Source organism: Ptychodera flava, chromosome 2 (assembly GCF_041260155.1).
Source record: "Ptychodera flava strain L36383 chromosome 2, AS_Pfla_20210202, whole genome shotgun sequence".
Taxonomy (NCBI): Eukaryota; Metazoa; Hemichordata; class Enteropneusta; family Ptychoderidae; genus Ptychodera; species Ptychodera flava.
In genome coordinates this window covers 35527466-35599554 of record NC_091929.1, presented here as the reverse complement: position 1 = coordinate 35599554, position 72089 = coordinate 35527466, and the positions used below count along the sequence as shown (strand labels likewise).

The following is a 72089-nucleotide window of genomic DNA, read 5'->3' as shown; positions in this document are numbered from 1 at the left end:
CGTCTGCAAGTCGTTTGCCAAATGGACCCCGTGTTCATTTGTGGTTGCCTCGTGGTTATGCGCCGTTTCTAATTTCGTTCGACTTCTCTGACCGCACGTCGTCAAAATTATTCCTAGTAACAGCGAGCAATCCGGAATGGCAATGCCATGCTCAGTATGCGACGAGAAACATTAACTGGACTGTGGAATGTCTGTTTGTACGGAAGCCGCATACCTGAAAATGAAACAATAGAATGGTTTGCGGACGTCTCCGTCTGTGTGTCTATCTCAGTTATGTCTCTACTGGCAAGATGAATATTTCTTTATGCTCCTGTCTCTCTGTACCATTCCTCCCCCGTATCGTCTTCTTGCTGTCATCATGCTCTCTCTCTCTCTCTCTCTCTCTCTCTCTCTCTCTCTCTCTCTCTCTCTCTCTCTCTCTCTCTCTCTCTCTCTCTCTCTCTCTCTCTCTCTCTCTCTCTCTCCTCTGTTACACTCTGTCTACCACTCTTTGCCTCTCCGTCTGTATCTCTCAAGTCTCTGGTCTCATTCATCCTTTCTCTGTGTCGTCTTGCTTTCTTTGTGTCTCTTCCCCGAACTCCCTCTTATTTCACTCTCCCCTCCCCACCCCATAATACTAGTATGGTGCCTTCGCTGTGCACTGAGTGATGAACGCAGACTGATTGTTCCGCTCTTAATCTGTCCATGAAATCGTCCCAAGGCTGTGAGCTAATAAGTGTTGCAGACACAACATTATGAACGAGATAAAACGTGGTGACCTGATATCATAAGTGACACTTTAACAAAGTTCTCGTCCCTTCGGCAGAGCCTTTAAGTTTCGTGCTCGTTTACACAGCAAACAACGTCTTGTTTAAATTTGTAGCCGCAGTTTGAAAGTACGTGTATACAATTCTCAAACACAAAGGCTTGGCGTAGATTAGGCGTATATCATAGTATATCAATAACGTGGTATTTGACAACACAACACAACGCTTCATCATTTACATGTACATGGTGTGTAACCTGGACTCTTCTCGCATGTACAGTCCTTCTGTTTGCATGGAATAGGCATGTGATAGGCTGAGCGTTACCTACCGATTGGCATCCAATTATGTGCGACATGGTGGCAAGTGGTCATCGGACTGTTATGTCACTCATAATTACAGAAATATGACCGTTATTTCAGTTAAGTGGGCATATTTCCTGTTATCGCTTTTTTGTGCCCACAGTTCAAGTTTAAATTCAATCTTCATCCATCACGGATAATGTATCATTGCCGTTATTGTCGTTTTGCAATTACCTTTCCAAACCACTACTATCACCACCACCAGCGTCTTCGTAATCATCATCGTCAACACCACCACCACCATCATCATCATCATCGTCATTATCATTATCATCATTATCATCATCTTCATCATTATCATCATCATCATAATGGCCGTTGTCGCGGATATCATCATCATCATCATCATCATCATCATCATCATCATCATCACCATATCATTATCATCATCATCTTCGTTGTCGTCATGACTATCATAATCACCATCACAGTCGTTGTCGCCATGACCACCACCACCACCAACACCACCATCACCACCACCACCACCATCACCTCACCATCATCATCATCATCATCATCATTGTTGTCGTCGCCGTCGCCCAGATACATGGTTCGATTATCAAGTCCTCATCACCTTCCAAATGTATAAGATTTTTAGCATCGTCTTCACTCACATCTAACATTCCATACCGTTAAGTTCACATGACACTGGTATCAGGACATTAACCAATCAATGCACGTCTCTAGAACATACTGAACACGTTTCGGAAAGCACTTATAATAGGAGAGAGAGACGGCGTCATCGTCACGGTCTAGCAGAGAGAGATATTAATACATTTGCAGTGTGAGAACAGTGTCTACTGACTCAGCTTGCTCATTAAACATGCATCATCGACTCTCCTAGTTGTTAAGTTGAGGGAAATTAAAGCGGACGTGGTGTGTACTTTGTATGAGGCGAACTAACTGTGTGTGTTTACATGTTCCACTGTGAGTCATATATGAATGAACACCGCTAAGGGATCGTCGATAAAAATCGACTTCCGATGATAATCCAAACAACGTTGTCGAAATAATCGTTAATTAGGGTTCTAGCCGTAACGGTATGCTCATTACAGACCCTCATTAAATGCGTCTCGACTTCCAATTCCTTTTAAGGATTCGTTGCCACTCACTGAATAAAGGATAAATTATTTGTATATGTACACACTGAGTGAAAGCCAAGATAAAAAGATGCTAGGGGTTGTCGCAATGATTTCATTTTGAGGTCCTTTTGGTTAAAAATATTACCATAGATGCAGGGCGAAAACGCTGTGTACAATATAGAATACTTGTTGCTAAGTCTGTATCATTAGTTACCGCCAACTCTAACTAGTCAGATTTGACATGCCATGACGTTTTCTTCGCGAAAGAACGATCTGCGCGTTAAGGTAGAATGCGCCTCGGGGACAGATATTCAGACTCTCAAATTTTTACAATTTTTTCTGATCTACCAATTGTACGGGCTCATCAAAAAGCTCTTAGAATAAAAAAGATTTTTACCATCCTGGGTTTTTTTTTTTGTTTTTTGTTTTTTTTTTAAAATTGAATATGTTATTTTTCCCTGTAGAGTGAACACTGAAATGGAGGCCATTTTGATTTGTAAATATCGGTAAATTTTGTATAATTTGTTTCTCTAGTACTTTGCATGGGACCCCTGATTATAATTCTGGATTTGGTAAAAGAATAGTTGAAAGTTTCATCGAGGAAAGTTTAAGCGACAGTTTAAGTCTTCCACTTTCGAGGTGCGTACTGCCTTGAGAGACAAGAAAACGAACGCTCGCGATTAATTGACAGCTATTTCATTTTCGCGCGTTAACCTATAATGTGAAAATTCCAGTTGTCTGGAAGTTGTAGATTTTAATAATTAGACAGTTTTCCAAATCGACTTATATATTCGCAATACTGCAACTTTTTCTTTCCAACGTGAAATGGAATTGACGTCCTCCGGTTGTATACTGTAAAGGTTGACTTCAAACGGACCGTTTTCTTTGCTGTCCAGGGCTGTCGATTGCCACATTTGGGGATGATTGCTTCGCGATGCAGAGTGATAGAAATCTACACATATACCGTTACTTTGTTTCCAATTGTATAGTATAGCGTCTTTTGTATTTGGATGAAAATCGTAACTACAATTCTAGCTGTGCCATAAACAATATAAACATACTGGTACAATATTATCAATCTCATGCAATTATCCAAAAATAGTTCCAATCGTTGTTATCGGAAACATAACAATAATAATCATGTTTCCGAGAATAAATCACCCAACACCAAATCAGCGACATTCACTTTGTAAGCTTGTGATCTCGTCGGAGGATATGTAGCGGGAAATGGCAGGAATTCTAAAGATTTATCGATGCTAGCTGCGATATACTTCTATTTAACAACGTGAGGATTGCGTATGAATGGAAGCCTGGTGTAGGTTGTGTCGACCTGACATGCCCCAGGCAGGCGTTGACTGGAATTCCTGTCACGTATAGCCAGTAATAATCTGACAAGGGGAGTGTAGTTTATCAAATTAGTGTCACTGTAAGTCGCCGGGTTTATTGATTACCTCAATCTTGCTAACTGAGATTTCGATATGGCGGAAACGATCACACAGAGCTGCAGAAAGCTTATTCGTGTCAGGAGGTAAAATGTCGATTTTTTTGGAAACAAGAAAAAGAGAAAGAAAACAAGGGCAGTGGTTCTCAATTACTGGGAATTTTGATGTTCTGTCTGGAAATTGGTACCAAGATTTCCGTTTGGATTTCGAAAGGATATAATGCAAGGCACAGTGGGTAATTGGCGTCAGACGACTGAGAAACCCCAACGGCTTCAGAAATTTTAGTGTATATGATATGTAAGGAGTGTGAGACGTTGGTGGCGCCCTGTAGTTTATCATATTCCTTTTCACAATACTATAGCCACATTTGGTCTGCTTGTAATTCGAACGTAAACATGGTTGTGCTCTTTTGTTTTCTGTCGATAACAAAAATAACGTTTCTCTCTAATTCACTTTTTTGCAGCTATCACCGTCAGGTACCTCACCAGGAGATTTATTGGAGAATATGAAAAATCATCAGGTAAATTGATTGTAATAATTGTCTTCTTAGAAATAACACCAGCTCATGTAGGCCTATGTTGGGTTTCGCTCATTTAGTTTTTGATGCGCCATCACAGTCAAAATCCGATTATTAGAAGAAAAGAAAAATATATTGCAGCACGTGTACACCGACCAATAAGTCAAGTAAATACGTCGTTGGAACGTTATTTTACATTGTTTTTCAATTTAATCAAACTGTAACTTTAAATGACTCAGCAAAAAGTAAATGAGCGAAACCCAAAATACACGAGCGGGTATTAAAATTGAATCCATTGAAGTACCTCAGTTGGTCACCATAAATACTTTACAAGCACATAATAAATGTGCGCCAACCAAGACCATAACTTAGAATCAACTGTCCCAATTTGTGAGTTGAAGGACATAGAGAGATGATAAAGAAACATACATACATACATACATACATACATACATACATACATACATACATACATACATACATACATACATACATACATACATACATACATACATACATACATACATACATACATACATACGTACATACGTACATACGTACGTACGTACATACATACATACATACATACAAACACAGAGTTAGAAACAGACAGCTCGTACATGTATTGAATATATTTGAGTAGCAATGCGCGTCAGTGTGTTACAACTGTATATCGCACACATGCCTTGTTTTCATGTAACATTGTATTCATGAAAACCTATTTATCCTGTTTACAGGAAATAATTTATCATTAGGGAAGTGTTAACATTTCATAATTAACGAAACTTCTAACTTATATTTTTAGCTTCTAGCTTCTTATTTTTCATATATTTTAATCACTTTCCAGAATGTGAAACTTAACAGAATGTGATTTATATTTTTCTTCTGGTCTGCTGTTTGAACTAATTTATACCATTTTTTCGTTTATTAAGACTACAAATATCGTCATATGGTAACCATCGGAGAAGATATTACACACATTGAAATTTTGGACAGCAAAAGTGAGGTAAGTTGGTCGGTAGAGGGCGCTCGTAAAGAGCGATGAAAAATACCACTCTGACGACTCTGGAGTAAATATTGTTGCCCCAAGCCATGCTGATTATAGAACTGTAGACTCAACGTTTGTACCTGCGTTTTCTTTTTGATGTAGTAAATTTGAAAATGACTTAGATATTTGAAAAGGGTGATGAAACTGCCATCCATGACTTGATTTGAGAATGCAATGAGACATGGCAGCGAACAATTCTTTTTACGAGCGATTTTCAGTGGGCGGGCGGGCAAGTGTTTTTCTTCGTATAAGCGGGCGAGGAGACGGTGGCAGGGCAATATTTCTTGACCAGCTGGCTGAGTAATTTTATTCCGTTGCTCAGTGCCAACTAGGGACGACCCAGAAGTAGTGTATGGAGCAAGGTGCAAGCGTTTTCGGGATAAAAAGGTGACGGGATGGGCCGGGGCACAAAATGGAACGGAGAGAAGGCAGGGTGGGGGTATTTGTAATGGGGAGAGGGATGAATTCGTTGTTTTCCTTGATGGGGAGACGGAAATTTTTAAGTGAAAGCGACTAGCGAGTGGCCAGGAACTATCACTGGTCACTTAATTTTTTCAAATTTGTTCAATACTTTGTAGTATTATATTTAAGTGTTAAAACATCTTACATTGTCTCCGAAGTCGACTCCAGGCTGACCCTGACTACAAAGCTTTCACGAACTCGATGAAACGTGTTGGCACTATATGATGGAAACTTTGGCCTATCTTAAGGTGAAAGACTTCAACGTGTGCTCAAACTTTCCTCAAGAATATTTCAAGCATAATCCTCTTTCAAAATCAAGAGTAAAAATCGGGGTCGCCCTACAACTTTGAAACTAGAGAAACAAATTGCCCAACATTTTCCGATATTTGAAATTCAAAATGGCCGCCATACCTGTGTTAACTCTATGGGGAAAATAAATTTCGGATTTTCGAAAAAAGCTAGGACTGTGAAAGTTTTTCTTTCTCCAAGAGCTTTAAAATGAGCCCCAAAAAGTGGAAGATCAGAAAAAAAATTGTATAAACTTGAGTGTCCGATTATCCGTCTCCGAGGTGCGTTCTACCTTTTTTAGTTAATTGATAATCCCACTGAATTAGGACCCTGCGTTTAGACTGCGTCATCTTTCAAATAGTTTTGACGGACAGATTGTAACATAGAATTTTTCAAAGGCACGGGCAGGAGTCTGAGAGAAGTATTGCGCAGGGATCCATTCATTTCACCCTGATTTGGTCTGCACAAGGCCACGTGATGGTGTCTTTACCGTTTGTTTGTTTAGCTTTATTTGTGTTATCCGATGGCTCAGGGGATAACAACCTTCGCTTGCAATTTTATTTGAACAGCAGTATTAGAAAACAGATTTCAATAAAGTTAGAGACAGGGTCACCTCTTTTCAACACGGGGACTTTGAAATATGGGAGATGTATTCCATTGAGAGCTGCGATTTAATATCGTAAGTCTGACCGCATGCGTTAATACAGCATGTGGGAAAACAGATTATGACTTCTACCGAGTAAACATACAATGAAAGCCACAGGCGGCCAACGAAGTTGTAAGGCTACGCGCAAAAATCTTGTCGACGAGTGATTTCTTGTTAGGCGAGAAGACAATTATTCTGTCGTTCGAGAAGGGCGGGAAGCAATATTTTGTAATCGGCCAACTAAACTTTGTTATTACACTCGGGCGCAACTCTGAAAGAAAACCGCAGGGTTTGGCAATGGCGAGGGCGAAATCATGTGACGGGTAAGGGCAATTAGGAACGTTTGTGATTGGAAGAGAGCTGGCCCAGTAGAAAGTTTCCTGGTAGGGAGTGGGGAAAGGGGAAAACGTTGAGCGGGAGAATACAACCTCTAATCGCGGCAACAGCTTTCATTTCCCCTCCACATCATGATTTTGCGAGACAATTTTGAGACATAAGTCTGCATAGCCGAACTGTTTCCGATGTTGAAACGCAGATCTTTCAAGCTTTTGACAGAATTAACCGCGAATATCATATTATTTCGTAATGTACAGAAGTGTACGTGCTGTCGGGAACACGTCGTTTTCAAATATCGGTTTAACAAACACAATTTATACGTCCTCAACATACGACTATCGACTACCATCATAAAAATGACTATCGTGTAAATGGAACAGTGATTTGTAGTGATACGATGAGAACCAACTGGAATGAAAACATTGAAATAGGAGCATCATTATTACGCCGATGGGAAATATGAATTATCTCGCACGTCATGTTGTTGATACTTTGTGCAAAGAGACTATGAAAATAACAGCCCACCATTGAATTATAAAATCGCTACTTTTGAAATTTTATATTCTCTTCTTGTGATGAATGGAGCGCTCCGTGCCGTGCACGCAACGAACGTTACATTGGGCGATGGAGTTGAAGGACGGTCTTTGCACCGCGGATACGAACTATGAGATAGGAGAAATTGTTGGTTTCGGAATGAAAGGCATCTTTTCAAAATGCTGAAAATGGAAAAAAAATCTGCTTTTCGCTTGAAACCAATCAATATGGCGGGTGCCTTGCTCTATTTATTCCGGAAAAAATATCACAAAGAAACGTATTATTTTTGGCAGAATGCCATCTCGGGACAAAAACTATTGGAATCTGAGGTGTTTTACAACGCCTTTCTAGTTTACAACTAATGGAAGCAATCTTTGCACCTTTTGGAAGTAAGTAAAGTTTTCACCGCCTGTTTTGTGAAAATTGAGAAAAGGGATGGCGGCCATTTTGAATTTCAAATATCGATAATTATTAGGTAGTTAGGTTCTCTGTTAGTAATCATAATAATTGCACGGTGATCCCTGATTATTATTTTTGATTTGAAAGTTTCCTTTACTGAAGTTTTATTGAAAGGTAATCTTTCAATTTCGGGGCGCGTACTATCTTAAGGTAGTATGCGCCTCGAAAGTGAAAGACTTAAATTTTTGCTCAAACTTTCCTTAAGGAATCTTTCACCCATTGTCTTTCAAAATCAAGAATAAAAATCGGGGGTCACCGTGCACATTTTGGTACCGGAGAAACAAATAACCAAAGATTTACCGATATTTAAAATTCAAAATGGCCGCCATGCCTGTGTTAACTCTATGGAGAAAAAATAAAAATTTCGAATTTCGAAAAACTAAGCATGTGAAAAGTTTTCTTACCCCAAGAGCTTTAAAATGAACCCCCACAAGTGGTAGATCAGAAAAGAATTGTAAAAATTTTGAGAGTCCGAATATCTGTCCCCGAGGCACGTTCTACCTAGGGGAAAATGTCGGTCGAAGATGTGTTCCTTGGTTTGAATTCTCCAACTGTCGCGTCACGGTTGCTTTCGTTTGTTTGTTTTTTTTCAATACTATACTCTGTCAGAGAAAATGGCGACTAAAATGCATGAGTGTCACCATGGAACATAGAGACCTCTCCATTCCACCGCGCGCGAGAAAATCCCTTTACACTAAATGCCCTGCGAAGAGATAATGTACTTAATTTTTAAAGCTTTTCAATAGCCCGTAAAAATCTATCGGCAGTTTTCCCTATGCGAGAGATTTAATTTCAGGTAGAATGCGCCTCGAGCACAAAATATTCGGATTCTCAACTTTTAACAATACTTCAGTAATCTACCACTTGTTGGTGCTAAATTTTAAACTCTGGGAGTAACCGAAATGTTCACCGTTTTTTAAAATCGATAATGCAACTTAACACAAAGACGGCGACCATTTTGACATGCAAATGTCGGTAAATACAAGGCAATTGTTCATCCGGTGACAAAAGTTTTATTCGTGATTTTTGAAAAGGCATATGCATGGAGGAAAGTCTGGGCAAAATGTTAAGTAGTTCAATTATGAGTCACATACTACAATGCAGCTCTGAGAGCGCGAACAGAAAGAGTAGAACGAAAACTGTTGTTCTTATCGCATCCAAAACCCCTGGGTATTTAGAAGATTGATCTTGATGCTGTGATGAGATCTCGCTTTCGAAAACTCTGACGCGAGAAAACTTTCGGTTTATGTTGAGCTGACCAAGGCCTGCTGAATGTGTTTTGCAGCATATTCTCGCTGCCTGTTTTAACAACGTTGTTTGTTCCTTGGGCAGTGGTATGGCTGTATTCCCTGGTGACGTAAATGGTTTTGGAAAAGCTAAACCAACGTGTGTCGCGAAAACAAATATGTTTACAACTCTCAAAATTCAACGCACAAATAATTGGCACCGGAGAGTGTAGTCGTGGCCCAGACTCCGTGTCACAGACGAACAGACGTTTGGTTTTGTTAGCGTACTGTGGGCGTATATCCTCGAATGAGGCGCCCCCAGTACACACTACAAATTAGCTAGTGCTTTATTGTGACAACCAGCAAAACAACTTGCGAATCCTGAGGGAAAACACATGTAGCTCTGACGGCATTTTTTTCCAAATATTGTTCAGAACAACATTTAGTTAACCTGTTCATTCCTATTTTAGTAGAAGTGTAGGCGGCTTGTTTTGACCAGTCGTATCAGGAGCCGATGTGAATCAACATTTTGAATACAACAACTCCTGATAAATATACACGTGCTTGTCAACAAGGACAGCGTGTACCGTGGCCTCTATTCTTAGGAACACTTGCCATTTTATCACATTTTACGAAAACATAATCTGACACTGAACAAGTTTCTTTTAAACCTGAGAAAGGCTACGACTATCACAGAGACACCGTCATTCATATTGACAGTTGCTAATTAACACTCCTTAAAACTGGTTTACTTGCAATACATGTTTATTTTATGATCACGTTTAAAATGCTGATGTATATAGCTTCATCAGAAACAAATCATTCATTGTTACTTGATACTAGCGATTATACACTCAGCAAACTAATATTTTCCCCCTCGAAATTGGAAGACGAAAAATTATTTTTGTACGCAGCTAAGAGATAAGGTAAACAAAGGACATTGACCTTTTTTGTTCATGGCGAACCGAGAAAATGGTCTCTGAAATGCGAATGTGACAAAGAAAAAGTTCGCTTCTCATCGCGCGCCTCGGGCGATACACCTTTTTGTTAATTCGACATCAAAAAATAAAAGACAATATTCCACACTCAGCAGAAAATGTAACATTATTATTTTTGACAAGCTGTCGTTGTCGCCATGCTACATTTCAAAATTACCGCTGCGCTTGAACATTTCTGATTTGTCGTTTGCGTATTGGCAGTTGGAATTTTTGAGCTCACAAGCGGAAAGGAAAGGGAAAGCTGCATCGATGCGTCAGTTTCAGAAAGGACCAGGAATGAAAACCAAACTTCTTCGTTTCTACACCTTTCAACTGAGTTTTAACAAGCGATACACATTTGCATGCAGGCAAAATTTCTTTTTCTCACTCGTCTAACAAGCACATGCATATGATAACATTTCAACTTTTGCTCGTTACGTCATCAGAAATCGTTGAGTAATGACGTCATCAAATGGGCTGATGGGATATGCCTGGTGTACTCTGTCACTGACCCCTACAGCTACTGGACAATACAGTCGTGGAAGGAGAGAATTGAAGATTGCAAAAAACATTCCTTGAGTGAATTTATAGTCCTAGCAAATAAACGAGATCTATCACACAGCAGAAAGGTCAGCAGAGAAGAAGGTATGTTTGATTGTTTGTTGTTTGTTTTCCAAGTTCATCAATCCACCCCTCCACTGACTGACAGAGGCACTGAAAGTGAAATCCCACTCAGGCTTTTGTTTCTTTTACTTTGACTAGCGCCACCAGTTGTTGTTACAGTCTTTATGCTCAACATTTAGAGAAATACTTAATCGGCGACTTCCCGTTTCTTACAAGCTTGTCAAGGAAAATTCCATGTAGCGTTTTAGCCGAGATACAACTACAAAATAGCCAAATTATGTAATTGGTTTAGCCTTGTGGCCCATCGGCCGTTTTGTAACATGGTGTACCGCAGTAAGCAATGTCTAGCATTTCTTAGATTTGGAGACGATGACCTCATCCATTTACATACGTGTAAAGCGTTGTCTGTATGATCTCTCGTTGCAATCGAATATTTCGCTGCAGAAAGTAGCTTGGGTACCCAATATGGAGCAAACATTTTGTCGTGATTTGTAGGTTCTACCGTTGCTGTGCACACGCAAACATAATGCAAACAAAGCATGCACATATACACAAACCTATAATGGAGAGAGAGAGAGAGAGAGAGAGAGAGAGAGAGAGAGAGAGAGCGATGCCTACATTATGAGTAAGTGCTACATCTGTACACTGCAACAACCGTTGAATCGGTCTTTATTTATTACCTGGCAGCTTTATATTTTAAATTGTAAGGCCAAGTGTACAAGGGATTAATTGAACACGCTTTAAGTTGTTAACGTATGTAATTTTACGCATATTAGTTTTTCAAGTGTAAAATGGGTCAAAAACTCAGACACTAGAATTCACGTTGCATGTTTAACAAACTTGTGTGAGTAGCGTGTGTACATTTGTCCATTACTCCCTTATATCTGTGACAAATGGGTACCCTCTTGTCTTTCAGGTGAAAACTTGGCCAAACAGCTTGGATGTTTCTACTTCGAGGTTTCCGCGGCCGAGGACTATGACGTCATTCGCAACGCTTTCTATGAACTCTATCAGGAGATTAAAGTGCGGCGGAAATCTTCACGATCGTCCCTGCTGGACAGAATGTTCTCAAATATACACATTAAATGATCAGAAAGGGCAGTTTTTTCTGACTTATCTTACATTTTGCAATTATTGGACAGACGCCCAGAGCTGTTACCATTCTCGCGAGCCAGAGAATGATTTCCTCTCGGCGGACCTACGCCAAAAGCTGTTGCCGTAAAAGGGGCGTTGGTTTACGACGATGAGCTATTACTGTCGGTCCAACGGACTCCCATGTACATAGAATTAATTGATTGTAATTTAAGGAGAGTTTAGTTTATACCTATGTAATTATCATACAGAGTGATCGATTTCCCACCTCATTATAAATGTGTTAATGGATAAAAACCTAATTTCTGTAGGTTTCAATTTGTATATATGTCGGTCAATTGTTCAGATGCTGCAATTTATCGTAGTGTAGCAATTAATAGCATCGAGGCTGCATCTTTGCAGATTGAAGGCGATGTTCACTGACGCCAGCCCTCTGCTTCATCAGTTGCACTAAAAACGACAAACTTTGAGAAAGTTTACAAGCGAACCGGGGGAGGTGGCGGGGGGGGGAGATACTGCAGTCAAAGAAACGTTCACTGGTTGACATGGCAACTGGTGATCAATTCTTCAATTTATTAATCATTAGGGAGGACGCCACCAACGCATCGCTACCTAGGGACAGGTGTCCCTGGCAACCGCAGTCGACTACAACTCATTACTTGCACCCGCATTATTACCTGCGATGTGCAATTATTTCAGGCCGTGCTTACACAACATGGCATCAAAAACATCAACCAAACTTATCAAAGACACAACCAACGGTGTCCTGTCCAACTGATCCATCGCACAATGTGTTAAGCAAGGAAGTTTCGACATTCAGCGGATCCAGTACACGATTAAGCACAGTATTATGCTTATAGGCTTTGAAGGTTAAATTTACCTGATAACATACCAAAATGGGCTGTTCTTTTCCGTACATCTTCATTATTGTTTCCGATGTTAATGTAACTATTTTCTCTCATCATTAAATGATACGGTAAGGCATCTTGATCTTTGATATTTTGCTTCGGTTACTTGTCTATAATAACCATTTTACGGTAGTCTTGATAAAATATGAAGACCTGAGTAAGTGAGAGATAGGGGAGAGGGGAGAGAGGAGAGACAGGCAGTCGAAGAGACAGAGACAGAAAGGGGCAGAGGGGGGAAAAAGTGTGACAATCATAGGCACATTCAACCTCAGTAACCGAGGGAGTGGAACACTGAAACGGTGACTGTGAACAAATAAACGAAACTGATAAAAGACTGGCCCAGGAAGCATCGACCGTAAGTTTGGCGTAGCGTCCATGTGTACAAGCTCGTAATGTAGAAAGATTTAGAAACAACACAGCACAGGGCATTTGCTGTTTTTCTGATGTATAGAATGATTATACAATTGGTTTTGTGTTCGCTCTAGCTCCATTAAAAGATTCCCGCAACTTTACAGTTAAGATATTCCATTTTCATTTTTTACGAGGAGAGTTAGTTCATAAGGTAATTACGAAGTTCTACTAACGTATACTTGTACAAAAAGCTTTGTGATCCTGAGTTGTATAGTATTAAGTCGGACCGGAAATGGAATTGGCCTTCAAAACTCAATTATATATATATATATATATATATATATATATATATATATATATATATATATAATATATATATATATATATATATATATATATATCCACATGACCAATTTCATATCACGAACACAAATCAAACAATGAGAAAAATAGGTTTTTATTATTAACTGTAGTTTGAGGTAAAGGCAGACGACTTTCATAAGAGAAGACACAAAGGGCGTATTTCTGCGATTCTTGGATCAAAGTTTATGAAGATAAATGGGAAATGGTGTGAAGCCGTAAAAAATAATCCAGCACTCTTCAATTTTGACTCTCTGTCGGCCCTTTACGAGGTCTGAGATATCCAGTTGTCGTGAGAATACGGCTCCATTATTTACTGCCTCAATATTTCTCAGTCGCAGCGCTATACCGTCAGGAACTTTTTATCTTGCCTTCACGTGTTGGCAAGTTTTTCAATCGTGACAGGCTGGAATTGATTGTATACGATCCTCATAAATGTATCAGCAACGACACCTCATTAAATACATAATTTACTTGCAGTCGCGAATGCTTAAATTACTTCTGTCAGGGTTTTGATTGCACAACCTCATCATAGACTCCTTTTTGTTCACTTAAAATCCTTCCGCAATATATCTTTAAGGTTGAGCGCGCCTCGGGAATAGATATTCGGACTCTCAAGTTTCCACAATTCTTTTCTGATGAAAAACTTGTGGGGACTCATTTTAAAGCTCCTGAAGAACGAAAAAGTTTTACCGTCTTGGTTTTTCGAGAATCGAAAATTTTATCCCCTCTCTAGAGATAAAACAGGGATGGCAGCCATTTTGAATTTCAGATATCCCAAAATGCTGGGTAATTTGTTTCGAAAATTTGCACGGTGACCCCTGATTAATATTGTTGATTTGGTGATAGAATAATTAAAAGTTACATTTCGGAAATTTTAGCAAAAGTTTAAAGGGACAAAGTCGGCCATTTTTCATGAATTTTGTTTGATGCGAGATACTACTTATATTGTTTGACATGTTGAAAGATACTGAATTAATGGGTGACCATGCATAGATTCGACCCCGATTTTAGACACGATCAATGAAACCATCGCGAAAATGAATAAATGATCATGACCACTAATTCACTTTCGCGACAATTACGTTTATAGTGTCTAAAACCAGGGTCGAATATATGCATGGTCACCCATTCATTCAGTATCTTTCGACATGTCAAACAATATAAGTAGTATCTTGTATCAAACAAAATTCATGAAAAATGGCCGACTTTGCCTCTTTAAGTCTTTCACTTTCGAGGCGCGTATACTGCCTTTTTCATGGCTTTCACTTTATCCAGCATAACTTTTACGGATATTCGTGATTTTTTAGATGATGACAAAGCTGCTGAAATCAAAATTACAACATCTGAGACGTATGAAATTATTTACATTTTTCTCCATGACACAAAATGATATGTTCTTATTCCTCCCCAGCCTGTTTTATAAAAGTATATACTCACTGTTAATCCAAAATATGCCAAATCTACAAAATATTTGTTGATAAATTTATTATAGTTCGAACTGAGTTGATCAAACATACAGACTGTTTTAATTTTTTGTCTTAATGATTTCGGAATTGGAACAAGAATTGGTATTTTACAGAATAAAATTACTGGACCGTCAGAAATTACAACCAACGAAGATTTAAAAACCATATAAGTTTCTTCTTTGGTCGATTTATCTCTCATAGCTTCTGCATCCGATCTTTGCATTACCCTTTCTCATAATGACCATACGTCTAATTAGATGAACATCTATTCAAAATCGGATATGAATGTTTGAATAGATATATGCTTTCCTCATAAAGTATCTCAGTTGAACTTGTGACTTTTAGGTAGAACGCGCCTCGGGGACAGATATTTGGACTCTCAAACTTTCACAATTCTTTTCTGATCTACCACTTGTGGGGGTTCATTTTAAAGCTCTTGTTGTAAGAAAACTTCTCACTGTCTTAGTTTTTCTAAATTCGAAAATTTTATTTTTCTCCATAGAGTTAACACAGGGATGGCGGCCATTTTGAATTTAAAATACCGGTAAATCTTGGGTAATTTGTTTCTCTAGTACCAAAATTTGCTCGGTGACCCCCGATATTTATTCTTGATTTTGAAAAAGAATGATTGAAAGATTACTTAATAAGGAAAGTTTGAGCAAAAGTTTAAGTCTTTCACTTTCGAGGTGCATACTACCTTAACCGTCTTTAGGATGATTAGGGAAATAAAATGCACGTCGGGACAGATATTCGGACTCTCAAACTTTTTCAATCCTTTTCTGATCTACCACTTGTGGGGGTTTATTTTAAAGCTTTTGATGTGAGAAAACTTGTCACCGCCTCAGTTTTTCGAAAATCAAAAATTTTATTTTTCTCCATAGAGTTAACACAAAGATGGCGACCATTTTGAATTTAATATGGGTAAATCCTGAGTTATGTGTTTCTCTGGTACCCAAATTTGCACAGTGATCACCGATTTTTAATCTTGATTTTGAAAGTGAATGGTTGAAAGATTCCTTAAGGAAAGTTTGAGCAAAAGTTTAAGTCTTTCACTTTTGAGGCGCATACTACCTTTAAAATGTCGCATTTGATTCCGTGATTAAAGAATATGACTGCAACAACATCTCGAAAGATAGCGAATGTTTTTCAACTTGAGCATCTTGGCTATTAACACACTGGCCTAAACCGCTATATATACATAAAAATCGTCAAGGTAGTTCGCACCTCGAAAGTGAAAGGTTTAAACTTTTGTTCAAACTTTCCTTAATGAAACTTTTAACAATTCTCTTACCAAATAAAGGCTAAAATTCAGAGGTCAACGTGCTAAGTTTTGAACTAGAGAAACTAATTAACTAACATTTTCCTATATATTAAATTCAAAATGTCTACTTCCTCTGTGTTCACTCTATGGGGAAAATAAAATTTTCGATTTGCGAAAAAATAAGACGACGAAAATGTTTCTAATTCCAAGAGCTTTAAAATGAGCTCTCGCAAGTTGTAGATCAGAAAAGAATTGTAAAAATTTGCAAGTCAAATATCTGTCCCCGAGGCGCGTTCTACTTAAAAGGGTTAATGTGCAATGTCACCGTCAAGATTAATTTCGATAATTGCAAGTGCATCAATAATCAGTGGAGTTTATCTGTCTTCACACACTTACTGTCAAATTGATACATATATTAATTAAGCAAGTCGACCGATTACGTTCATTCATCGCGTCGATCGATCGATCGATCGATTAATCACTCCCTCCCTCCTCCCTCCCTCCCTCCCTCCCTCCATCCATTCACGCGTCTCATTATTCTTAGGCACCCCGTACACTAATCCATCCAGACTTTAACTCTATGAATCATTCATTCAATTATCAACCCATCCAACAACTCTTCGTTCTACTCATCCCTCGACACCTCATCCATCACCCTGATACTGTCACAACATATCGAACACAGATCCTCACGCGACCGATTTCTTACTGCGTCACGCTCTGAAAAAAATAATGGAGACTAAAGATACTACTCTGGCTGTGCTTAAAATGACGAGACTGTTTAAGGTAGTTGGCGCCTCGAAAGTGAAAGACTTAAACTTTTGCTCAAACTTTCCTAAATTAACTTTTTAACCATTCTCTTTCAAAATCAAGAATAAAAATCGGGGGTCACTGTGCAATTTTTAGTACTAGAGAAAGAAATAACCGAGATTTACCGATACTTAAAATTCAAAATGGCCGCCATCCCTGTGCTAACTCTATGGAGAAAAATAAAATTTTCGAATTGCGAAAAACAAAGCCAGTGAAAAGTTTTCTTACACAAAGAGCTTGAAAATGAACCCCCACAAGTGGTAGATACGAACCGAATTGTAAAAGTTTGAGAGTCTGAATATCTGTCCCCGAGGTGCGTTCTAGTTTATAAGTTGTACATTTCATAGGTCAGTTGCTTGTGTTTCTTTTCACGACCTACGAATTTCTGTATAGAGGTCGAGCCTTATGGTCGATGCGAAAAACTTGAACTCTAGCACAAGAAAATAGATAATAATGACATTTTTTCGCGGAAAAATGGAAATCATGAACAGGCTAGAACCGTTAGTGGGTGTAGATCAAAATCCAACCGCTTCAACGTCTGCGTCGACTAACCTTTTTGTACTGGCTATTCTATTTTGCACGGTGCATTATGTATGGCCCGCTAGGATTGCCATCCCGTCGGGTGTCGACAACTTTCGTCATTGACGTACATGTTCAAAGCGCCGCCTACTATCTCTAAAAGACCGTCTAATGACAGATTCATAAATGATGACGTCGACTGCGCCGAAAAGATGCTTCCATTTCCCCATGGGGGCGCTAGGCAAGTTTTAGAAGTACGTGTATATCCCAGTGGGCGAAAGTGTTAGAACACTTCGAGGAAAGCCTTGTATAACGGGATTTTCATGGTTCCTTATATGACGTTCACTTCAATGCCCTTCATGAATAACATGAGAAGAAAAAGAAATTACATGTAATCAGACTTACCATTCCAAGGAAAATACAAGAATATGTTTTATTTCGATGTTAACTTCTATATTATATACACTCTGACGTGAACAATGACGGCAATTTTCTAGAGTCAATTCATATGATCATCTGACCTTGTGTTGACAGACTCATCTAAAACTTGAAAACGGCTTCACATTCAACATGTCAAACACTGCTGCCATGATTCAAATCCATGGTTGAAATCCAAAAAGTATCACAAATTATAATCTGTAAATAAAACCAAGGTCGACTCTTAGAAATTCCACAAGTATAAAACGATGTTGCTGAAAGTAGAACAGGATTCCAGATTCACACAGTATGGTGCAAGATCGCACCCGTAATGTCTGGACATCGACAGGGCAAGGCGGCGTTGTTGGCATGGAAACGTCGGTATCTTCGGGTTCGTTACAACACTTTGCGCAGGATTTTAAAATTCAAAACATATTCAATCTGCTCACTGCAAGTCACGGGTAGTGGCAAAGTTTCACTGGACTGTGCATTTAGCTTTTTAGTTTCGGAAAAAATCACGCTCCGACAGGCTCGTTTTCAAAGTCCACGAAGAGGCCATTACTTTATGAATGACGTCATTGTTTCACCATATTGATGTTAATGCCCCATTGGTATTTTTTCACATTTTTGTCGATAAGATGGTGTGAAATAAAATGCAACTTATCTAAAAATGCTCATACCGAGGTGTGACTGCAGAATGTTTTAAAACTTTTGCGGCGAACGAACGTTTATTTTAACAAATGAATAATTTTCGAGTTGACTCTCAAACATGGCCGCCCCAAATATACGCATAAGCGCCTGAATTTAATCGGCCAAATCTTCCACCAAAGATCGAAAGAACAACCATTCAAAGACAAAATGGCCTAATAAAGGAATTCAAAACATCTTTTTTAAGATTGGGTAGTATTTTTGCGTGCAAATAGATGGAGGCAAAGGGGCTTTAATATGAAGGCGAAGTACCATTTAATCCCGTCGACGCCATCTTGGTTTCTCATATTCAAGGGGCAACGTCATCAGTCACTTACATTGGACACCAAGATAAGCGACAATCGTGACAACAATACAAGATAAATATACAGACGGTTTACTGAAATTCAAAAGAGAATGTTTTCCTGCTTGTCGATGCCTTCATGATGTAGTATTAACAAACCAAAAATTTGGAGGCCTATTGTTTGTTAGATGAGTTGGACAGTTGAAACAAAGTCTCTTATACATAGCAAACACCACGACTAAGGCGTCAATTTCATGAATAATGACAAAATGTTCACACTTGGGCGACATGGTACGATTGTGTCTCATTTTACATTTAAACATGGTTTCACCAATATAAATTAATTCTTCAAATAAGGATCGATACACAGACAAAAGAAATAGCGCTTTTTATCAACGCAATTAAAATGTTATTTTAAGTGCAATGGGCAAAACAGAGCCCTGTTTGGTGAACGGGTTTTTCGGCACCTTACAAAACGTCTTCCAAATAAGACAATAAGAGTGTCAGTGTCGATATTTTCGACATAAGTCGGAATCACAGTTACAGCGCTATAAGGTGTTTGTTCGTTCTCGAAAGCCGAAATTTCTGAGTGTTTGTTTAATCTGGAGTCTGGACACCAGTCTTTTCACTTTCATTCTCCTGGCGACCTTGATCCACTCTTTACAAATCCACTGCATGGCTTCGCTGATGCCTTTAAAACCTTCGCCGGCGGAGACTTCAAAGTACTGAACGTTCATCCTATTGGCTGCGAGGCAACCCTCGGCATACGTCACTTCCCGGAAGTGACTCAGGTCACACTTATTAGCAAGTAATATACACGGTGTCCGTTCAAAGTCTTTCATGTTCGTCATTTCCTTTTTGAGTTTCTGGACATATTCAAAGCTCCGCCTGTCGGTCACAGAGTATGTAAATATCATTGCATCGGCCCATTTGATTTGATCTTCTCTTGACGAATTGCCAAATTCCTGGAAAACAATTCAGACACAAACACTGTAAACAGAGGAATTCTCTTGTCTGTTTTAAGGTATCAGTACTCTTTAAGACCTTAAGACGTCGGGTGTATGACGCGTATTTTGCTGTGGACGAAGTTATTGAACGACAAATAGTGTTCCGATTAACCCTTTGAGCGCCAAAGTCAATTTTTGTTGCCTTAACAGAATACATCTCAGTCAATTTTTTTTCAGATTTTTGCCAAAATTTTGATAAAGAACTGTAGCCAAGGAAATTTGATTTCCATTTAATCAAAAATTATCAAAAAAATTAAAGAAATATTCATAAAATTTGGTAAAATAATGCACTAAAATTTTGGTGGGAAAAATTGCAGCACTCAAAGGGTTAATGGGAGAAGATATTTCTCATGAAATTATAGTTCATTCAAAAGCAGTTGGTAGAAGGACTGTGAATAAATACTCCTGGCTCTCGTTCCATGAAAAAAGTCGGTAATAAACAAGTCAGTGATAAACAAGTGGGGTTAAATCTCCTTGAAAGCGTGACGTCACTATTTCATTAACAGCAGACGAATAAAATTACCGGTTAGCCGGATGAGGCATCGGCTTCTAGATAATACGAGTTGTCGTCACATGGGACATCGAATTTATCAAATACGTCACATATTGTCCTAGTCGATTGGGCGGCGAGGAAAATCGTTGGCAATACCTATCTTCAGCTGACCTTTGATTTAGAAGGATTGTACTCAACAAATGAAGTCAAATTTAAAAGAACTGAATTGTAAACCTAGGGGACTACTTTGCTAGACCCTACGTCTCCAAGTAGGCCTGCTGCGGGGTATCGTTTACGCCTCTCTGATTGGCTTAAAAGTGAGATACGGTACTTACGAAATCTCCAGCTGTATCCAAGAGATGTACATTCAGAGAGTGGTCGTCGATCTTCACAGCCTGTGTATACACGGATTCTGAAAATATAAACAGCTGTGTTAAACTTGAAATGAAGTGGTTACGTGAAAGAATAGTAGCAAAGTAGGCTTGGATTTAACTTCGAGTTCATGTCATTAAAACACATCTACTATTCTGTCTGAGTGTTTCTTCGTCCTGCGTGGACACATACATAGATAGATACATAGATACATACATACATACATACATACATACATACATACATACATACATACATACATACATACATACACACACATAGATACATACATACATACATACATACATACATACATACATACATGCGTACGTATGTACGTACGTACGTAAAGACAGACAGACGGACAGACAGACAAACAGACAGAAATAAAAGGGTAAGGAACTTTAAAGCTTCTTATTCAGAATTGTGTTTGTAAATCTTAAGGGTGGCCTAGTTCTAGGCCGATGAGGTCACCACATAGTCTGTGTTGAAATATAAGCTTAGAAACAGTGCAATTAAAGAGTCGAAGACCAGAATAGAGTGATCGCCACATTACACAGCATGACTTTTATAGCCAACTTTTCATTATCGGTTTGGCAGTAAAACCAGAGGATCGAGAGTTCAGTTCGATGCGACTTTCGTTTCCATCGCCCCAAGTCACGAAGACGTACACAACTCGCTCGATGTAGTAGATTTTATTAATCCTGCATCAATGAGGTCCAAAAACGTTTGGAAGAGCACTGTTTCCAAGGTCGTACGATACTGGCGCTTATGAAGTATGAAAAAAAACTACATACTCTTGTAAGTGGGTCACACAGGGCCTTGTCACAATAATTTACAAGCTGGGCAGAAATGACTTTCCACATAATGGATTTCGTATCGATTAGTGGTGAAAGAAAAGACTAATCTCATGAAAGAATTTTGAAGATTATTCCGCAGATGTTGACATTTGCACTGATTACCTTGCCTATGATCGATTTTGTGCCGAATTAGTTCGTTCAGTGCGACTTAAGCTTCTGGGTGTGTTTAGTATCGCTGACGCTATACGCCTTCTCCGTGACTTAAGGTAGCTCGCCCCCGTAACTGAAAGACTTAAACTTTTGCCCAAACTTTCCTCAAGCAATCTTTCAAATTAAACAATGAAAATTGGAAGGGGGGGGGGTCACCGAGCAAATTTTGGTGCTAGTGCAGCAAATATTTTCCTACACTTGAAATTCAAAATGGCCGCCATCCCTGTGTTAACACTTTGGGGGAAAATTAAATTTTCGATTTCCACAACGATAAGCTGATGAAAACTTTATCATTAGTTTAAAAAATATCCCCGATAAATTGGCAGACCAAAAATGTATTGTAATAGTCTAAGAGACTGTATATCTGTCTCATAGACGCATTCTAATTTAAATAAACTTGTATCATAGCTAAGAATGGCATTGTCAATGATTGTTCTATACGTTCAGGTTGAGAACATCAGTCAGAACAATTTACATAGTCAAACCACTCTAATATTTCTTGACAGAGCTCAGCACTGACTAATAGCTGTCATGTCTTCCTTCAATCGAGAAAATTGAACAAACTCAATATGGATCTGTCGAAATGAATCGATTACACGTCAGAGGGCAAGTCTCTTTATAAAAGCATACAAATAACTGTACATTCATCAATGAATACGTGACATCTGTGAAATTTACTACTCAGTGAGTCATAGAAATTTTTAAGGATCTAACATATTTAAATTTCCTTTTTCAAGTGTTAATAAAGTTGTTCTTTGTACACATTGTAGATTTCAAAGACAAGGGTCACAAGACGCGCGTCTGAGACGTGACGCAGAACTAATTCGCTTCATGATTTATCCATTACATCGCATTTGAATCGAACAGATAAAACACCGTGTTATCACATTAGGCGCTTTAAATAAAATTCTTTGTTTGCCGTCCGCGTAGGATTTTTGAGAAAAATAAGAAAACAAACACAATATTAACATTCTAACACAAATAAAAATATTATTTTCTAAAAGAAACCAAATTAAAATAGGGCTTATGTTGATACACTTTTTTTTTGTCTGTCTTTCCTTTTTCTGGCTGGCCGCTTGTAAGTTTTTAAAAAATCAAAGGACGGCAAACAAAGAATTTTCTTTAAGTTGCCTTAACTACATCTTTACGTTCGTAGGAAAAGTTATGTTCGTGAGGATCATATTATCGGCCTTTACTGATAAACGAGCGCTGGCCTCAAATCACTCCTCCCTGTACACTAAACAAACCTCACTCTAAACGCATGTATGTTTATACGATAAAGACAAGAGTGTTTACGCGTTGAGGGTTAAATAGGCCACGAAAGGTCACGGTGAAGGTCAAGCATGGCTCCTTTGTCAAATCCCAAGACCATGATATCAATGACGTTTTAACAACACTAGTTCTGACAGCAGGTGACCTTATAACACTTCAGCAATTAGCTCAAAATTGGCTTCATCAGTACAAAGCCACCGCCCCGTGCGAGGTTCACACTGTGCTTGTTTTCGTCATCAAGAGTGCAGTGTGAATGCCTTGGAACGAGCGAATCCAATTTGCAGCCGCGCCTCCTGACGGCTACAGCGTGTGATTCCCAGGCTCTGACGTAGTTCACAAGGTTCAGAATTATCCCCGAAACCTCCCAACGAAGACTATAAAGGCTACACAAAAACACACAATCGACTTTCAGAACGGTTTCGACCAATTTGCATCTTCAATTACCAGATTTGGCAAAAAAATGGAAGGAATTTTGCTGCAAGCATGTTAACAAGTAAAGCTCTTCATTAGTGCATACTCGCTTGAAAGCCATGCCACGAGGTGAAACTTTCTGCTAGAAGAGGCGTTCTGAATCAAGTAGATCTACCAAATACTTAAAGTTTTCAAGAAAGGCGACCGACAAGCGGCTACAGGGGAGGAGAGAGAGAGAGAGAGAGAGAGAGAGAGAGAGAGAGAGAGAGAGAGAGAGAGAGAGAGAGAGAGAGAGAGAGAGAGAGAGGGGGGGTCTGAGACAGACAGACATAGGGACACACAGCCAGAGACAGAGGTTCGGACAGAGACTGACAGAGGAAGACAGACGGAAACAGACAGAGAGGGGAACGGTAGAGGTTAAGTCAAAGGAGTGATCCCCAAATAACCCCTTTGATTGTCCTGCCACAGTTTAAAAGGCATCCCAGGAAGATTTACACGCGTTCTCATGTTACGTTTTCATAGAAAATGTCAATACACTTAGTTATGCCTTTCAGCAACTGAAATTTTGTCACTTTTTAACATTTCCAGTATCTGTAGTTCAATCCAGATTCTATGCGGCAGTACCATATTCGTTTCATTTGCCTTGCATTCTGCATGAGTACAAATCGGTGAAGTGTCACGGAATTTTCAAGGTTCGATCATTCAAGTTTTCCCGAGTCAGACCAAATACATATAATATTTACATCGGTTTAAGAAATTGACTGAAAGTTGTTCAAATTCGACGAGTGATGCTTATATGTTATCAGCAGCTGCAGTAAACGCTATCAGTAGTAATGTCACGAACAAGGTCTAAATAATTCTGTCAGTTTTCAGCAAATAGGCAACACTCGGCAGCATACATTCAAGCGAGACTTTCCTAATTCTGCGAAAAAAATATGGCAACAGTGAGCGCGCATGCTCATTGATATATTACCCATTTGATCCGCCATGTCAATTACAGAAAATGATAAATTTACTGAAGGCGAAGTGTTTTCTATTCAGAATCTGTATTAGCACGGATGTGGTCGTTAATTTGATTTTACAGCTTCGTAATAAGGGCGTTACGATCGTTATATACCTTGTAATTTATACAGTCAATCTATAGGGTTATCTGGACGGCATTTGCTCGCCACGCGTAAAGTTGTAAAAGACGATCACAGTAATTGATATCGCGAGCCGCTGACATAGCAGGAACTGCGCAATAAAATTCTAGGTAGATTTTTGAGGTGTAGAAGTCAGTCTTTCTGACTAAAATAAATTTTTTTACGGGGCAATTTGTTCGGTTTAAGGCAATCTCTTGAGTAATGAATCATAGGCGCTGTTGCGATCTTCGCTTACCGGTGGCTACCGTAGCTGTGAAAATCTGACGGTGTTTCAATTAAGCAAAGGCCCCCACGGAAGTGCTATGAACACGCATAGATGATGCAAAGAGCGCGAAAACCTGCGCGAGCGGTCGACATTGAACTACGCACTTTCTCGATTTCAATGCATCTCCAAAGTCGTGTCACGAGTATAGCGATCATTATCCGTGATTCTGCTGTAACAGAACACCATCCAAGGGTCCCAGTCGGCGGCTACGCCCCGTACGCTCGCCGCGACTTTGTACCAAACTACCATCAGCGTAATAAATATGGCGTTAAGCACGTGTCATCGCGCATGAAAATTTAACTCGGCATTAACGTCTGCGTGAAACTAACACCCTTGGTGGAGCGAGCGCCCAATTAATGCCAAACTAATAGATAATTTAATTACGCCGATTCGGCTCATTAAAATACAAATGGCCAGTATTACTGAGCGCTGAAGGCACCTTTGGGACAGATATTCGATCTAATAGCTTCGCTGGTCCGCATATCGAGTGAACACTTTCTGAAACCTTAAGTCCGGGGGTCGAAATATCTTTTGTTCAAAAGCTGAATATTTATTTTTTCCCTGATAAAATTCGCAGAGATAATTACATTAAATATCTCCAAAGTTAGTGTAAGTCGTTTCTGTAAGCCACCGACGTGTATACACCGTGACCCACGACTTTTATTCTTCATTATAAAAGAGTGTAGTGAACGGGTTTCCCCGAGCAAAATGTCAGCCAAAAGCTAAAACAGGCTGTTATTTCCCCCAGGTGTGTTTAATAATTCGCACAGTTGAAAACGCCATGGAACGTTAGGAGCGAAATGTTTGCAGTTATATAGGATAATGATCTGTGCAAGTGAAAAATGTTTTGCTTCGCAACCTTTACCTAGAAACATAATTGAAAAATCCTAGAATTCTACATACGGATTCTCTACACTTGGCACGATGCCAGCCGTGGCATGAAGAGAGTGTCACGGGCATGCGTACTTTGATCGTCTCATGGCAAAGAACTTATTCATGGCGTAAGAATTTCATTCAATCATCTACAAAAACTCAGAACTTATCAAATTCTTTAACGCATTATTTCTTAACTAGATCTCATGTGCGAGTTCTAATTTAAATCAATCAACTTGACGCACACTGGCAAATTGATAAGATTACGGGCCTTCTAGCTATGAAAAAATTAAAATTCACATCTTTAGCTCGTACTTTTAAAAGGGGTTAATCATTTCTAAGGTATACTCTTAACCCATCGACCAAAATGATTTAACCCAATCCCGTTGTTTTCTGTGCCAGACTTGGATCTCTACACAACAAGATGGGGGTGAAAGGTTCAGGCTGTCTGTGATATGCCAAACCATTTTTTGCAGGTGTTTTCTGGAAGAGAGCGTATCTATACACGTTTGAAGACCGCGAAATATGACTTGATCAAATGTATCGAGTTAGTAATCCGTCGATTTTGAACTTTCTTAAGGATATATCTCCGAGTCACTGGATGATTCTAAACCTCCGATGCCGGTGTAAATATGATTCCTAAAACCTGTTAAAGATATACGGCTAAACGATGTAAAGAACATGGAATTTCTACATAAGTAGGGAATCAGAACAGATTTTCCCGGCAATTCAGGTGTCGTCAGAATATTTTTCTGTAACAAGTTTTGACATGATTCAAAACGACGAATATGCACCGGACTTGGAACGCGATTTCAAAATAATCAATGACTAAGCGTTAACATTGAAAATTAAGTTCGATATTTGTCTGAAACTAGACCGAGACGCCCAAGGGAAATAGTTACTATGATCACAGACAAATGATGATGGTTTTTGCGAATAGGAACATGCATGCCGGTGTGCAGACAACGTGCTACTATGCTAAAGATGCGCATTTTAAACATAATCGGCGGAAAGTAATTTCGAAGGACGACGTGCCGGAATGAAGTGATCAGTGCCTAAAGATTGTCCGTGCAGAGGAACCGAGACGTCGCAATGGAACACCCCGTCGTCTGATCTACAGAGAATTTATGACTTCGCACTGACATGCCGTAAAGTGGTGACAGGTCAGCGAGTTGCACTTTTAGCGTGAGTTCACAGCTTGGTGTCGTTGATCTCCACTTCAATTTCCGCGATGACCCTAAAATGATGCCAATGGGCAAAAGGTATTGATAACGATATTTGTGTGACCTTCCACCATGTCTTCCGATAAACTTCCTCCTTCGCAAATAGTTTTCATATTGTTGTAAGGAAAGGCGTGGGTTTAACTCCGCGACCTACTTGCAGATACTGTACTTCAAATCTGTTGTAACCTTTCGCAGAGCTATGACAGCGAATTGTTTTCATGAAAAGCATCTCTCTCTCTCTCTCTCTCTCTCTCTCTCTCTCTTTCTCTCTCTCTCTCTCTCTCTCTCTCTCTCTCCCTCTCTCTCTCTCTCTCTCTCTCCTCTCTCTCTCTCTCTCTCTCTCATATCATCTATTTTTATTTAGTGATAGCAACCACGACCGTGGCATAAGAGACTGTGATAATTAGGACGACGACAACAACAGCGGTGATGACGGTCTTGTTCTTGTTGTTGTTGTAGTTATTTATGTTGTTAATTTTGTTCTTAATGATGATACTGATGCTGCTGATGATGATAATTAAGATGATGATGATGATGATGATGATGATGATGATGATTGAAGATGATAATGATAATGGATGGTAAAATGAAGATGATGCTAATGCTGATGACGGCGGCACGGTAATGATGACGTTGATGCTGTGTATATTTCTTTTACTCTGCATGTTTATTTCATTTGTTTATTCTTTTTAAGAAGGCTTAGCAGTTTCTCAAAATTATGAAGCTTGGTCGTAATTCTGACGAAGTAGTTTATCAAAGGAGATTTCACAATAAGGGCAAAGGGGAAATACTTGACAATAAATTCTGTTCGCGGCTGAAGAATATGCAACTTCATTTACTGATATTAAATCAATGCAGAGTGTCTCTGCTGATCTGAAGCGTAAACTACAACGAGGTCGCCTTGGAAACATCAATTATGTCATCGGAATTATTAAGGATTGACGATTTAAGGCACAACATATCTTAGAATGCATAAAGGCGCGGGGTGTCGCGAAACATTTGTGGTGGGTAAAATTAATCGCGTTCTGGACGCTGATGGGAAAAGTTAGACAGGGGTTTTTGTGTTCTCTGATAATCTCTACTTGTCTGAATATTTGGGAGTAGAACATGCATATATACATGTATATATAACTGGCCTTGATTGAAAGCTTTTCATTGTGTTATTTTAATATGCCTGTTTGCTACACACTTTGGTTCATGGAGCGCTCCTATTAGATGAAATATGAACGGCTCGTCAGTCGTATTCAGAATCTGAATCAAGCAATTTGCCGACCAATCAATACCTCATTAAACTGTCGGGACGTGCGTAATGACGCTGAGGAAAGCAGTGACCTGGATGCGTGCACGATCTCGGTCGCAGAGAAGGGCAGGAAGAGAGAAAAGGAAAAGGAACAGCAGGATTAGAACACGTTTCAAAGTGACAGACAGAAACAAATCCATGATCAAACATTGAAAGCAATCCATCGAACAATTAACGAAATGAACAAGCAATCGATCAATATGTCACTCATCGTCTGGTACTGTATGGTTGTCAATCCATCCATCCAGCCATCCATCCATCCATCCATCCATCCGTCCATCCGTACTTAAGTACGTACGTACGTACATACATACATACATACATACATACATACATACATACATACATACATACATACATACATACATACATACATACATACATACATACATACATACATACATACACATATTTAATTTAATCAATCAATTGATCGATCGATCATTTAATCAGTCAAAACCAACCACCAACCCAACAAATCATTCCATTAATCAAGTACACATTGACACCAACAGACTTATGATATTAGCACAACAACCACAAACAGCGGTCAACTATTTTTGAGGTACAGCGTCTCAAATTACACCCGCCGGTAAACTCAAGGATTTCAATAAATTGGTTGGCCTATTATATGGGAAGCCGTACGGATGAGCTTCCCGCTGTATCAAAGAGGCGAAATTAAACGAACTTTCATTTCCATGATATTTAAGAAGTTGCGGGAGATTGGGTTTCACTGATATCGATTATATCCGTGAAGCTGGACTTGTTTACGCGACCGAGTCACCACCTTTGAGAATCCCTTTCGCACCACAGGCTCTCGAAACATTACCAGGATAAGCTATACGAAGCGAGGCCTGGCTGTTCAGTGCGTACTTTTGGAACCGTAGACTAGCTTGGTGATACAAAAATCGGTATATTCGAATTCGAAACCTCCCTTTCGTGTTGTTCCCGTTTACAAGGAGTTGCAAGAAGGCGATGGGAAAATTGACTATTGCTAGTCGCTAAATATTCATATATTACGTTGCACTCGTGTTAGCATGTCATACCTTGTTATTTTTATTATCACTGAGCTGGCACGGAACAGCGAGGCCTTACCTCTGATAGCTGACCTAGGTAATGTTTAGAGAGCCCGTGTTTCGCACAACCTTTGTCACAACGACACGCACTTTCGCTTGAGAGCCAACTCTGGGGCAAACTGAATTTTCAATTTTTCACCAAAAAAAAAACTTAATTTGTTCCGCAAGCTTCAGCCTGTGTCCTAACAAGCAGGATACAAGCAAAGTATTGTTAAAATCTGAGCGTCCGACTATTTTATCTCCGAGACGCACTGTATACCTTAAACAGTCAGGGACACGGTGACTTTGCGTCCTAGTTTTCGCCGTGTGCACGATTTTCGACAATAAACTCCTGCCAATCTTGTGCGGGGATAATTGGCGTGACTTACCTAGAGTCGGGTCGTAGTCACCGATAAATCTCTTCGTCAAGTACCGTACCACGATTGCTGAAATGAGAGAAAAAAAATTTAATCGATTAATCAAGTGCGAACGATTGTCCATTTTATCGGTTGGTTTGCTAAACACAAAACATGCAGTTCCAAATACACAGGGAGCCTGCCTCCGATGCGATTACCTCATAAATCAGAGTAAATCAACTTGGCACGGAAAGTGCATTGGAGGGGATTAATTTAAGCCAGTCAAGCTTATCGCTGGTAGTTAGTTACAACGGACTGTGATCAGAGTTGGCCTAACAAATTTATTGTTCAAAGTACGGTGCACTTAGAAAATTAGATGTGTGTACATTTCATTTTGCAGACGATACTGCGGGAGGGGATTTATGTACAATTTTAAAACTTTTAACTAATGTTTAAAAATATTTTCTACCTCTGCGATATGCGTAGCAACAATATGTATATGCCAGAAGGCGTGCTGCCGGGGTCATCACCATACCTTGTGCACAACTCATAAGTAACTCAATTTTGTCGCTCAAAACATAAACATGATTTACTTTTCTTGTGTACTCCCGCGTGTGTACGGAACTGCATGATACATTTTGTGCACACGGCGCGCAAACACAGTGTTTGCAAAAAAAAAAAAAAACGCTGCCGGAAATCGAATTTAGATTTAATACTTTGTTTGCGACACAGTAAAACGACTTTCACTGCCTGTTTACGGCCATCCCGGTTCTAATTCAATAGACCAAAGAGGTATAAAGTGCATCCCATTTGTTATTCAACAACACATGATGCGAATACTAAAGAATTCCACTGCGAACGTAGGATAAGGTTGTAGTCACTGCAATGTTTCGTAGTAGCGCAAAGCATGCAACCGATGATACTGTATCTACTGTTCGGAATAGCATGGGTCGGCCTGCTTGTGGATATGCATATACATAATGTAAATTTCAAAAAACCGATTTTCATTCAAGACAAATAGCATTTATTGATAGCACCTGAAATATCGTACTTTCACAACAGATGTTGTAAAAGTTAGGCCAAACAAATAAAAGCACAGATATGCGTATATTATAGTATATTTTGTTCCAATTTTTGCACGTTTGGTGGCAACATATATTGTTGAATTCAGACTATTTTTCTGACTTGATTTAATTTGATTTGATTTGATTTTTGAAATTTAACTTCGTTTTACTTTAATTTTTCCATTTTATTTCATATCTATTTTTCTGTTTATTTTATTAATTGATTTCTTATCATTTTCTGTTGTTTCATATCACTTATCCCCTTCAGCTCTGCACTCTTAATGTTATTACCATTAAACTGTAGCGGCAGAGCCCTATTGACATTTGTAACAACCAAACAGAAGCTACATTACGAGATTCCACCAGGGCATATGAATTCAAACCCTTAGAGCCCGGATTTAGTCCAGCCACACTGAAATGCAGGTGATACAAAGCGTCAGATAAACATATAATGTTCACCTTTGCAGGCAAGAAAACAGAGACATATTTCTACAGAATCCTTTAGAAGTTCGCTCTGGTGTTTACTTGCCTTCTGTCGAGGATACACAATTCATAAAAGCTATAGTTGAATACATTTACCAAGGCCATGTACTTGCTTAGGACAACCGGGGTGTCTGACGTACTTTGGTAGCTAATATTTCAGCTTTGCGCGCAATACAGTCCTTCTGCACTCAACGAGTCGATCAGACTGACGCGTGACGTACAATTATCAACTCCCAGCAACGGTCAATGAACGAAACGGAGCACTCCGTGCAAACAATTTTATAGAGCAGTTTTAGCATTCTGCCCCACCAAAGACGATTGATCGAGATATAAAGGTCTTGCGTCATTGTACGGAATTAATTCACGCTCAGTGCTTGATTGGCGATAAGATGATCGAGTACATGGGTCGATTATCATCGCGTATCGGGAAGATCTCTCGTTTCAGTCTTCCGAGGTTGCCTGTTGAGATAATCATATCACTCTGACACCTGAACGCGTCGGAGGTCGAGTTTGAGCTTCGCCTTTGACTGTTCAGGGTAGAACTTCGCTGCTTGGTGCCAAAGACATATCTAGAAATAAGTGGCAAGTTTGAGGAGTGCACTTCATGTGAGACCAGAGGCGTTCAAATTACTGTAGGCTTTCCATTTATTTGCAAACTTGAATGACACCTTCAATACAAAACCCGATGACCTGTGCAAATTGGCTATATCATATTCCCAACTCAAAAATCCACGGGTTTTCAGGCTGTCGTATTCATAAAAGCCACAGTATTTGGAATTTTTTGTTTGCGTTTTTATAATATTTATTCGCAGGTAGTCACCGAGCCAGAGTTTTAAATTTTCAAGTTTACGAGCGGCGTACGCAATTCCGCTTTGCACAATACTGTTTTGGTAATGTTATTTACACTTGCTTGACGTAAATTATCCTCCGAACAGCACGAATCGTGAAAAAACATATTCTGTCGACAGACGTCATCTCGACCGATTAAAGAAGGTTCGAGAGAAGTATATTTGACACACACACAAATTCCAGCTGAAAATTACCAAAACAGTATTTTGCATCGCGGTACAAACACTTCCCGCCCCTGGGCGGTATATATCTGCCTGTTCACGATCGCTTCGCGTAGCTTGGCGGAGAGAAATCCAAGTCCTCGCCCGGCGATAATCACATACTGGCCGATTGAACAAGCTCCTTTCTGGACTCTTTACATCATAACGTTGAGAGCACACTTGCAAGATTACAGCGGCTCTACACCAAAAGATAATGTCCGTTGGTTATCTGTGAGATGATAGGAAATATATACATCAACCGTCATTTCAAATTGTTCGTCTGCGGTGAGGCACTAATGTCCAACCCATCCACACTACTTTGAAAACGTCGATTATACTAGCGTGACCAAGAAATCCGTGCGTCATGCATGTTTATCCAAGGGAGATAAAACTAGATCACGATGGAGAACGTTACATAAAATCCTTTAATTTTTCATTTTCAGGGCATTACTGTATTTCAGTTATTGGGATTTTTTGTCTTGAAGAGAATGCGTCCATTCTAATGGGACATTGACGTCATCAAAAGTGAGCATGCGATTCGCTAACTGTGTAAATTACTTCCGTGTGGACGGCTGCTCGGAAAATCTGTGAAAGCCGATCGGCAAACTCTTTCTGTCGAGCTTGCGATTGCTCGAGGACAGAGACGTGTTGAACAGCTAAAAAAAGGAAATCGCGAAACAAGACGAGGGAATGGCGGGATCTGTTTACCTCGGGAAAATGTGATTGGATTCGATGTAAAGTGTGCGTGTATTCGCATCATGTTTCCACTTGTCGGCCAACACACAACGTGGTAATGGGTACACCACTTAAAACATGCCCACCTCTCTCTGGAGACTTGCCGTATGCCCCCAGAGAGAAGGAATTCCACGGTGACTCGAAAGTGGACAGTTAAATGTTAAATCTAGAAGCGCAGCTCCAAAATTAAATCTAAACACAGCCAAACAATTTTATGTGTGCACAAGGCAGACAGATTGACGTGGAAGCATCGTAGACGTCAAATGAACTGAGCTTGTTGGCGTGTCCTAATTGTATAATGGTTGACATACTACCGTTCGCATTCTCGGCTCCGTATGGCTAGTGGTCTCCCTGAAATTAATTCTGTACATTGTCGACAGCATCGTTTCGACTATAGACTACAGTATTTAATGGTTGTTGGTCCCAGGATAATTGTGAACAGATGCGTTACAGGCAGATTTCTCGAGTTTGCAGCCACTTGTGCACAGTCATCTTGTGCTTTAATATTTCGACACAATCGAACGCAAGTCTTAGTATTGATAGTTCCACAGAACAGTGCAATTAACTGATATTTTTACTTGAAATAGATTTTTTTACATAAATGAAATCAATTGCATCACCATGGATGCAAGTCTTTGTGCGACAATGCTCCTAGTACTTATAGGATCATTTCACGTCGTTCGCTAATCACCATTAACATCTCAAAATTATGACTCAGTCACATGTAGCTGACGAGAAGAAGATGATTCTATCAAGGTTGCGGAGTGTGAACGCCATGTAGCTGGCTGTTTCCATGGCAACAACTGCCAGAACTGAAATCAGCATAGCAGGCTGCCAACAAAACCTCCAAGTCACCGCTTTTTTCACATACAGCTTAGTAACAGATGGTGGGACACGTGAGTTCCATGAAGCCAATACACTATAATCAATTTTTCAGATACTCTTTAGAGCACATCTCTTGCAGGATGAAGCATTCTGTATATGTGACCGACAACCCTATTGGTTGGACTTTGCTAATGTCTTCGCCGGGCAATATTAACCCTTTGAGCGCCAAAGTCTATTTTTGTTCGCATTATAAAATAAACCCCAGTCAATTTTTCTCCGAATTTTGCCAAAATTGTGAGAAAAAACTGTAGCCAATGAAATGTGATGTCCATTTGGTCCAAAATTATCAAAAATATTACAGATAAATTCATGAAAATTGGTAAAATTTTGCACTAAAATTTTGGCGGGTTAAAACCACAACCACGACATTTTCTAAATATGCATGCTGTCTGTATCTTTACAGATTGTCATTTGATTCGCTGAATATAGTTGCCCGTGGAGGAAAGATGTTAGTTGCCATGTTCCACTTTGATCAAGACAGAACTCCCCGGCTTTATGAAGATGAAATATTCAGCGCCAAGCATTCCCCTGAGTTCCTTTTGTCGGGTATTAGATGAGAAGGGATCTCTCCATGTCAGGGTACACCAGGCAAATACCTCTTGGTAAATCCCTTGTGTTGGGAACACGTTGCAAAGCATCCGTTGAGGAACGGTTGGACAACGACCCACGCCATGTGCACGTGCACGCACGCATGCACCCATCACCCAAATTACTGAGTAATCGGTTTTCATTTCAAATCGAAACAAACAATATTCTGGTTCAATATCCAAGTAACCGCCAAGCACCCAGACCGTCCCAGACACCGTCTTATCAAATCAATTGGATTGCAAGGCCAGGCTTGGCACTGAAGCGCGAGCGTAGATAAATTCTCCATTCGGCGGAGATGTAAGTTGACATTTGGACCGGTTCATGACGTCTACGGTGATACATTTCTGGTTTTATCACAATTGATATGTATTAAGCCCATTTATCTTTATATAACGAGGCCACGTTCGTGGCTGCATCACTTGCATATCGCTTGCATGGCCGCGTCAATCAAATTCCCAGCACATATACACACAGACACACATACCACACACATGTATACCCGCATGCGCCCAAAGTCAAATTCACGTGTGTTACACTGCACGCGATCACACTCTTTCAGTGACAAGAATAACTTTACTAGATCTCAAAATAGCATTATAAATGAGATATACAGCTAAAAATAATTACATGTTGCTTTTAATAATTAAACAACCCACCCACTGGAGAATGTGTTTTTAATATCTCTCTTGAGGGGAACGAAGATTACAACCTAATCCATTTTTAGGTAGAATAAGACAAAAAAAGAATTTGTTATCTTATGCCTTTGATATAGTGAAGCTTGTGGTTTCATCCGACTCCTACGGGTGAAATAATTAGTTGCAACATGTCTATACGTTCACCCAGGAGAACCGAATAGGAAATTCGCCGGCTGTTATTCTTGATTCCGAAGTAATTGGTACGGCGACCCTGGCTTGGGCGTTTCAGTGTATCGGACTTGGGGCGATGCGTTCCGTTGATTAAAGCGCATTTCTGCAGATGCAGTGCTCCTGAAAATATCCACCTTTTATCAAGGGAAACTGGGGGAAACGCACTTGCAATACTTCTCGTGTATTATTTAGAATCGGGCAACACGAGGAGCCTACCTCTGCAGACTGCTTAATGCATAGCTGTCTATATTTCGCATAGGAGAGCGGATGTACTTTCAAATGGATCTATCAGCATTGTGGGTGGGTGGGTGGGTGGGTGGGTAGGTAGGTAGGTAGGTAGGTAGGTAGGTAGGTGGGTGGGTGGGTGGGTGGGTGGGTGGGGGGGGGGGTAGGTAGGTAGGTAGGTAGGTAGGTAGGTTGGTAGGTAGGTAGGTAGGTAGGTAGGTGGGTGGGTGGGCACGTGGGTAGGTAGGTAGGTGGGTAGGTAGGTAGGTAGGTAGGTAGGTAGGTAGGTAGGTAGGTAGGTTGGTGGGTGGGTGGGTGGGTGGGTGGGTAGGTAGGTAGGTAGGTAGGTAGGTAGGAAGGTAGGTAGGTAGGTAGGTAGGTAGGTAGGGAGGTAGGTAGGTAGGTAGGTAAGTTGGTAGGTCGTTAAATTAAAATATAAGTAGTCCTATTAACTGTATTATGCCCTATATGAATAAATCTGGAGACGGATTCATATGCGTCCTATTACTTATTGTTTGCAGGCGCGTGATCAATTTCCATGGCACGACTGGTGTCATATTCATGACGTGGTGACGTCAAGTTGCCCTATCGACTTGTCCTAGTTAGCAGAGTTCACCTTATGTTCACATTCTAACTTCGCGTCGTGTCCGCCGGAAGGAGATAATTTAAATGTAATATGTAGAGTTATATATGTCGGACAATGCGACGTAAACCAGATCTTGCCCGCAGATTAATCTGGGTTAATCGTAAATGGGCGTTATGTGTTCCGACTCAGACCTCGTTCGGAAAAACATGACCTTCCATTTGACCTGAGTGAGAGAAATATGTTTACTGTGTGAAATCATACTCGGTATCGCCAAAATGCATGTTGATATTTCCAAACAGATCTGCCAGTTTCGAATAAAGTACTTGCATAGTTCTCAAGGCTAGCCATAGTGTGCAGACGACATGTAACGCGAGCATATTTCAAATTTTCGCACTGAGAGGCACGGCAGGCATCGGCCGTATAGTATTTTTCGTAAAAGGAATGACGAGTCATCGGATCATGGGAAGGGATTGTCGGAATGCATACGTGCAATTTCTTCACTTTCTAAGCTTGAATGACATGCATATTTGTTTCAAAAAATTCGACAAATTTTTCGGCTGACTGAAATAACAAAGAAATTTAGAAATTTTCAATCTGCAGTGTTCCCGAATTCTGACCACTCCTGACCCGAGGTCAACCTCCTAGGACTAGAAGTTTGCAAAGGCACGCGTCAAGTTCAACTGACCGAAATAAACCATTGGGTATATTTATTTTCGAAGACATGTGTCAGGGTCGACAGGAAAATAAATACGAAAATAAATTACGCATGCACTTGACCTTCATAAGGTTGCCTCTTATCATTTTCACGAGTCTATTTATTTGACTGTTTACAAATCAATCTCGTTGGCTCTTTTTACGATCGTGCGCTATGAATTGTGTTGGCAAGGATAGTAATGTATACACACTAGGGAGGAAGATGCCAACATGCAATTGTTCCGCAGAACAAAAGATAATGAAAATACTATCAAAATGTATGTATGTATGTATGTATGTATGTATGTATGTATGTATGTATGTATGTATGTATGTATGTATGTATGTATGTATGTATGTATGTATGTATGTATGTATGTATGTATGTATGTATGTATGTATGTATGTATGTGTGTGTGTATGTATGTGTGTATGTATGTATGTATGTATGTATGTATGTATGTATGTATGTATGTATGTATGTATGTATGTATTTATGTATTTATGTATGTATGTATGTATGTATGTATGTATGTATGTATGTATGTATGTATGTATGTATGTATGTATGTATGTATGTATGTATGTATGTATGTATGTATGTATGTATGTATGTATGTATGTATGTATGTATGTATGTATGTATGTATGTATGTATGTATGTATGTATGTATGTATGTATGTATTTATGTATTTATGTATGTATGTATGTATGTATGTATGTATGTATGTATGTATGTATGTATGTATGTATGTATGTATGTATGTATGTATACGTATGTGAGTGTCGTCGAGTAATACCATTCAAAGTTACGTGAGTCCATGGTCGATTTTAGGATTGTAGTTAAGTTTTCAACGATTCGAGGCGCCTCTGATAAAATGCGAAACTACAAGAAAAGATGTGTGCGTGTTTGTTATGCAGTGGATATCCTTCAACAAAAATATCTGGTGAAATCCTCGCGTTGATAATCTGCGTCACTAGCCACGTTTAGTCTGTCACGTAAACAATAACAGATCGGTGTCACTAGTATAGAGTGCCTCAGGGAATAAAACCTACTGTGTCCATTAGCGGAAATATTGTATATGTCATCACTCCTTTTACTGTCTCTGGATGTCATGGACGATGTTAAAAGAGCAAATTATTAATTTATTGCAATCGACTTCATTGAGGAAAATATACATTAATGGCGATGAATCAAAGGTCATTGAACCTTCGGGCATGTCAGTAAAATCTAAGAGATATTTCAAAAAAATCTCGCGAGATCCCTTTGAAAAAAAAAAAATACGGCCATCTTGGAAATTACAAACATCCAAAAAAAATCAAAGGCTTGAGGATTAACGGCGACTTTCGGAATTGATTATATCGGCAGCTGAGTAATTGTGCCTGTCGCCAAGTCACCTTCACGCAGTACAAGTCAATATTTTGGATTATAAAACACGAATTTCTCGTTCAGCTGACAATCTTTCATGTTAAAGTACATACTCGTCCCAAAATGACTCGTGTGGTGTTAATGGGGCGCCGTGAAAAAAACAGCAGCGGCTACCGCGTGAAACGTGAAAATATGCTGAAGATAAAAAACGAGGTCAATGGTTAGGCGATAAATACAGAGTAGCCGTAGTGAACTTTTGTCTTGGCTTCTCTTCGAGCTGACGTTCGGATGTCGGCCCGAAAATGAGGTATCTGTCGTATAAACCAGTCGACCGCGCCCATTTTATCTGAAAAAATGCCATCCGATTACTTTACGCGACAGTAGAGCCTGTTGTACGAGTCAGTCTTGCAAAATCGCTTCCCACATGCTTGCTTCTTCAGGGGTCGTCGATCTTTTAAGCTCATGCACTAGAAACGTAATTTCTTAATTTTGATGTTTGCTCTATGCACTTGCTGGATAATGGGTTTTCACATGATTTTCCCTTCTATCGAAAACAATGCTTGGCGGAATGGGGGATTGCAGTGCGCCAGAAAACTTTGGGTAATTGAATTCACAACGGTGAACTTTGCTAAGCTTAGAAGCAGAACGACATACTTTATCAGGTATGCTGTATACTTCATAAAAAGTCCGACATGTCAAAAGCTTTCAGCAGCTGCGACGTTGCCTTACAAAACAGATGTGATCTGTTACTGGGATGAACCGCTTTTGTTGTCAGTTGCCGCCGCGTATCAGCAAGGTTCGACGACACGTCGACACCTTCTATCAACGACCCCTCCCTTAGTTTTTCAGTCGCGCCCTTCGTGTCCCCAGACGTGTTCTGATAACATACTGATCAAAACACGGGGAAATGCACTTCTATCCGGTGTTCGTGTATTTGTGGCTGTGGTGCCGTCAATAACTTCCGGCGATGTCTAACCTTCCTATTTCGAGCCAATTCCTTCATACCTCACGTTTTTGTTCGCGCGAGTTCGAGGAAGCATCTGCTCTTACAACAGTGCAGGGACTTGAGAGATTAAAACTGAGCGAGACACAGTTGTAGATGAAGTCATAACGAAACACGAGTGACAAAATATTATTATTTTTATTCTAGGAAGGATCATCGTACGGGGAAAAAGACGGGCCAGCATATCGATCGTCCCGGTAATATCTTTTAGCTAATTAGCAAAGTCCTACTAAAGCAGAAAAAAAGTGTTTAAAATATAACAGTTTGATGAAAAGTGTCCTTAATATAATTTCCTACTTATTGTGAGCAATTGGGAAGGGTGGGAACTTTCTCGATTTCAAGAGCGACACGTCGTTACAGTGTTTACTGGCACTATCAGACAATTAATCGTCTGCGTCTAACGTCTTTCCCGCCAAAGACGTGACTAGATTAATACTACAGTATGGCATATGATAATTAAAATTTTTGCGAAAACCCTATAGCACAAAAAAGTTTCATAAATATGTAAGATTTGCTTCTGAAATTTGTTTTAAATTGAGACAAAAACAAATTTGCATGGCAAGTGTCCCGTTTAAATTATAGGTTAGTTACGAGGTGAACTATATAGTCTATGTGAGAGGCGTTTTGGAATGTCGGTCCTGTATTTGAAAGTTCGCACAATGTGCCTCAACATGAATCCACAAACGGAGAGTAATTTTGTGACATAGCTCCTGTTTGCATTTCAGGATCGTATTTCCCCAGAGGTGACGGGAGCGAGAAGTTTTGTCTCCGCAGCGCTCGTCCGTCATTTTGACTGAAGATGCCCCGAAGGACGATTTTTGTCTTTCAGTTGCATACGTAACATTTTCACTAAAAGGATGCGGGCTCTTCCATTGTCACAACCCGACACGTTTGTGAAGCGAAAACGGAAAGCATCGAGACGTTATCTCCTCCTACGCCCACATTCGCAACACTTCATTGCCTATAGGTTGCGCGCCATTTTGTCGAGGTTGTTTGTAGGAAGGAAATTTTGCCAAGCTTTCTTCGATCCGTGTTTATTCGAGCCGCTTTCTTAAAGACACTCCTTCCTTCGTTGATACCTGCATTGTTTAACTGACTTCCTGCATGGGGAGGTCAGTTCTTCACGCGTCAGGTCAAAGCCTTCCATACACACGCATAATTGACGAATCCCCCCTCGATAGAGCCATGCACATGAATATATATATGACAAGCTGCAGGCAACACATGGCAGAACTGGTCGCGCTATATAAAACTGACTGCCATCCAGTTCACGTGCATCGTAAAGGTTAGCATGAGACCGCCATATCCTTCAACATACTCCAAGGTTTTGGAAGACATATTGCCATGGAATCATTCAGGAAAGGGAAACATTAACCCAAGGAAGGTGACATCGATCTGTATTTTTGATTTACAATATCTATTCATTTAACAAATGATTTACATCTTAGGTAAAATTACTCCAGGTCAATGCAATTTGCCAAAACCTATTATAATAACTTAAACTTACACAGTGCAAGTCCAATACACATCAAATTGTAGAAGCATATTCTGCAGTAACGACAAAAATCTTGCCTCCAAGGATAAATTCTGTTTGCGTCGAAGCCTTCAGGTCTAGTAAATAACGAGGGTTCGCGAACAGGTTCAGAGAAACGCAGACCTTAAAATTCGAGGCAATTCATGTCTTAGCGCCAAAGGCGAGTACTATACTCAAATGTTAGTACCTGGGACCTAACTCTGTGTGTCTCAGCCTGAGCGAGCGACACGATCTGGACAACGTGAGTTCATTTTTAGAGCTCTCACTCGCTGCTTTTTGTCACAATTACTATAAAATAACATTGCCATCCAAGAGAAAAGGGAAAATTGGTTATCTCTTGTAGACACTCTAATGAGCGTTTTGTGCTACAATTTTACATTGTTCATCGAGTGCAAATGTCAAACTGTTCATTAGTGTAGAATTACAGGCCATTAGTACAGATTACCCGTCTTAACCATGCATACACTCTGATAATAACCCATTATTGACAAAGCATCGAGCTACTCTAACATAAGCAAGCGATCTAATCTTTGTATATCAGAAAAGCTGCACATCAACGCTGACAAATCTAAGCTGTTAAACAAACGCTCTTAATTGGTTTCCAAATGTCGCTATCAAAACAAATATTATTTATCAAATTTTTACACCACCTAAAAGTAGAATGGTACGGCCCAAACATATAAATGAGAGTGTTGCTAAGAATCTTTTCACTTCTGTCTGAAGATTGCAGGATGCATGAAACTTAAGTTACATATTACTACTTTGACCTTATTACATATAAATATAATATTATATATATATATATATATATATATATATATATATATATATATATATATATATATATATATTTAAAATAAAGTTTCACAAAAATAAGGCGGTGGTAACTTTGATTTGCTGTTACAGTAAAATGAGTGGTTGACCAAAAGTACTGCATACGTTTAAGAGTCCGAATATCTGTTCTCGAGACGCACTCTACTTTAAAAAACAAAATTTAAATTTCCTTCTAAATGTCAAATGGAAGTCTCTTCACATGAATTGTATCCATCGTTCTTGACCTTGCTGTTAATTGCTGCCGTTTGTACATGGTTGTTGGGAGCATGGTATGCATTTGATAAATAGGGATGTATTTGACATTGTGTTCATGTTTGATTCGTTTGTCCAATTATAACGATTGTCTAATTATAATATACATCTTGTTTGTTTTGTTGATGGAGCCTTTATATTCACAATGTCGTGTGTCTTTTAGATATAACGGAATAGCATAATTTCTAGATTTTTATGTACCGTACCGTACTCGTCTTTTTCTGTAATTATAGACTGAAATATTCTGGACTTTACTATATCAAACTATCATATTTTCGCGGAGATTTTGTGTAAATTATCTTTCTGCACGTCTGTGAGCAGGCTATGTTTGTTTCATTTGTTGGAAAGGCATCGCTTCAGCGCTGTCCTAGGTTTTGTGAAACCCGGCCAGTAAACTGGTTGTTGCATCGTTACGCGATCTGCCACACGTCCTGAAGAAATGAATATTTATTGCAACGAGGGACTTTTTTGGCTTTTCCGGGTACAAATTACACGTTTTGCGAATATTTTCCCCCAAGCTACGACATCGATGACGTCACAACGGTAATGCGAACCGGTACCCCTGGATGCGGCCGTCCTCGCATCAGGTTAATTGGATCTGCCTGGCGATCGAATCCAGAGTGAATTTGCATCAATTTTAATTAAATACGGTAGTCAATGTCGTCATGGACATTCCCCCGAGTAAGCGACGGGAATCCTGCGTTTGGTGCTTACAAATCCGATTTCCAAGTTAGGTACAAAGTACATGCGTCATTAAAAGCCAGTAAAAGATGCGTGTAGACATTGTTTTGGCATAAATACCTAATTTGAAGGACGGAAAAACATCTCACAGAACTACTCTACAATTCATCGACCTTATTGCGAGAACGGGCATCTAGAGCGTTCACAACTGAGTCTGGCGTTAACAATATTTTTCAGCTGGTCAAACAAATCCATACAGCGACGCGCTCCGTGGGGAAAATATACATGGTACCGATGGTACCACCTAATACCTCTTATCCCAAGGGTTCTGTGTAAAAGCGAATGTTTGAGAGGATTTAAACACGGGTTGGAAGTGATCTTTATCAAAGCGGTCTAGATTTGTACATTTCCTTAAATTCCAGCATATCGTCTTTCGATAAGCCCGGCGTACTAACAAATACTCGCGATTTAGTTCAACTGTCGCCTTTTTTGTCCTTTTTCTAATCTGTACTGTAAACAGTATATTTATATTGCACCACTTCAATGCCACTTATTTCTTTCACTTGGAACCTCGAGGACAAATCTTAAGAAATATGAGATTACACCGTGCTTCTCGTGCTTGTAGATAAACTTTGCGGGCCGCTAAGCTCATTTCATGGGTATAGAATACACGTGAAAAGATGTTTACCATCCTAACAAATGGCAAATGAAAAAAAAGAAAATCTTACCATTTTTAGGGGGAATTGCTGAGCGTCTCAAGAAAATCCGCGTATCTATACAACGATTGTGTCGCTCGAAGTTTCGGGTAGTAATTGTTTGTTTTGTCGATTGGTGAGTACAATGGCGCGCGTTGAACGCTTTCTGTCTTGAGAAGGCTTACGGTGTTTCTTTGGCGTTGTAACTTAGTGTGAAAAGCTGTCTTTTTGCAATCTGCTGAACATTAATATCAAACGGCTGATAGTGTGGGGGACATACAGATCGTCAGTGATCAATGCACAACAGGATGTTTTCTCTCTACTCTAACAATCATGGTGTTTGTCGCGTGGTACAGATGCAAAAAAACTGAACTTTTGAACACATCACAAATGGATTTAGTTCCTGAAACTTTCAGTATTTGCACTGTAACCTTCCGTTAGCATTTCTCAACTTGAAATTGAACCATACTGAAAATTCAAGGTACCAAATTACGTTGAGATTGAAAGTTTAGATTTTGTTTGTAATGGACTTCATGCTTGAAACCAACAGCTAGCAGGAAAGCCGGTCGATATGACATTTCAAATCTACGAATGAACAAAAAAGGCGCTGTTTTCTCTTCGGTTAACATTAAACGAGGCTCTACCTCTTTTCAAAACGTACGCAGGTTGCAAGAGAGTCTAGCATACTGTGACAATTGTGAAAACATATAAGTAGCATATCATACACTAATACGAAAGCGCATACTCTACATCGCCTTTTACATAATACTTCTGTTATTTTGTTTTCAGATATTACATTACTGTATCGGAAACCGAATGTAAATCAGATATACTTGATGATTTCAATGTACTCCAGGGACAAGGCGGTCGACTGTAGTCGCCGCTACACACTACAAACCTCGCGTCTAATGGTCTCCTAAATCTTGATACGCCGCTAACCCCCTGTAATTCCACGTCACCGCCGTTAAATATTATTAAGGCACCTAAGATGTCTCAGCAAACAAACCCTATTTCTCTGCAGCTGAGAACACTGGGTCACGTATCATGTAATTGAGTAGAAATCCATGGAAGTTTATATACGACATTTGGTCGGGGACATCCCGTGGCTGAACGCAGGGATCTACGGCACGAACTAGAAATTAACATAATTGAGATATCCTGTGTCGAGCATTCGTGACCAAGCCTGAGTCTTTCCCCACTAGAATTAAAGAGACGATCTATATATCTCTTATACCGAACAAACATCAGACATTAATTACTACGAAAGCCTGTGTTGGCTTGTCAAGCGAATCTTTGAATGACTTGCAGTCGACGGTAGTGTTACTCTAACCCTTGTTGCCTTTGCGCATGTCACAGAGATATATCTTAATTGTGGCGTGTTTCTTATGGCGTACTTGATTTTTTCACGGCTCAATATTTGGTCAACCCCTTGACACACATCGGGTCATCCTGAGCGCTTTTAACACGACATGAGCAGATGTTTCATCTGGTTCACTGTGTTATCATCTTGGAGTAATTTATCATCGGACTCTAATTGTCGATAAAATTATTTATCGCCATTAACAGCACGCATATAGTCTATCACGCAAATCCAATGTTTGCAAGTTCAACATCCTTTGCGGACGTATAAAATGTCGAGGTCACGGTAAACGTAAACAGCTAATGTAAAAAACAGCTCTCAAGGGTTGAAAAGGGACGACCATTCAACGAGGTGTTCTAATGGAGTTATCTGTCGACGAGGTTAAAGCTATGTATACAGTCACCCGTTATCACTGGCACTCCTCAGATTGGAGTTGCTCGTTCATTGCTATGTCTGAGTTCAACCAGAGAGTTATCGGTGGCTGGGTCTATCTTTTCACTTGGAAACAGAGGGTGCAAAGGGTTAAATTACTAATAAAGAAACTTGACACTTTATACTGCACCAATATCAAGGAAGGCGAAACTTTCATGTCGCTTTGGGAACAGAAACTATAAGGTCACTGAGGTCGTTTTCAAGGACGCGCACTCGGCAGTTAAGCGCGGTGAAGCTGCATATTTGACTGTTTATCTTGACTGAGAAATTCCACCCAGTAAAGCAGTGAGTGATGTGCACGTTTGCGCACATGATGAGAAACACGTGAGCAGGGGTGGGGTGCATGATCACATCCTCCGAAATAAGGGGGGGTACCGGGGGTGGGGGCTGTTCGTTATGCAGGCGACAGCTCGAGAGAAATTGCACGAACTCATCATGGTCAACAGCGGAATATCGACAGAACATGGTATCAGCAATGTAAATAATTGGTCCTGTACTATATGCATTTCTTGTTGTAGACAAAATTATTTCCAGACCGGACGTGACAAAATTGCGGACATAGCATAATAACCATGATTTACATAAATGCTGTCTCGGCAGGTTGGAAACTAAAGGCATCCTAACGTGATTTTCGGGTAGAACAGAAATTATATCTATGAGACAGCTGAAGTATTTGAAAATAATAAAAATACACCAAGATGGGACGAAGAAAGAACAGTTTATAGCTTAGACAGCATTAACACACTGCAACTTGCAGTGCAGTGCATGAAAAGATATCGTCCTCTCGTGAACAGTTTCTAGCGAATTTGCCATCACAAGAATTTAGCCTTCGAGCGAGGGAGTTTGCTCACACATATTTCACGTCATCTGTCGACTCCGAGAAACTTCTTATCCTCATGAGAACGCAATTATGTTATCGAGTCTTGTAAAAAACACTAGTATGACTCATTAGCTCAGTCTTCTCATGTGTGTTTTGTATTCGATCTGTTCACACCCCTTCCTGGTTAAACCATAGCCTCGTTAACCTACAAACGACCTCTCGAGTCTTCAGCTTAACCCTTTGAGCGCCAAAGTCAATTTTTTTCACCGTTATAAAATATACCACAGTCAATTTTCCTCAGATTTTTGCCAAAATTTTGATAAAAAACTGTAGCCAATAAAGTATGAGGTCCATTTCGTCTAAAATTATCGAAAAATTTCAGAAAAATTCATAAAAGATCGGTAAAATGTGGCAGTATAATTTTGGTGGGAAAAATTACAGCACTCAAAGGGTTAAGCGCGTAGAACGAATTTGCCAACGTGGGCCAAGCGAATTGCCTCCTGCTCGCTGTCTCTTATCAGTGACATGAAAAGCTTTCCTATTTTTTTCTGGCCATCTGCCCTTCAGATATTTGCTAAGGGGTTCATAGTCGCACTTCTGCCTAAATAAATGCTGGTGTTTCTGAACTACCAATCGTTTTGTCCATAACGTTACATACCGGCAGAAGGCGATTAAGTTAGTATCCGCCTCGAAAGTGAAATACTTAAACTTTTGCTCAAACTTTCCTAAAACTGAAAGACTATTTAAATTATTCTCTCTCAAAATCAAGAATAAAAATCAGGGTCACCGTGCAAATTTTGGAACTAGAGAAACAAATTACTCAAGATTTACCTATATTTGAAACTGAAATTGGCCGCCATCCCTGTGTTAACTCTATGGAGAAAAAATAAAATTTTCGATTTTCGAAAAATTAAGCAGGTAAGAAGTTTTCTTACACTGAGAGCTTTAAAATGAACCCCCACAAGTGGTAGATCAGAAAAGGATTGAAAAAGTTTGAGAGTCCGAATATCTGTCCCCGAGGCGCGTTCTACCTTAACCTTCTGAAAATGTTCTCGCCAACGATTCTGGAACAGTTTTGTAAGACTTCGCTGTCATTAAGAATGATCGCCTATTCCTCTATCACCCTCTTCCGAAGTGCAGTCCAACCTCTTCTTGTCCAATGACCCATTCAGAAAGTGCAGTACGTCAAGCAAATTATGCCGCTAATGTGTGTAACAAAAGTTTGTGAACCGTCGAGAATGTCACAGGGATAGATTATTATCGCAGCGGTACAAGTTTCACCGAGAATGCAGAGAAGTATGAAATAAAATTGTTTAAAGTATTAAGCACTGATGGTTTCCTCTTGAAACTATTTTATTATTTGATTTATTTTCCAAAGCGATATCTTGTGAAATAAAAAACTACCTCCAAGTGATCTGGAGTGACTTTCAATTGCCCAAATCAGTAAGACGGCATGTTTTTCTTTTCCTCCGTTTCTGATTCATCATCGGGTTCTATTTATGTAACCTCAATGTTATGGGGTAGGTTAGAACCAGGTCAGTCATAGTTTTTCTTTTCTCTTTCGAAATGCCAGGGAAATCTGCATGATGCAGAACGACTCGACAAGCAAGGCGTCTGCGATAGTGTTGTTTTATTTCCACCGTCGTCTACTATAACAAAGTGCTTGCGACCGTCTGGTCGTGTCAGTATTGTTGATGCACACGCTGTTACGTGGAATGTCTGTTCAAATGATTACGTATTGTACGCAGACATGAATAATCTGTTTTCAAATATTGTTCACTAATGGATCGCCAGTTGGGTTTTTTGTTGCAAAATCCGTCCAGCCTAGTACATTACTTCCCTTCAGTTAATCATAAAAAAATACAAGTTTTAGGCATACAATTTCAGTTAATCATAAAAAATACGAGTTTCAGGTTCACAATTTTACACAAAATCGTTTCCATGTGATTCCATGATGTCATTCGAATTCTTTTTTAACAGTAAAACCTATCGATATAAATATCGCAATTAAAATAACCATGGCAACGAAAATAAATCTCCAATTTTTTAATAATGAAAATAACATTTGTTCAAAGCCCAACAAAACCCATCTGGCAGTTGCTGTGCACGCTTCCCACCGACAATACTAGATAGATAAATTATTTTTAGACTGTTGGATTTTTAAAGCGAAACACACAACAAGGCTAAAGTTGTAGTCTCCGGGATCCGATCAAATTAACATTTAGCTCTTGGTGATCTGTCATGTGACTTCCAACTTGAACCTTTTGCGCACATTGAAATATTTTTATCCCCCTTTGCGTGATTTCTCTACGGCATGCCAGACACCATGTAAAGTTTATTCTAACTCATTTGGGAATAGGCTTGTGTAAGTGTCCCATTTATCGATCGTATCCACGGGCAGTTGACAGAGCACAGGCTGTCGTGATTGGCTGCTTGTATCTAGTTTGTTATCGATCAATCTATAGGTGTGTTGATTGACAGGAGTTACGACTTTAAGTGTTAAATTAGCGATGTTGTAAAATTTGTGGCGTAAAGCGACCAAAACTCGTTTTCAGACGAGCAGCAAACGCGGGATGTACTTCCAACAGACGCAAGTTGAGACACGAAATGGCACAGAACAATCGGTGGCGAACATTTTGTGAAAGTGTGAAGAGAATAGTTTGCGACGAATGAGACAATGTGCATGACTGTGTACTCCGATCTTGTGGAGTTGAAATTTACAAGGTGAAACAGACACAGTAGCAATGTGGGCTTCGTTTTCGCCCTTGAAGTCATCACGTGATCAGAGACTCAAGTAGCAGGCAAACTTACAATGAAAAAACACTCACTTACTATTCATGGTCTTGGTTTAACGTTCCTTGAATTGTTCAAACAGAAACGCGAATCCTTTCTCGATAACAACGTGTCATTGTCGTTTGGTTTTGAACACAGTGCCAGCAATATTAAAACGGGTCGCTGTTATTTTGTAAGGGTCAAAATAACAGTCCGTGTGACCGAGAATTGTTTTCAACACAACTGATCGCGATTAGTGGTAAAAAAATGAAGATTCGAGTTCATAATAGAGCCAAAGAAATAAAAGAGAAAAGCACTTCATGTATTGTTACAGGAAATAAAATTTCAGCCTATCAATTATCTACAAAGAAATATCGCGGGAAGTTAGCGAACCTAAAACCAAAGAATAACATTTGTACGGAAAAGTTAATTGGCCTAGCCACAACAGATATGACGTAAAAGTTCTTTAAACCATCTATCCGCATTGACGTGCCTAGATTTGATACGCATCGCTGCCGTAGGACAACTTTTACTTATAATTTTTCACTCATATATATATATATGTATATATATATATATATATATATATATATATATATATATATATATATACATATATACATAATATGTATAATATATTAGATAGTTTATATATACCATTATATATACATATAAGGGAGAAAAATTATAAGTAAAAGTTTATATATATATATATATATATATATATATATATATATATATATATATATATATATATATATATATATATGTATGTATGTGTATGTGTGTGTATTTTTGGGCCAGTTTAATTATTTTATTCATATTGTCATATTCACTGCAATTAAATGAAAATATAGAGCAAAGCGGCTATTCAAAGTGACATGTTCACGTCTCTGGAGGTAGCTTAGTTGCGTTGAATAGGCTGACGTACGGGCAGGTGGCAATTCGTTTATTAATTTTTTATTAATGTACGCATTTCCGGCTATTAAGATGTCTGGTGAATCGCCGCTGGAAAAGTAAGAGATGCTGCCGACACGAATCGATCAATGGAAAAGTTCAGCCTACGCGTGTGTATTCGCAGTGACGCTAGCAAGATGCTACCTGAGACGATCTGGTGAAAAATTAGACGTTGTAGATGCTTTGCAGCAGACAGATGCTGCTAATGTTTGTGTCTGATTTTCCTGCTTGCGCGCATCGAGATCAGATCAATTTTTGAGTTACGTCATTCACGTCTTCCAGGTAGATATTCGTTTCGTCGATTTTCCCTGCTGTGTTTTTCCCCGCGGTGCGTCACACTCAATTAACAGTCTTTAATATTCATTGGGGTCAGTACATCACGACACTGGCATTTCAGAAGACGTTTTGCAGCCACAGAAATAGGTATTTGTGAATGCGGAAACACGACATCTATTAGTGATATCGATCAAAATGGGCGTGATGCGTTGTCCCTTTGACATACAGTTAAGAGAAGACATGAGTCTTTTCAATTCACAATTTCTCCCGGGACATGTACACGACTGAATATTTTGCATGTCTATTAAATAATGCCAATTCTGAAATATTTTCGCATTGTGACATCCAGCGCAGAGCACATTGTAACTAAACCTAGACACGATTGTGCATTGCACAGAACTGATACGATGGTGGCCGCGAGAAACTAAGCGACGCCAAAGAAATATTATCTTTTCCGAGGAAGCCGTTTTCAGACACTGGCAGGAACCAATATCGACGCGGTGATTTCTTTACACGTGACCTGTCGTGGGGGCAATACTGAGTAATTTTGGTACACATCTGGTCCTTCGTCGTCTGCTGTTTTATACTGGGGAGAATTCTGAAAGAAATTCCAGCGAGCAAGAACCACCACTACTACTTGACTTTCTGTTCAATGGTTTCACAATATACATCAAAGGCTCACCCATAGTGACCGTGTATCCTCTCATGCCACGAGAATTCGAAAGATATCCCGGGAAAAACTATCGTTGTCCAGGGAGCTACGCCTGGAATCGCAGCGCCAGTTTCCGCTACGTCAAATCAAACGTGGCGGAAATGTCACCCCGGTTGACGATGCTCTTTGAATTTAAAAGGACCGTATCTGCCAGCGTTCACCTCATCGTTACAATTCAGACTGTCTATCTGATACACTAATCCCTTCCTTTGGTGCACTGCAGAATAATTCTACCGTGTTTTTACCTCGCTGATTTATTGTCCCGGGACATTCTACTGTTGCTAAGTAACACGCGGAGAGCTCCGGGCAAAACCCAAAAGAGGGCTTTTCGTGGTCTAGGGCGATAATGATTTATTAATGACTTGAAGTTCATTTTGGGTGTTTTTTGATTGGTTCTGGTCTAGGGTCTGGGCCACATGTCATAAGTCCATTCTGTCGTCCACAACTGGGGCTGAATGGTCCGCAAGATTCAAATAAGTTCAGCCGCGCTGATGTAGTCGACTATGGCGGGCGACTATGCCCTGTCAATGAAAGAAATAGGTCAAGAGATAGGCACTTAGCATGACATTGAATTGGGAAAGGAAACGATTTAAATTCGCTTGTCTAACCGTACAACGAGTAAGTCTCATCAAAGGGTTGGACGTCGTTACCGCTGAAAAAACCGATTGTTCGGCGCGTAATACCGCGTGACCTGCCGATCATATTCGGGCGTTAAGGGTCAATACGCTCGTGGGAGTCTCGTAGCAATTTCTGCTATTTTCAGAGAACAGACAGCGCGTAACAAACTTGTGTTATTGCCTCCCTTTGATTTATGTAAGGTGGGGTAGAATGGGGGTACGTGCCTTAACCTCAAACTGTACGGTTAACGTCTATTTTACATCAGCAATGGTGAAATGTCTCGCTGCATAGCTAGGTAGATTTATCTCCAGAATGTTACGCTGAACGACATGCGCTTTGTTTTCGGGTATATGCTCCGGACACGTCTGACGACGCCTTAGCCGACTACTCGAGTGGAACGGCATTGAATTCGCCGTAAATAGACACTAAATAGCGTGACAGACAATCCCTTTATCAAAGCTGCCGTGGGTAAAATCTGTGCACGATACCCACAAAGCTGTGCTTTGGTTGAGAGTCTAACTTTAAAGTATTCCCACTCGTTGTGAAAGCCATATATCTCTCGCGCAGCCTTTTCGACTTTTCAAGTTATTTGCTTCGAATGCGAAACTCTTTCGCCGCAAACCCTCATCTCGTTAAGTGACGGCTTTACAACTGTTCGTGTTGACTGTAAAAGCCAGGGAGCTGTTTTTGAAAAAGTGGCTACACGCTTTTAAGAGTAAGGCTTGCTAGAAAGCTTCCCGCTGTTTATGTGTGTGAAGAGTGTCGTGATTGTGTTGTTTGCTAACCCTGAACACGTCGGCCCTGTCTTGTTTTTGATTACCAAGTGCATGGAAAGACGCTCTAAATGACTACTTTGAGGACTAAAGTGAAGCCAGGAGAACAGACATGTTTTTAACTGAACGCCAACAACAACAGCCGTGCTATGCACACTATTCACGTACTATTCTTGGCCTGCAGAAAGCATTGTCGGGTCTTCGTTATATCACCACTATACAATTTGCGCTGCAGGGCTTTTGGGTCTGATTAACAAGGGGAGCAGATCTGTCCACTGTTCAGCAAACAAGAGAAATCGCTGTAGAAAACAAACACATGTCAACGCAAAAAGTGTGGATAGATAACGAGAGCACTCACCAGACTTGCCGACACCGTCCTTCCCGAGCACCAAGATCTTGCACTCTTTGTTGCCGTTCTGTCGTACTTTCGGCGGCGAGTAGGCCATCGCTGAGTCCGTCACAGCGGCTCAGACGGTGAAGAGGAAGAGGACAGCTCCGCCGACGAGAAAAACTGCCTGATACAATAAGAGGGATTACGTAGGTTGACGTTTTTGAAGAGTGCTCTGTGCCATAGGGCGAATGCTCATGATCGGAGCTCAAGCTCTGAGACCAGACTGTTTACGGAGTTTCTTCTATCGATGTTACTTATACTAGGGGGCACCTGTCCCAGTTAGCGCGTCTGCTCTCGCCGGCTCTTCCAACAACGCGACACCTCCCCTCACTCCATGTCATATCCGGTTACCATGGGCAATTAAGCTTTGACGTGGGAAAAATTACCTGCAACTAACAACGTGTAATTTCTGTAAATGTGAGGTCCTTGCATTGGCTTACTATTACTGATAAAGTGGACTTACAAACAAAGAAACGAAGACGACAGTTTCGCCGTGGAAAACTGGAATTTCTTTGTTATCGTGACCTACTAATACTAAAGAGTCGTAAACATCGTATGGTATTGTTATTTCTGTCCAATATGGAGGGAAGATCCGATGTAAACAAGAGAAAGGAAATATAAAATGCGTTTTTTTTTTCTTATTTCACAAAATCATAAACGAATTACCGACTTACTTATCCTATTTTCGGAAGCTATAACCTATGTTACAGAGAAAACAAAACAAAACAAAACAAAACAAAAAAGAAAAACAATGGTTTAATTAGACTAATATTAATTGTAAAAGTTTATATCATTGAAAATGATTTCTTCATATTTTTTATTTTAGTTAGGGTGCTCGGAGGCTGATGACACAGTTTGGTGACGACTTTGATGAATTAAGATAACATACTACAAATCCATATTTAGTAATTTTAAACTATGGAGGTACGCTCAATATCGCTTTTTTTATCAAATGACATTGGTGTTCTATCGTCATCGAATTTCCACACATACGAGTTTTAGTAGCTTTGTGTATGAGCCACATACGGTGAATAGCGGACGCGCACATTGAAATTATACCTGTTTATCTACTTGGCCCATTGCAACAAAAGGGATCGAGTACATTCACATCGGCGTAGTGTTTGACTGAGTTTTGTATGTAACACGTGAAATCGGATAACATAATCGGATAATACGAAAGTTTTTAACCGAGGAATTAAAACTTGGGAAATTATCAGTGGCAGCAACTGGAAATAAATTTTTTAGTTATTTCATAACACGGCAGCCAACATCGTTGCTAACATCTCTACGGAAAGGATGGGTATCGATAGCGCCATTGCCACATCAAAGACAACCAGCAGACATCAACACTATCAATACAAATATCATCACACATAACAACATCATCATCGTGGGCGTCGTAGGCGGCGGCGCCGTCAAGGTCAGGATGCAGAGGATGGCACATTATGTGATACCATTCACAAATCCAAGAGTTTCAATTATCCAAAATTCAAAGGTAAAATTTTCATAGAGGACAAACTGCAAGCATCCCGACATGAACCAAGAGACATCGTGAAGTGATAGATAGATAGATAGATAGATAGATAGATAGATAGAGAGATAGATAGAGAGAGATAGATAGATAGATAGATAGATAGATAGATAGATAGATAGATAGATAAATAAATAGATAGATATATAATATACAGAGGGAGATATCTTTTGTTAAAGTGACCATAGAATCTAGCATGGCACGAATCATATGCCTGTTATCTTATTTATGAATTCGTTAGTCGGTTTTTGATAAAGTTCATTTTTGAAAGGGGTTAACATTTTCTCCAAAAAATTAAAGCATGATAAGTATTACTGTTATCATCCCTGTCTGTCAGTGTGTGTCTCTGTGTGTCTGCCTGTGTGTCTGTCTGTCTCTTTCCACCGCCTTTTCTCCCTCCCTCCTCCCCCCCTCTCTCTCTCTCTCTCTCTCTCTCTCTCTCTCTCTCTCTCTCTCTCTCTCTCTCTCTCTCTCTCTCTCTCCTCTCTCTCTCTCTCTCTCTCTCTCTCTCTCTCTCTCTGAGTGATTGAGAAGGATTTTATGTCGATAGTTCTATATTGACTGACTTGTTTGATAGGAAAAATAGTACCAATATATAAATGATTACCAATATATAAATGATAATGTTTTTGTAAGACTGCCGTTTTGAGGTCACGTGCCTGTTTTGACTTCATGGTTATCGAACATTGAATATTGACAGGTACTCGGAGCAATAACATTCCAACAGCAATTCTTATGACACTTATGATGCAGTGCAAATGTATTGGAAGTATTCAAGTTGTCGACGAGCCCAAACAAATGTGTATTTTGCTTATTAATTTTGGACATGTAGAGACATGAAAAATCTGCCATAATGAGAGAACTGTGAGGTAATTGGCGCGTCCTTCAATACTATCGACACAATAAGATCCGATGCGACACTGTAAATAAACAAATAAATAAATAAAAAGATATATCTCTGTCTATCTGCCTTTCTATCTATCTGTCTATCTATTCATCTATCTATCTATCTTTTTCTATCTATCTATCTGTCTATGAGTTTTTCACTTTGGCGGTTTGTATACATACTGATGACAAGATGTTGCAATGCAATGTTCGTATATCGTTGTGTTTTTTTATAAACTGGTCAGTATGACAGAGTTGTATCCCTGTTCTGTTTTCTTGACTACTTCACGATATCTCTTGGTTCCAGGTCGAAATTACGCTAATCGAGTTAATCACGACCATAATCATGGACTTGAACAGACCATGAAGTTCATACATTCAGCATCTCCTTTCATACCAATGTATTTACTTTCTCCCTCCTACAGAGTTTGTTCTTTCAAGGGGAAAGTGATCGTGACAGGCCTAAATAAAAAGAGATTTTGCATGGTCGGTTGAAAGGGCACTTTTATTACCGTGGAAATCTTTAAATGAGGCAAACCAAAACTAGTAAACTCTCAGGGGTGTGTGTACGTGAGCAGCAATCTTACATGCCTGGCCCCAACTTTGGATAAACTGATGGGGTGGGGGGAGCATCGTGTATATCGTATGTTTGTCACAATCAAGTAGATTACGCCACACTTGATCTCAATCGTAGCACAAATCTTGATATAACAAAAAGTTAAAAAGTAATAGTGATAGTACAGATGCTTTCGTCTTAGTCAAAATGCATACGTATTGGTCGACCAACATATACATATCAGGAAAAAATGCATCACTATAATTTCTTTGCAGTTCTTGGAGACGTAATTTGTCAAGATGCTCATGAAAATATTACTGATTTGTTTACACATTTATCGAAAATAGGAGTTTTCTTGTAATTGATATATATATATATATATATATATATATATATATATATAATATTATATATATATTCTTGTAGGTGATATATATATATATATATATATATATATATATATATGTGTGTGTGTGTGTGTGTGTGTGTATCTATGTATGTATATATGTATGTATGTATAGATGGATGGATGGATGGGTGGATATAGAAGTGTGTATGTGTGTGTAAGCTACAAGTTATATTAACAAGTGAAGAGAAAAGGCCATGATTTGTATTTGCTCAAGAATCAATATTAATTTCCTTTGGGGTAATTGATGTAATTATTCATATAATTGAACTACTTTAACCCCTTGAGCGCTGTAATTTTCTCACGCTAAAATTTTAGTGCACAATTTTATCATTTTCTATGAATTTTTTCTGTAATTTTTTGATAATTTTGGACCAAATGGACATCACATTTCATTGGCTACAGTTTTTTCTAAAACTTTTGGCAAAAATCTGAGAAAAATTGACTGGGGTTTATTTTATAAAGGGGACAAAAATAGACTTTGGCGCTCAAAGGGTTAATACTAAGATCTTCTTTATTGATAAAAATAAACTGTAACAGATTAGAACAGTCGAAAGCGGATCGAAGTCAACTATGATGAAAAAAATGACACCAAAAACGAAGATATAACCAATATAACTGAGAGTAATGTCGATCTTCATTGTAATCCATTTCGCATTGAAAATGTCTGTTTGAATCCAAAATTGTCAATGTGAACTGAAAGATCGTTCGTAGGGCAAAGTTTACTTTAATTGGACCTGTCAAGAACATTTATATCATTGACATATCGATTTTGAATAAAGATATAACAATGTGAAAGAAGAGATCATTTACAATGGAAAGTGCTGGCAAAATGATACTTCGGAGGTCACGCTGAACTCTGTACGCCCACAAAGAACATTGAAACCATTCACAATGGCCGAGGGTTGGTTTTTTATAACGTCAAATTAAGAGGACCCTTACCATCAAGTAATTGACAGACTTTGTCACCTTATTTTTCAAGGAAGGTTAAAGACACCAATTAGCCACCTACACTCTGAAGGGGACAGGTTAATGATGTCAAGATTAAAATTTGGAGCTTTCACACGAGTTACTTATATTTTCATGTATGCAAGGGCGAGTAAATAATTATATTCTTTGTATAGACGAGCAATAGGGATTAAGCCCCTTTCTTGTAAAGATGTCAATTACGGAATGTTTACTATTTGTTGCAGCCACACTATGTAAAACAAAAATAATCTTGAAAATAGAAATCAACTACAATATTATCATCGTCGTCATCATCATCATCATCATCATCATCATCATCATCATCATCATCATCATCATTGATCATCTTCATCATCGTCGTCTTCGTCGTCATCATCATCAACACAATCAACATCATAATCATTATCATCATCATCATCATCATCATCTTCATCATTATCATCATCATCATCATCATCATCATCATCATCATCATCATCATCATCATCATCATCGACTGTGTGGTTTATCTCTTAATGAATTACCTATTCACTCACTTACGTGCTTGCTGACTAACTGACTTTTTTGCATACTTATTAACATAACCTGTTTTGTTTAAAGGCATAAAACGGTTAGCATTCTGGATTATATCCAAGAACAAATGCTGTAAACTCAGAAGAGTTGATCATTTCAAAAGGTGTGGCCAAATGACGTTCGGGGAGTTCTTGTGGTTTTTAATACTGTGAAAGCGACGAACAACTTCAAAAAAATGACTAATCGTACATCAGTGTATTCATTCCATTCGAACGGAAATTGCAATATATAAAGAAAGATTGTCATCGAAAATGGTGCTGATGGCCTTTCAGATGTATGCTTCGAAAATGTGGCTGATATGGTGTACGGATAATTATCCCGTGCACATCTACCACGAGGACATTTTCCAACAACACTTTGTGGCAATGGGCAGAGATAGGGCTCCGATGAATGTCTATTGGACAGTGCCGCAAGGCCTAACTATCCTAGAAAGATTGACAATTAAGAAAGAATATATTTAAGTAATGCATAATTAATGCATAATATATAAAGCATTAAAGAAATTCTTGATAACTTTGTATAGTTCTCTCTATCTGTCCGTCTAACCGACCTTCCTCCTATCGCTGTAACAAGAGAGAGAGAGAGAGAGAGAGAGAGAGAGAGAGAGAGAGAGAGAGAGAGAGAGAGAGAGAGAGAGAGAGAGAGAGAGAGAGAGAGAAGGCAACATACATACAAAAATGTATACATACATACATACATACATACATACATACATACATACATACATACATACATACATACATACATACATACATACATACATACATACATACATACATACATACATACATACATACATACATATACATTTAAAGACAGTGTTTTGAAACTATCAAACATGACATTTTTTCAGCTTTGTGGAATTAGGATACCGTCAGATATTTGTTAAAATATGTTGGTTTTCTTAGCCGCTTCTTTTAAGGGATAATGGTATACTTGTATGGGATTATACAGAGAGTGTACTGCCGACAACATCCACTACATGATACATCGGTAGTATATGTGGATAACCTATCATGGACCGTGCGTAAGGTTCTGTTATATATACTAGCCTAAGCAATAAAGGCGTCTTTTCAATCTCACCGCAGTTAAATGTACCAAGTTTTCTGCCCCAAAATATGTTTGAGTTACTTCGATGGGCGCATACCTTGCTAACATCATGAAAACTTCTGTTGGTTGGCTTGAACGTTTTATCATTGTTTGTATCTAACTACTCGGGCGTTAACTTTGCTCAGAAGCAAATACACCCACGACGAAATCAGCAATCACGCGAAAAGCAGATATTCCCGAAAGATGTCCTGTAAAATACGTCAGTAGAGAAATCTCTCTGCCTTGAATGTTTTCCGGGAATAAGTATTACGGCCTCGTAAACAAGTATCCCGGCAACAATTTTGGAGTCACACTGGTTGAATTTTGCCCTGATTAATTCCCTAATGCGTCGTGCGCCGGGTCGCCTAATTCATGTAAACGATATCGCGGTTGTTTGGAGAATACTCAGGTAGTCATGGTGACTAAATAAAAATGTAACTAAGGCCAAAAAAGATCGTTTCTAGTCAACGCGCGCGTCATTTCAGAACTTAAGCGTCATGCCTTTTATGGGGAGGGGGGATAGGGTACATACTCATCAGTACAGCTATCCTTGATATCCCTGTTTGCATGTCCAAAAATGCTAAAAAGAAAACGGAAGTATTATGCAGCCAATGATAAAAGACAATACATGTAACTGTTGTTATTGTCTTTTAACACTACCAACTGTTGTATCAATAGTGCCAAACAAGCAGTGTTAGGAATTCAAAAAAGAAGAAAGAACAAGAAGGAACAAGAAAATCGCGTCGCCCAATCACTTTTGCTGAATGTCAAGGACCAGAATCGATTTTTTGGCAAAACATTCAACATTTTTGATATTTAGCCACTGAACTTATCGACCACCTCAGTATCTCCATTGGTGCTTTCATCCTCGAAATCAGATGAGAGTCAGGTCACACATTATCATCATTATATAGAAATGAATGATTTATTAAACGTGACTGGAAAAGGCCGTCGAGCTCGTGACAAGTATATCCATCACATTCGATTGATGGCTCAGTCTATTTCTACAGAGGTCGTTGTTGCATCACACAGACAGAAATGCCCTTGCAATTAAGAGATTAGACTGTGGCACATTGATAATCTGTACTTAGTTATCTTGTGAAAGTCAATTAACTCGTGGTTGGCCCTCAGTTTGTACACGCTGAATCCACATGAAATTCGCAAAAGCACAGAACGGAACCACCGTGACGGTAGTTGACAAAAAGAGACCTAGCATGCGCAATCCCTGATCAGTGGACTCAAATCTCATTATAACAAGTCGTCGTGCAAAAACATGTCACACTTTATAAAAGTGTTTCGTAAAACGTGTATTGTCGCAACTATCTTACCCTTTACCGGGGAATAGCGCCAACCTGTCTGTTGCGAACAGTAATCCAATCCGGACCAGACATCGGAGGAACCACGTGACTGAAATACTTGTGTAATTGAGATTGGTAGCACGGGAACTCAGCCTGATCCTATTTATTACAATTCAAGTTTACTCTCTTACGTAATCTACTTTTATTCTAAAAGTAATACACATTGTCTTCTAATGACACACCATCTCTCGATACAACGAATTCCTGACTTGTCATCATTTATTGATTTTCCAAACTTATATCCGTTGTCGGTATTTATTTTGCAACCTGGGCACATTGTCACGTTGCAACATCACGTGGCATCACCTGTATATGTGCACAATCACGTGCACATGACGTGTAAAAAAATGACGTAGCAACTATGACAGAACAACCGAAATCAGAAAATAAACCTAAAACTCTGTTCGTGTCACTTGGTTCTAGCTGGAAAATACACATGGTATTTGTTCTTCATCCTTCGATGTAAGAAATTTTGGTCTGTAACAGTATTATTTTAGATGCAACGTTTCTGGTTCGCGTAAGAGTCTTCATACTGCTCTCACCAAACCTTACTTCAGTGACAAACATTGAAAGTGTCTTCTTTAAACCATTGTATATCATATTGCCTTTCATTTCTATCTATATTAACTTAATAGCACTGTGCGTGTCAGGTTGTGTGTTCCCGTGATTTTCTTATCCGAAGGATTAATTCAATGTTCGGTACAATAAATTGAATTTTATCCCGGTGTACCTGAGTATCGCATTTGATACAATAAATTAAATTTTAGCCTTGTGTACCTCGTTACTGAATTGGTTAACCTTACAAAAACCCACGCGCCATGAGTCCATTAAATTATCGGCTCAGGAAAGGTAGTCTTTTTCGATATATTAGATACATTACTGAATGATTGAGGTAGTTTGCGCCTCCAAAGTGAAAGACTCAAACTTTTGCAAAAACTTTCCTTAAGACATCTTTCAACCATTCTCTTTTAAAATCAAGAATAAAAATCGAGGGTCACCGTGCAAATTTTGGTACTAAGGAAACAAATAACTCAAAATTTACCGATATTTAAAATTCAAAATGGCCGCCATCCCTGTGTTAACTCAATGGAGAAAAATGAAATTTTCGAATTGCGAAAAAACTAAGGCGTTGAAAAGTTTTCTTATACCACGAGCTTTATAATGAACCCCCATACGTGGTATATAAGAAAAGAATTGTAAAAGTTTGAGAGTCCAAATTTGTGTCCCCGAGGCGCGATCTACCTTTATGCCAGGACTGCGTCTCAACGGTACCCCACGTAAAGACAACTGTGAACAGCTAGCTTGTTACGCCGACAAGCACGCTCTATCTCGTGCACGTGAAAGTGAAATTTCATTTATTTGATCACTGCATGTGCCTATTACATACTTCAGATGACTTGCATTACGGTAGGCTCTACCATAGTCTTTCGCACAGTAATAGTAAATATATACATATTATTAAAACAGATGATCACGGTTTTTGTATTCGAAATGGGGATGTGTTTTCACTTAAGGTGGAATGCGCCTTTGGGACAGATATCTGCTCGATCTAACTTTTACAATTCTTTTTTAATCAATCACTTGTGGGGCTCATTTTAAAGTTAGTGGTTTATGAAAAAAAATCACCTTCTTAGTTTTTCGAAAATCGAAAATTTTATTTTTCTTCAAAGAGTTAACACAGGGATGCCGGCCATTTTTAATGTCAAATATTGGACGGGGTTATTTGTTTCTCTAGTACGTAAATTTGTATGTTACCCCCGACTTTTATTCTTGATTTTGAAAGAGAATGGCTGAAAGATTCCTTTAGGAAAGTTTGAGCAAAAATTTAAGTTTTTCACTCTCGAAGCGCATACTACCTTAATGGTTTCAGCAGGTGGCAGTACCGACGGCGAACTTACACGCTATGTATGCCAAATAACTCGTCCGGTGTTCAACAGCTTCCACTGCTCAAAAAGAAAACAACACGCCACGAGTGCTCTATAACACCTTCGTGATTCCTCCCCGACTTTTTAAAATACAGTTGTACACTGAGAGTCGTGTTCACCACACAACAAATATAAAGGTCAAAATAAGCCACGATCTTCATCAAAAAATGTTGGCGTATGACCTTGCAGTCCACTTTTTCCCCTTTCCCATTTCCACGTGAATAGTTACTTTGTGACGCAGCTTATTCGTGTAGGAATACTGTGAAGCGTTTTTTTGAACTCATCTGTGTATGTAAATGAAGGACACTTCAAGTGGGGTGTAATTGCAGAAAACTGGACCTTCCTCGTTGAAAAAAAAATCCGATTCACTAAGGGGTCTTCATATAATTATTAAAAGAGAACCCCTGTTGTTACTTTGGTTATAAATATGCCTAACGTTCTTAAGTCTGGTAACGCAGAGATGTACACAAGTGCGGGCGACGGCAAGAATCCAATCAAATTTTTCTCGGGGTAAATTTTAGAAAAATGTCAATAGAATATTGACATACATACCAGTTCTTACAGTTGAAGCAAATTACCCTATACATTTATAGCAAACTTACTGTGTATTGATTTAAACTTTGTAATTTCAAATTACCAAGGTAGCAATGATTTATCGCGTCTCTGCTTCATCAACTATGAATTTTGATAAAAGTGAATTATCAATTAGAAGTATTTTGACGACGCTAAAAACGTGCAAATATTTAATTATGGTGTACATCTCTCCCTCTCTCTCTCTCTCTCTCTCTCTCTCTCTCTCTCTCTCTCTCTCTCTCTCTCTCTCTCTCTCTCTCTCTCAGCCATGAATAGATATCTCCAGACGATTCGATAACAACACTGAAGGATGATACCTGCGTAAATAAATCCCATAATGCTGTTCCGTGTCGTACGTCTACGACCAACCATAGGACCCTGGAGCCTAGGATCGTAAGACCAACGCACTGTTCTAGATTGTAACAATGGCTATATTGAAAGTCGGTGACCAACGCATTTTTGCTCCCTTAGCATGCTTAGCGATCAACGGCACATATATCGTTAATTTAAAGTTCATGGGAAAAGAACGCTGTATAGAAAGTTTGAAATGTACTATTTACTCACGTGCAGTCCCTCCGAAGAAAGTAGCAAGCGTTCTGTTTTGTTTATGTTGTTTGAAGAGTTTCGGTCGAGTGTCAGCAATTGTGACATTCACCGCGCAGCCGCTTACGGAGTTGCTCACCAACTTTTCATCGTTTTAGAAATATGGTGCAACGCCTTGAGATGTTTAACCCTGTTTAGCCCCTGCGCAATGTTTTACACTACTCAAGTTATCTTTAAGAAAAGCAGTTTTAATTTGCGTGTAAACAGACGAACTCAGAGCGAGAAAATGATGCACATATTTGTTACTCAAAGAAATGGAAGAATTAGACTTTTTCCTTCAAAAGATCACCTGTATGTTGATAATTGGTAACTACTGCACAGTTGATCATTTAAGGTCGTATGCGATTTCAACTTTTGCTCAAACTTTCCTTAAGGAATCTTTCAACCGTTATCTTTCAAAATCAGGAATAAAAATCAGGGGTCACCGTGCAAATTTTAGTACTAGAGAAACAATTACCCAAGCTTTACCGATATTTGAAATTCAAAATGGCTGCAATCCCTGTATTAAGTCTATGGAGAAAAATAAATTTTTAGATTTTCGAAAAACGAAGCCGGTGAAAGTTTTCTTTCTCCGAGAGCTTTAAAATGAACCCCCACAAGTGGTACATCGGAAAAGAATGGCAAAAGTTGATGTCGGAGTATCTGTCCCCGAGGTGAATTCTACCTTAAACAGTGAACCACTCTCTAGCCACACACAGGTATACCACGATGGGATCGTGTGTTGCTATAATATCATAACAGATAATCGGGATTACGGCAATGAATGTTAAAAAGTTTGTTTCGTGCTCGCATGTGTTCCAGTTGTGCTAAATCACGAGCATAACGCTGTTATTTTGACGTCTTGACCGATTAGATAGCTGTATTTTCTCTCTGCGTCCTTTATAATGGGACCGATTGATAGTGGCTACAACTTTGGCTCAATAATTGTGGCAAGACACCCACGAAGAAAAAACAAGGGTAAAGTTTGACATTTGAAATGAAAATGCAACCACCTAATAGAATATTAACCTTAGTCTTGGACCTTCTGGTCAATAGATATTTTGTGTTAAGGTTAACAACACCTTTTTTAGAGATTAAGGCCATTGGAAAAATAAGCGTCACGAGGGACAATGTTGGAATGAAATGGCCAAGTTTGAGAAATATGTCCATTCTTGTACCTTGTTATTATATATCTGGTGTACTACCTTGTCTGATTGTCATAATATTTGTTTGTTTTTGTTTTTTTTGCGTTGTTTTTTAATGAATAACACAATGACAAGCGGACCTTCCTGAACATTTAACAATTACTTACATTTTTTTTACAATTTTACGAGCTATACCCAGCCATACAGGAATTAAGATTGGCGACAGCGTGAAATTAGAAATTGTATTACTTTCTTTACAGTTGCATAATTAGTAAGGATAGATTAGAAAGCATCCGTAACTTTGTCATTTGTCGATGCAATATACCTCAATTCTTTGTACGTCCAAATATTTAAGAACCTCTGACACTTTTAGTGTAGCATCAGACATCAGAAAACACTCGTGCTTTCCAGGATTTTGAGTACTCTCCGCACCGAAGAGTTTGTATTTTGTAATTTGTTTGACGATCACATTTTGTTTGTTTGAGATTCTACTCTTGTGTGCCTTGTGACTTAATGCAGCTTACAGTTCTATATGACAAACCTCAGCGTTAAAAGTTATAAGTGAGGACTGAGACTGGAGCATTGCCAATTCACTAAGAGTAAACTTATGAAAAACAAGGCAGTATTGCTGAAGGCAATGAGTACTTGGGCCGTGATAGAGTAATTTTGAGGACAATATATACTACTATTAAAATATGGTCTTGAATTTCCTCCTGTCAATTAGGCATTTGATTAACTGGTTATTAAACGAAGCAATGGCATGACAACGGCAAAATATGTCCAGCAACTTTTGTGGAGTTTGAGGCAGGGGTTCTTTATTTATAGTGGAAATTGCTTAGACTCCTTAAATATTCAAATTACAGCAAATTTCTTTTGTTCTCGATGGTAGATGTCTAATATTTAGATGGGCATATTTAGATTTCTACCCTATAGTTATCCCTTTATACCAAAAATCGGACATCCAGCTCTATTGGCTTGCTCAGAATTAGATATGCGCATAATTAATGAGGTACAATATGTGGTGTCATGAGGTGTCCCATCATACCAAATATGAAGGGTGTAGCACTTGTGGTTACTGAGTTTTGGACAAATATATATATTTGAGGTCAAAGGTCATTGAGGTCACGTCACATTTTGTCATAATAATTGTATTGCTAAGTTATTCCTATATACCAAAAATCAGACCTTTAGTTCTATTGGCTCGCTCAAAATAAGATATGCGCATAATTAATGAGGTACAATATATGGTGTCATAAGGTGTCCTATCATACCAAATATGAAGGGTGTAGCACTTGTGGTTACTGAGTTGTGGACAAATATGCATATTTGAGGTCAAAGGTCATTGAGGTCACGTGACGTTTTGTCAAACAAATTATATTGTTAACTTATCCCTTTATACCAAAAATCAGACCTCTAGCTCTATTGGCTCCCTCAAAATTAGATATGCGCATAATTAATGGAGTACAATATGTGATGTCATAAGGTGTCCCATCATACCAAATATGAAAGGTTTAGCACTTGTGGTTACTGAGTTATGGACAATAATGTATATTTGAGGTCAAAGGTCACCAAGGTCACATGATATTTTGTCAAAATGTCTGAGATATCTGCGTGAACCGATGGACTCACTGATGGACTCACGGACGGATATGACCCAATCTATAAGCCCCCTGGACTTTATCCGTGGGGACAAAAAACTGTGTCACTGCATCCTTTAGGCAATATGAATACGATGAGAAACTAAATTTTTATTTTTCTTGGCCTTATACATGGGAGACTATGGAGAACTGCCTTATACATGGGAGTCTATGGAGGTATAAACTAAAAAGTCCTCTAACACGGCCAAATTCGATCGCATTGTGAAACAAATCAACGTGCATCTGTATGGGGTTGGGTACTATTCTTGTGCAAAGTTTGAAAGAAATTGACCAGGGCATGTCTGAGATATCTGCGTTCACGAACGGACGGACGGACGGACTGACATGACCAAACCTATAACTCCCCCAGGACTTGGTCCGTGGGCACTAAAACAACGCAACAGTTATTACAGCTACACCGGCGGTAGGTTCATATCCAGAGCCCCGTACGGTCTGCCGCCGTCGCTTGAAAACAATCTCATAAACCTGGCCATATGGGCAACTGTGTATGGGCAGCTGGATACTTGACTTCCCGGAGAAGGCGAGCTGTCACGTTCAAGCTCAGGATTATTTGTCGATCAAATTTCAGTAAATTTACCTTACCTAGATGAAATTTTGTCTAAAGCTGAAATTTCGCCGAAGTTTGACAAAATTGCATCGATTTTTCAGGTTCATATCCGACATTTTTGAGTTTTGAGTGCAGACAGAAATAAGTTTTGAGGCAACATGGCTGCGACCCCATGTTGACCCCTAGCCCTGCGTACGATGCTATGTGCTACAGCTAACACACAGCATCGTACGCAGGGCTAGCGAGAGAGTTGACGACATCGACGGTTATTTACGAGAAGCGAATAAAAGACTGTCATTTTTGGAAGCGATCGAGTAGCTGAGGTAGGCTGGGATACGACTTGGGCCCAAGAACGCTGAATTTCGGCAGTAATTTGGCTTTTTACGTCAAGTCCCAAAATGGATTTGAAGTCACCGACCCTACGTACGGGTCTTTGCAGGGCTGTGGTGAGCGGGGCGATTAGCTGTAGCGGAACACACAGCATCGTTCGCAGGGCTAGTTGACCCCAAGTGAAAATGTGTTCGCGATCAAATCTTCCTATATTTTTTTCAGAATTTCCGACAAAATCATTGCTTCTTAAATCTTTTGTAAAATATAAAATACTAAAATAAAAATGCGATGTGCCATGTCTCCAGATTTCTAAAATATCGTTCGTTGACCGTTCGACGGAATACTCATTTCGCAAACTTGTGACGCAGTTGAAATTCAATACTGACCGCCAAATAATCTTAATGAGACGAGATCATTCTAGACATCCTCCAAATTATCCAACCATTCGCGTTAGAGTTCAGCTCGCTTAGAGTATTATAACATTCTTCGGCCTTCGTTTAGATCGACCCTAGTAATCTCTCCCATTTAGGAAATAAATACACAAGCTACCTTGACAAAACTTCCCGTTCACCATCCAGGACCAAACGCACTACAAATCTGTCTTGACGTCATCATCTCCTTACATGGTAATCGGCATACCGTATTTTTTAGCAAAGGAGACACAGAATACGTCGGAGTATTCAGTTTCAAAACGTATTACATTGTGTGATGTTGTCAAAAAAGGGTAATGTTACTGCAGTGGTATAAATTACAAAACACAAAAGTTCAAACCAGTTTATTTTGGACTGGCTTTACCCAACATTTCATATTGTTTTCTATGCCAGATTTGACCACGTGCTTACTGGCGACCCCTTTACATGCAAATTTTGTGTCAAATGGTGTGTTCTCCTGGAAAAACAAACGTACGATTTCTAAATGAAGGAGGCGAAATTTGCCCTCAAAACTCGAAACCACCCCTTATGGGGTGTACCTAGCTATTTTGAACGAGCTTCTCGAATCTGCAGCTCTATTTCGAAATGATGGTCTGGTTTTCTCACCTCAAGGATAAGTGTTCTCCATTGCTGTGGGCATTACTATTCTCAACTGGGGGTACAGTTTCCAGTCGTAATGTTTTTCATTGTGTACGGGATATAAAACCTTTCCTTTTCGCGCTGCCACTTTGATTAACACTAGTCCACATCTTGTCAGTGATTAAACATGTTTCAAGTTTAAATGTTAAAGTCTGGTCTCGAGCCCTCCTGTTCGACCAAACTGAAATTACCCCTCCCACTTTGGCTCGTCCAGTAGGTGTAGCAAGGGTCGTGCCATCGTCTATGAAACGGAGGGTGCATTAATTGTTGCATTTCGATGCACATTTTGATTATATTCAGAAGATTTTGTGGCAAAAACTCAGATAGAGAAGCATTAATATTCACATCTCACTTATTCAAGACTGGCTGAGAGCAGCACTTCCATTCAGTTAACATCATTACGCCATTTATTATGCCAAGAAAGATGAAGCCAAGACATTTTGCCCTCCCTGGTCTCAGCCAGAAATGGTTATACCTTATAGTTTTTTCCCACGGAATGAAAACAAATGTACTTGGGCCTCAGCCCAAGTACAATAATTGTCAATTATATGAAAAGAAAAAGTGAATCGCTAACGAACCGAAGAAGATGTACAGATCATTATGATAGTTATCAAAAGGACTGAGACAAATTGTTTAGTCAGCATCTTTTCAGATGTTCCTCGCAAACACAGCCCTGGTCCAGTAATTCCAACTTCTTTCTTGATATACACAGCATGGTGATCCTACTTTTTGTGCCCACTTTGTCGTATCCTAAAATTCTTGCATGCAAGCCCTGGGAATTGGCCAAAACTGCCATACTCATGGGTAATCCTCTGCCTTCGTATTCTACCAAATCCAAATTGAAGCCACATGCAAAAACAGGTGTTGCCTCAAGCAGTTTTATTATTAGAAATACCCCCTCTCAACTTTGCTCTCATCTTCGTTAGTTTGTTCATGACTTATTGTGTCTTATAATATATCACAGTCCCTCTATCCATATCATAACCTTGTACGCCACTATCATCAGCTGGTATCTTTCAATAGTTGTACCAATGAAGTTTGTATTACAAGACAACAAGTCATGATTAGTGCTCTTCTATAGAACAGTATGCTTCCTATAGATGACACGCAAACCAATATTATCATAGAATTCCTTATTTACGTGTTCATATTGCGATCATGTCTAACGACTAATCATCCGCAAAGGAGTAATGTGTCCAGTATGTGTGCGTCTTGACTTTGACCCGTACGTATCTTTGGTATTTAGATGGGAAAAAGTCAATTCACTTTCCACATACCTACCGTGGCATTACCACACACATGACCTATTTAGGGTCACTAACCTCAGCGAGACTCACATCTTATAGAAGCCGCAAAAACTGTTTGTGAGTACTCGCCCTTGAAAAGTAAGACTATTGAAATATCTAAAAGATCTATAGGCTACGGACAGGCACGTCTCTCGCTTCGCCGGTCAAGCTGTCAGTGGTAATTCCGTTGTATGTTATTCGTATTCGCTTGCATATCACTGACGAACTGCAATCTTCAAGACTTGATACATGATCTCCTAAGACGAGGATAAGAGTTACATTGAAACATGTTTGCGCTGTCAACGCTCCGTTCAACAAGCTGTCATGTGTATAATGTTTAGAAGTGGTTGCGATATGATAAGAACACGAAGCAGGCACAAGGACTACTTCTATGATAAGAATTAAGTTACTAAACTGTGTGAATGAGGTATTAATCCCGTGCTGGTATTTCGTGGCGCCACTTTTGTTATGGTCCAAATCGAGTGGAAATACGCCGTATTGAGACACAGCCTACAGCTGCTGCCAACGAAGCTGCGAAAAGGTGTTCGTGCTCTGGTTTTCAGTGAGCGGGCAAATTTAAAGATCAGTGAGCGGGGAAAAGGTCACTGTTTACTGTCATGAGGGAAGAAATTCCAGTTATTACTGTGGAAGGGAAGAAAATTCCTGGCAGTGAGTACCGGAATAAAGGTAGAGGGATGGGAATGCTGTAGATAGAACTTCAGGGAAGATTACGCTGCGTCAGTGGTGTTGAGAGGGCAGTGGGGATCTTGTAACTGGGAAATTGAGTCTGGGCAGACCATAAATACTGGAGAGCAGTGGGCATTACTATTCAGTAGGAGGGTATGCTCTTCGCGTGAGGGCAGTAACGAACAGCTTCTCTTTTCCCCAAAACTTTTAAGGTCAAGATCAAAAATATGTAAAATGACTGAATGCACCAAGTGAACGCAACTGAAGGCAAAACTATACAAACATAATAAAAGCCGCGGGTTATGTCAATCCATTTATTGCTGTTTATCTGAACTCATACACACTGTTTAAATGCGATAGGGACCGAATACTGACTTGCTCAACCAAGATGGTCAATGCATATTATTCATATTTGCTCCTAGCAATTGTAGAAAGATAGCATCCCAATATGTATACGCCCGAGCCAGCGCAAAAATCAATAACACAAGTAATGGGTATGGGTATGCATAGTACATGGAGCCTATAGGTATCGACGACTTGGGGACAGGACAGAAATTACAGGGAGGAGGGCCGGTGTTTTACAAAATGACGCTGCGCGAAAAAGAGTGACCCTTCAAAAAGTGTTTGTTAGAAAAAGAGTGACCTTCCCCAATTTTCATGCACAACCCCCCCCCAAAAAAAACCAATGGCCCTTCCCCTGCGTGCCACAGTCCGTATTAATAATATTTTAATTGAAATACTATTTCTCGTTTGACCTTTGAACTTTCAAAGAATACTTTTTAACTTTTACAAATAATCACTAATGCTAGGATCTTGATTGAAATTCCAATATCATTTGTTGTTCATATCGTCTCTTTAAAACACCTTATTCTCATCACGTACATTTGTATCAATTGTTGAATTTTTATAAAAGCACAGTTTTAGCTGGTTTTGTTGTGTAAAAAAATTATTCACAGTTTCCTCATAGACTACAATGTATAGTGAATCAACATGCCGGTGAAATTCAAAAATCAAGTCTTTTCAGCATTAATACCAACAATCAAGCACCAGTAAATGCACAGATGTTGCCAGTTATATATTGGAAAAAATGTTCATTGACTTTTCATAGGCTTACATGTATAGTGTATCATCAAATTTCAAATTCATTTGCTTGTACATATATGCACTTGTAATCACCCTATTCTTACCATGTAGATTTATGTAAAATTATCAAACATCTATACATACACAGATATTGCTCGTTTTACATCGGAAAAAAGTGTTCATAGTTTTCTCATACTGGATCACAGTGAATCAACATTTTTAATTGAATCGAAAAATCAAATTTCTTGTACACACATGTACTTTTTACCTCCCACTTAAAGCAAAGAACATTTACATAAATTATCGAACATATGTAAATGTACAGCTATAGCTGATTTTGTGGGGGGGGGGGGGGAATTGTTAATAGTTTGCCCAACAGATTCCAATGCATGATGATTCGATATTTTTCGGTGAAATACTGTATCGAACACATTTTGCCCTCTTATATTTCTGATTGTTGCGCAGAAAATGATGACCCTCCCCAAGAGGCATGCGTGAAATTTCATGACCGTTCACAAAGGCTTGTGCAAAAAACAGTGACAACCCCCCCCCCAAAAAAAAAACAAAACCCCAGCCCAACACCACCCCCTGTAATTTCTGTCCAGTCCCTTATGGATGTATCATTTTTGATTTCGAACGCAGAGATCAGAATCAAGACATGATTTTTTTCACCTTTAATATTTGACTGCTTTTATCAGTCAGGAGTAAGATGGATATACATACCCTTCTGTCTGAATTCACTTATTGTAACTTGATTTTAATGGGTAGATCCTTTGTCGATATACAGCGAGACAATCCATAGGACAGAATGCACCTCAAAAGTGAAATACTTAAACTTTTGCTCATAATTTCCCAATGAAAATTTCAACCATTCTCTTACACTGACAATATCTAAAATTCAAAATGGCCGTCATCCCTGTGTTAACTCTATTGGGAAGGGGGTGGGGGATAAGATTTTCGATTTTCGGAAAAAAAGTATGACAGTGAAAGTATTTCTTTCTCCTGGACCTTTAAAATTACTGAGTCCCAACATGTGGTATACCAAAACAGAATTGTAAAAAAATGAGAGTTCGAGTATCTGTCCCCGAGACGCATAATCGTTCACTTTCAAGTTGCTATTCACCTCGGGGACAGATATTCGGACCCTCAAACTTTCTCAATTTGGTTGACCACTTGTAGGCGCTTATCTTGAAGCAAATAATTTTACTGAGATTTTCATCCTTCCGGCTAGGTTTTTGTGACAACCCAAAATTCAATTCTTCCCATAGAGTTAACACACGGAAGGCCGCCATTTTTGAATGTCGTGTCAGGATATTTTAGCTCATTAATATTTCTGGTACTAATGAAATTTTACACGGTGATCCCTGATTTTCCTTTATTATATCAAAAAGGAATGGCTCAAAATTTCCTTGCGGAAAGTTTAAACAGCAAATTGTCTTTTAATTTTAAGGCGCGTACTAGCTTAATACAAATGTTAAT

General features: G+C 39.3%; 2 protein-coding genes across 2 annotated transcripts in view; one reads left to right on the top strand and one right to left on the bottom strand.

Moving 5' to 3' along the window:
- Positions 1 to 12828, top strand: part of LOC139119780 (ras-related and estrogen-regulated growth inhibitor-like) — a 59418-nt gene extending 46590 nt beyond the window's left edge. The window contains exons 2-5 of the mRNA XM_070683671.1: positions 4093 to 4149; positions 5079 to 5152; positions 10569 to 10767; positions 11663 to 12828. Coding sequence (XP_070539772.1) covers positions 4093 to 4149; positions 5079 to 5152; positions 10569 to 10767; positions 11663 to 11835 — 503 coding nt within the window. The 3' untranslated portion in view covers positions 11836 to 12828. The remainder of the gene's footprint in view (positions 1 to 4092; positions 4150 to 5078; positions 5153 to 10568; positions 10768 to 11662) is intronic.
- Positions 12829 to 17923: 5095 nt separating this feature from the next.
- LOC139119771 (ras-related and estrogen-regulated growth inhibitor-like) lies at positions 17924 to 52664 on the bottom strand. Its single transcript, XM_070683660.1, has 4 exons — positions 52325 to 52664; positions 29737 to 29793; positions 20760 to 20836; positions 17924 to 19889 (listed from the first exon to the last, which is right to left on the bottom strand). The coding sequence occupies exons 1-4, from the start codon at positions 52410 to 52412 to the stop codon at positions 19473 to 19475; spliced, it is 639 nt and encodes a 212-aa protein (XP_070539761.1). The 5' UTR covers positions 52413 to 52664; the 3' UTR covers positions 17924 to 19472.
- Between the last annotated feature and the right edge of the window lie 19425 nt (positions 52665 to 72089).

Excerpts from the sequence above, each read along its gene's own strand:
- LOC139119771 (XM_070683660.1), bottom strand. The coding sequence starts at position 52,412 with ATGGCCTACTCGCCGCCGAAAGTACGACAGAACGGCAACAAAGAGTGC. Across the intron at positions 20,837-29,736 it reads TGACTACGACCCGACTCTAG|AATCCGTGTATACACAGGCT; the intron begins GTAAGTCACGCC and ends TTATATTTTCAG. Across the intron at positions 19,890-20,759 it reads TGGATACAGCTGGAGATTTC|GAATTTGGCAATTCGTCAAG; the intron begins GTAAGTACCGTA and ends ATTGTTTTCCAG.